The 71,198-nt window shown below is 38.0% G+C and overlaps 6 protein-coding genes across 10 annotated transcripts; 1 reads left to right on the forward strand and 5 right to left on the reverse strand.

The window, feature by feature from the left end:
- Nucleotides 1–4,614: 4,614 nt before the first annotated feature.
- On the reverse strand, nt 4,615–7,483 carry LOC126789890 (probable pectinesterase/pectinesterase inhibitor 16). The gene is made up of 2 exons (XM_050515962.1): nt 6,350–7,483; nt 4,615–5,558 (listed from the first exon to the last, which is right to left on the reverse strand). The coding sequence occupies exons 1-2, from the start codon at nt 7,446–7,448 to the stop codon at nt 4,858–4,860; spliced, it is 1,800 nt and encodes a 599-aa protein (XP_050371919.1). The 5' UTR covers nt 7,449–7,483; the 3' UTR covers nt 4,615–4,857.
- A 9,917-nt stretch (nt 7,484–17,400) lies between these two features.
- LOC126792757 (ATP-dependent DNA helicase 2 subunit KU70) lies at nt 17,401–26,439 on the reverse strand. Its single transcript, XM_050519227.1, is given in 22 exon segments — nt 17,401–17,789; nt 18,118–18,298; nt 18,453–18,588; nt 19,573–19,654; nt 19,731–19,749; nt 19,751–19,812; nt 20,650–20,710; nt 20,850–20,911; nt 21,304–21,320; nt 21,323–21,352; nt 21,355–21,431; nt 21,995–22,071; nt 22,575–22,618; nt 22,717–22,850; nt 23,656–23,714; nt 23,803–23,886; nt 23,968–24,085; nt 24,196–24,301; nt 25,000–25,114; nt 25,813–25,929; nt 26,163–26,240; nt 26,324–26,439. Coding segments are annotated over 22 exon segments (1,890 nt in total). The 5' UTR covers nt 26,393–26,439; the 3' UTR covers nt 17,401–17,627.
- Nucleotides 26,440–40,868: 14,429 nt separating this feature from the next.
- Nucleotides 40,869–42,767, reverse strand: LOC126792175 (receptor-like protein EIX2). Its single transcript, XM_050518652.1, has 5 exons — nt 42,513–42,767; nt 42,056–42,247; nt 41,914–41,973; nt 41,702–41,798; nt 40,869–41,602 (listed from the first exon to the last, which is right to left on the reverse strand). The coding sequence occupies exons 1-5, from the start codon at nt 42,765–42,767 to the stop codon at nt 40,869–40,871; spliced, it is 1,338 nt and encodes a 445-aa protein (XP_050374609.1).
- Nucleotides 42,768–43,975: 1,208 nt separating this feature from the next.
- Nucleotides 43,976–51,047, reverse strand: LOC126792755 (uncharacterized). 3 transcript variants are annotated; one of them, XM_050519224.1, is made up of 8 exons: nt 50,907–51,046; nt 50,645–50,721; nt 50,489–50,545; nt 49,538–49,575; nt 49,211–49,289; nt 45,771–45,971; nt 45,143–45,197; nt 43,977–44,546 (listed from the first exon to the last, which is right to left on the reverse strand). In XM_050519224.1, exons 6-8 carry the CDS (start codon nt 45,930–45,932, stop codon nt 44,248–44,250), a joined length of 516 nt encoding a protein of 171 aa, XP_050375181.1. In that variant the 5' UTR covers nt 45,933–45,971; nt 49,211–49,289; nt 49,538–49,575; nt 50,489–50,545; nt 50,645–50,721; nt 50,907–51,046; the 3' UTR covers nt 43,977–44,247. The 3 variants fall into 3 exon arrangements, with proteins under 3 accessions (XP_050375183.1, XP_050375181.1, XP_050375182.1); XM_050519225.1 differs by lacking the exon at nt 49,538–49,575; XM_050519226.1 differs by lacking the exons at nt 49,211–49,289; nt 49,538–49,575 and having other exon boundaries at nt 43,976–44,546; nt 50,907–51,047.
- Nucleotides 51,048–52,051: 1,004 nt separating this feature from the next.
- On the reverse strand, nt 52,052–58,420 carry LOC126792754 (uncharacterized). Of its 3 annotated transcripts, none has more exons than XM_050519223.1 (12): nt 58,375–58,420; nt 57,705–57,780; nt 56,750–57,148; nt 56,389–56,603; nt 55,496–55,825; nt 55,134–55,344; nt 54,878–54,970; nt 54,685–54,776; nt 53,528–53,645; nt 53,367–53,452; nt 52,768–52,819; nt 52,052–52,647 (listed from the first exon to the last, which is right to left on the reverse strand). In XM_050519223.1, the coding sequence occupies exons 2-12, from the start codon at nt 57,711–57,713 to the stop codon at nt 52,138–52,140; spliced, it is 2,115 nt and encodes a 704-aa protein (XP_050375180.1). In that variant the 5' UTR covers nt 57,714–57,780; nt 58,375–58,420; the 3' UTR covers nt 52,052–52,137. The 3 variants fall into 3 exon arrangements, with proteins under 3 accessions (XP_050375180.1, XP_050375179.1, XP_050375178.1); XM_050519222.1 differs by having other exon boundaries at nt 57,705–57,808; nt 58,375–58,398; XM_050519221.1 differs by lacking the exon at nt 58,375–58,420 and having other exon boundaries at nt 57,705–58,358.
- A 10,284-nt stretch (nt 58,421–68,704) lies between these two features.
- LOC126792176 (protein PALE CRESS, chloroplastic-like) lies at nt 68,705–69,658 on the forward strand. Its single transcript, XM_050518653.1, has 4 exons — nt 68,705–68,776; nt 68,853–69,047; nt 69,163–69,249; nt 69,590–69,658. Exons 1-4 carry the CDS (start codon nt 68,705–68,707, stop codon nt 69,656–69,658), a joined length of 423 nt encoding a protein of 140 aa, XP_050374610.1.
- The last annotated feature ends 1,540 nt before the right edge of the window (nt 69,659–71,198 follow it).

The raw sequence follows: 71,198 nt of genomic DNA on the forward strand, positions 1-71,198 counted from the left end.
TGATGAATACACAACGAAAACCATGAATAAAAATTGGTGAGACGATAAACTACTTAAATACAATACTTGTGCCAACGTATATCACCTAGAAACTCATTGTGAAAAGAGTTCTTATGTATTGCTTCTCATGAGGAACATATCTCATGAGTCGATATAGTGTGAATTATATACTTTCATGTTACTATGATTTGGAATAATGAATTTGTAACTCGTATATGCTATATTTTTTTAGCAAAGATGGTTATACGGATCAATATAATTCATTCAACTTAATGGAGATATAATTTATGCATAAACAAGTGCATATGCCCCATTTATGATCTTTCATTGACTATGCTTTAGAAAATCCAAGTCTATTGTTTAGAAAAGTTTGGAGTACCACTTTCCTACGCTAAAGAGATTGAGATATAAGATGGAAGCCTATATTGGTTTATCATGATTCACTTTAAGGATAAACTATATTGTGGTGATACATATATTATGGTTAAACTCAAGCTATAACACGTAGATGTTCTTGAGCACCTAAAACAATGACAAAAAGTTGAAAAAAATCTATATTTTTCGGTTTTTCAAATTGCGGACTAGTCATTTGTGAGGACCGGTTCACCTGCTTTTAGGTGGGCTATTGGGTGCTACTCATAAACGTTGTGCGCATTTGGAGACCTGGACACATGGTGAACCACTCGACACAAGTTGCCACTATCTCTAGCGAGTATTCCGGTTGGTTCGGTACTTTTCCGACCGGTTCTGGATGTGAGACCAGTGTCATTAGATTTCTAATACCCATTCCTACTTGATCCTAAAATTTCGTAGCATTTGGGGTTCAGAAAGTCAATGAACCATTCAAAGAATTGTAAAGCAGAGGTTCGGTATTGGTTGTTGATGCGCGCATGGTTCAACAGTGATATATTTTAATCGGTCCCAAGGTTTCAACGATAAACTAATATTTTTAAACCATAAGCTATGGCTTGTACCATGTCTTATTTTTAGTACGTATGTTAGTATTTCAAAACTAGTGATATGCATGGTTGTTAACGGATTATGTTAACGGTTTATCGTTCACATTTTATGCGCCAAATTAGGATATCACAAGCGCATAATGATGTGTTATTTGATGTTTAAAGTTGTTTTTGACTAAGACATGACCTTTCACCAATATCCGCTTATATAACGACCTTAATATGCTTATGATCTCGTTTAGTCACTTTTAATAAGCCAGTATTCCCGTTATTAGGTGGAGAGAAAAATAAGTTTGTTCAAGTTAAACGACTTGGTTTTGTCGTGGTTTGTCTCATTGTGTCTCATCATGTTCCTAATAAGTCCTATAAATTGAAGGGACGAGATTGAATATACATGCTGCATTGAGTGGAATATGCTTAAATATCAACTATGCTTGTAAGGATTGATGTCTGACAAATGGACATGTAGTCACCCTTTGTTGGTGACGTGGTGACTCCATAAATGTGGTAGATGGTGTCACTAGGCCGTGGTTCTCACGAAAGTGTAAAGAGACCATTTGATTCGATAATACTTGTTGAATGCGAGTTATGACACATCTTGATCAATGATGAATGATACTCACTCATCTATTTTCTTGGATGATAGTTATCAGTGGGGGATGGCTCAATGTCAATACCAATCTAAAGAGAGATCTAAAAAAATGACGATATTAAATAAGTTTGATGTCGAGCCATACATACTCCATTGAAGTGACGAGATTGGATATACATGCTGCATTGAGTGGAATATGCTCAAATATCAACTATTCCTATAAGGATTGATGTCCGACAAATGGACATGTAATCACCTTTTGTTGGTGATGTGGTGACTCCATAAATGTGGTAGATGGTGTCACTAGGTCGTAGTTCTTACGAAAGTGTAAAGAGACCATTTGATTCGATAATACTTGTTGAATGCGAGTTATGACACATCTTGATCAATGATGAATAATACTCACTCATCTATTTTCTTGGATGATGGTTATCATTGGGGGATGTCTCAGTGTCAATACCAATCTAAAAAGAGATCTAAAAAAATGACGATGTTAAATGAGTTTCATGTCGAGTCATACATACTCTGTTGAAGTAAAATTCCAACATTGTAAATTGGCCTACCTGGAAAGTGTTATTCCAGTATGATTAGACAGAGATGTCAGGCCGGTAAGTGACCGATTCGCCACTGTCACCGCCCGGAAAGTCATAGGATTCAGTTTAAACAAAGAGATAGGTCATTGGTCATGTAATGCCAACGTCACAAGTGTAATCCTATTGGTTATACCTTTGTTAAGCATAGTGAAAAAGAGTTTAGACTCATGTTATGGCACAAGATCTCTCACAAGATGCCCTGGAATCAAATATGAGACGACTTGATCTTGTAATGGATGTCGTTGCACTACACTACATTGTCAATTAGGTGGTTTCCAAAACAACTGAACTTGCATCTTGTGGTCACAAATTATCTTTATTGGGACTAAGATAAGAGATGTAGATAAACATCTTGTATGGATTGGTTTTCACCCAATTCAACTGTCTCCAGACCACAGAGTACATTAACTTGATGAACTAAGAGTCGAATGTTGCATTTCCGAAGCTCCTTGCTCAAATTATTATTTTCCTAAACCTGCTTAGGGTTATGCAATTTCGCATACAGCTACACTTAGGAATGAAAGTACATTGGGATTACTAGGTCTTGAAAGTGATGACCGTGATTGATGATGTTATTTATCGGTTGGCTAAAGGTAAAAAAGACGTTAAACTAATGCTTACAAGTATATCATGAATCAGTCGAAGTCATGAGAAGACATGTTTCATCCGTAAGCGCAACAATAAGCCTTACGAGGTGAAACCCTCCATATTTAGGTGCGATATGCATATGCATGTAATTGTTGTAATATTCTTAACTCGACATCTCATTCGGTTTAAGCTCGAAAAGCCAATATGATGGTTGAGTGCGCCCACATAATGTCAATGCTTGATCACATTATGCTTATGACGTCAAATCCTATATCCGAATACAAAAAACACTTTAATGAAGCAATGTCGGAATCTTCCCAGACTCATAGGTCAACTTCCACAGAATCTACATGGCAGCTTGCTCATTGGAAATGATGAATTTGGTATCGTTAAAAATATCTGTGTCTACCTTACGGAGACACCAACCATTTGACCATATCTAATATATTGAGTGAGTTATATCTATTTTAGAAAAATATGACAGATTTGTCAAGAACCTAGAGCTGAGTCAATTTCTACTGAGCTTTGTGATCAGCTTAGAACGAACTAGGTTGTGAACTATATATCAATGGAAAGCCACGGGTATCTACTTTCTAGAACGTTTTACGGTGTTGTTTATATCTATTGTATAGAAGAAGTTATGACTGTTTAAGTGCATTAAGTGACTCCATGTGAGAATATGTTTTTCATTACTAACTCTTGTTTTGAGTTGTTATGTAATTTTTTTATCCATGTACGGATAAGTGTATATGTCTGATTAAAGAATGATTGGTGAGATTTGATAATCAAATCATTGACCCATTGCTATTTTTGAAGAATGTGAAGCGCGTTCGTATACGCTATCTATCTAAATTCTGAGATTGAGTTACCAATCAGTGGGAGTTGTTTTGCAGACTTTAGAGGGAGTCTATACCACAGTTATCTTCAACTATAGTTGATGCGTTGTGCTCTTTTCTCATTCGACCAATATTTTTATTTTACCCAAGAGGTTTTTGTTTTACTTGGCAAGGTTTTAGCAAGACAACGGTTTATGCATCATGACATATTAGGATTGCGATATAAGAGGGAGTGTTGTAGGAGAATCACTCTCCGTAATTTTCAGGTGTATCTTATTCTAATTAGTATAAGTTAGTCTAGATAAGAATGAATATATAATATTTGATTTTACGGAATACTCAATGTAATGCCTATATACAAGCTATCTTCTCTCTATTATGATGTGTATTACATTCTTCTGTAACACAATGTTAATTAGTAGAATGAATTCTTACTTTTATGGCTATATACTGTATACATTTGCACATCATAATTTATAATTATGCGGGATCATAATTAATTTGAGATTTGCGTTTATGGGTTAACAGAGATTAAGTGGCCGGTCTCCTTAATCTATATAGGAGCTGTACATCAAACCTTCTACTAATTTATATATATTGCCTTAATGAAATCAACGTAGTTTGTCAGCAGAGCTGAAGCCAGAAGACTTAGCTGTGGTTGAATGGCCTTCTCAATTTAGGGCTCGATCTTGATCGATCGTCTGTTATGTTTTAATCTTGTTCTCTAGTCATGTTAATATACATCATGTATATATCCATGTCCTTAAGATGCATGATATTAATTGGGGCTTTGTGTTTTAGTTACAACTAATGATTTCAATATATAGTAGGTGATTGTTCAGACCTTGATTCTCTTATATACCCCATTTTATGATTTCTAATTAACCAACGGGATATCACATCAACATCATAGTTTTGTATGTCATTTTACCAGCTTTACTAATTGACGAGCATGTGTGATCAACTTATACGTATTATAGCGCGCATCAGTGAGTTGAAATTTATCGAGAGAAGTACTAGTGATTTTAACAAAAAGAAAATTTAATCAACATAAATGTATACGTACCACACATTATTAAATCCATATATGAACATGAATAGAGCTGTTGCCCTCTTCTTCTGTTTTTTATTTACAAGGCCAGACTGCCAGAGACGCTGCCCAAACCACTAATTAAGAACCAACATGCCAAGCTAGCTAGCTAGGTTACCCCTTTTTGTATCCCAAGCTAGCTAATTAAATACGAACCTTACGATACAAGCAGAGCATAGCTGCATATAGATACACAAACTTATCCAATAAGTCCAGAACTAAAGGATACCCCAGTGGAAGGCAACCAAAGATTCCCAGATATGAAACCCGCAACTGTGAATGCTTGTGCTTGAGTGGAAGTAAGTGATGAATGATATCCACCCCATTGAACCCTTCCTGAAGTTGATGCTCCTGACCCAGAATTCATGTACTCTCCGTAGTACAATGTGTTCAGTGCAAACCCACCAGACCAAGGAGACCACCCTGATCGATGTATTGAGTCATCCAAGATAGACTGCATGACGATCGTCCTCGAATACTGCTTCCATGGTCTCCCAAGATACGTCTGGTAGCTGGATCTCACCGGAGCGAGGTCCGATGCCGCTGATATCTTACAGTTGTGGATTGAAATGCCCGTGTTCTGATCAGGGCTACTGCGACCTTGAGCAGTCACAAAGTTCTTGAGCCCGCTGGAGGTTGGTTTCCGTGGGTAGATGTTGCAACTTTGGAAGACAACGGCCGAGTTGCCGAAAATGAAATCGACAGTTCCATAAATATCGGTTTCTCGGTAGAACTGTCGCTTGGAGTGAGTGTAGAGGGTGTCCTGGTAGCCCATGATGGAACATCGGTGAACGACTGATTTGTCGGCACCGACTCGAAGTGCAACGGCTTGGTGCTTGGAAGGGCCAGCATTGTTCACAAATGTTATATCACGAGCGATAAACCCGTCACCCATAGCAGCTGCAGAACAAGTCCATCATGTATGTTACATCATTATTATGATGATACCAAATACATCAAATAAGTTGAAAGTATTATCGTCTTATCACTCATATCTAAATCATCAATAAATAAAATCTTTTTGAATGGCATATATATATATATATATATATATATATATATGTGGTTACTTTTCGTGAAGGCAAGCAGCATACAGGAAAGCATGCACTAAAGTATGACATAAATTAGGGCACAGATGATAATTCTTTTTAAATGCATAGCATATTGAAATATGAATGGTTCAAATTAAAAAGTGATGTAATCAGAAGTGTGGCATGGCCGGACAATTAGACTTATCCTAGAGGTACATAACTTATATATCTTTCTTATATCCCGTTTTACTATTACCAATGTAAATCAGGTACGTAATTTTCTTGTTAATTATTTTCAAGCAGTAATAGTTAACTTGTAGAAGCATAAGTAGTCATCATCCTTAATACCTTCAACCGAGTACTGGATCATGAAGATAACAGTTGCATTTATATCATGTGTACATAACTACATATATGATAAATGAACGTGAACCTCGTTAGAGTTGCTATTTAATTTGATTAGATGTTCATCATTTTTTCTCAGCCGTCTACTTGAATAGCTGGAATTCGAATGAGAATTTTCTATTCGATCTTTTCGTTCGTTGTTACTTAAACCTAGTAATGTACTATCTCATAATAAATTATAAAAACTATTCGACTGTTACTCCAAATTATAGATTATATATGTGAAATCTAAGAAGACAGCTTGTTATTTCTTACCCACTGTGGCAGTCTTATAAGTTGTCCAGCCATCATCAGAGTTCCTATTGCCCACAATGATCGTTTTCCCTACTCCATCACCAATCAACATGACGTTCTTTTGCTTGGTAGGTATGTTTATGTACTCATGGTAAGTCCCAGCTGATACGTGAATCACAGATCTACCCCCAGTACCACTGCTTTCCAAGGTTCCAATTAGCTGCAACGCCTTCAGTGCCTCACCAATGCTCTTGTGCGTCCCACTCCCATCCTGAGCCACCACAGCATCTGCTTCTATCTCCCCAACGGAAGCTTCTAGAAGCTTCCTCTCCGTTGCTGGGACCCATGTCGGAAAGCTACTGTCCGATGCCAATAGTTTTCTATTAGGGTTTGCACTTTTAGCCTCATTTGACTTTGACTCTTCGTGTCGTGGTAAATGCTCCGAACCAGTAGCGAATGAGCCACTGTTACTATTGGCACCCGTGGTAAGCACGAAAAGTGCTAGAGAGTTGCTTATGTATTGGCTCAGGTTTTGAGCCGTGGCATCCATAATGTTTTTGTCTGTCTTGAATTTGTCTTTCTCAAGGCTCTCTAGGCAAGTTTCTTGGTTCGTAAGAGCTGCACTGAGCCAGGTGTGAACATCGTCATCGCTGAGTTTCGACAACGATGTCGTCATGACATTGTCCAGCATATCTATAGCATCGTCAAGAAGCTCAAGGCAGTCATGCATGCCGCCAGTGGGGGAGTGAAGAAAATTATCGGCATTCTGGCGGTGGGAAACGGTGAGATTATAGGCGAGAGCTCGAGCGTATTGAGCTTTCGCGACAGTGGAATGGACCGACTGGAAAAAGACACCTACTAGGGCTTCAGGGGGATCGTCAGTGCCTCTCTTAGATGATGAGGAGAGGAGAGAGGATTCACAGATTGCTGGGTGAGGGGTGTGTTTGCAGACAGATGAAGTGGCGTCTTTGTGGGATAGTCCTCCGGATGATCTAGTGAATTTGGAGAAATGGGATTGCGAAGGAGAAGCATCTACTAATAATATACTTGAGAAGACAAAAATTTCTATAGCCAACAGAACTTTGAACATGCTTACGGCAGCTGAGAGACAGACAGACATAGCTAGCGGGAGAGAGAGAGAGAGAGAGAGAGAGAGAGAGATTTATGTGCTGCTTAATTAGCACTTAAAGGACTTGATGACCTTGAATTTCATATATAGATGCATGTCAGCTTATGACTTAACAAGGGAATAAAGGTGTATATATAGACCGATCGAGTATGTGATTAATAATAGTACCATTATTGGGGATTGAGCTAGTTCCTCCACCATTGTTTAACAGTAAGCTGTATATTATATGGGACCCTACGTACTGTAGGGAGAAGATTACAGAATGGATTAACCCTCAATTGATTATTTCCAGCAAGTTTCCTATATTTGTTACAGAGTACCAGGCATGCTTGTGCGTTCTTTTATAAATTTAGAGCGGATCATGCATTTTTAGCGCAAATTATTAAGTGTTTTCTTCATGTACGGCCACATAAAACCATCACAGAGAAAAAATTGCCGGAAGCAAAACACAATAAAAACTCATCTGTTAACGGCTGTTTTGATTTCATGCATTTGGAAACGAAGAATCTTCATATGTTAATTCCAATTGAAGTATAATATATATGCTTGACTTGACTGGTAGTGATCAATATTATGATTAGGAAAGCTAAACCAACTCTTGCCACTTTGCCAGTAGTCAATCTATATTGGGGATTATTGTTTCGAGTGTGTATGCCCTACAAAATAACTCCATGCACACACACAAACAGACATTAAGGAAGCTTAACAAGCAAGAGGAGTACTAATTTATCAAGATAAATAATGATCCCTTCATAATTTGTTTGATAATGGCGGTTTAATATTGGCCGCAAATATTTTCTTCTTTCATTTCTATCCATATCTCCTAGTCAAGAGAAATATTAAAGCGACTAGTTGCATGTAACACTCCGGACTAGGTTAGTCGAATTCGGTTATTGATATATCTGCATCCAATGGCGGACCCAAGATCATGTATGAGTGGGGCAGATTACTTATATGAACCAAAGAAATACCATATATAAGAATGGGAAAAAATAGTAGATTTTGAAGAAAAACTAGCTAAAAAGTGTTTTTACTAGAAAACATGGAAGGTAAGACATTTGAGTGCGGGCATCAACACCCACTAGACTCTATGTAGGTCCGCCAGTGTCTGCATCCCGGCCAGTCGAGCGTGGTGATTGATGTATCTGTTTTCCTTATCCTCAAGGAAGAAGGGTTACAGTCCACTATTGGATGGGGTACCAAACTCCAAAGAGACAAATATAAGGTTCAAATATGCATATATAAATATAAACAACCCTATGCAGAATTGACTTGTGAGGTATGTATACCTCCAACCATTTTGGTAATGAATTGGCAAAGTCAAATGCATATAGATTACGATACATTACCCTAATGTAATGTCCACATATATTGATTTAAGTCATTGATGATGATTTAGGAAGCTCTAACTTAGTTGATGCGCACATACTAACTAAATGATATCCTAGGCTCCACTTAGTTGATTGTCTTTACAACAGTTAAACAACCATGCAACGCTCCAAATCCTTAATAATATAAGAAAGTGTTGGCTTTTTGCTATTAGGATGTGCTTAAGGAAGAATCCTATTTTCTCTTTTCTTATTTTTTTAGTTTTATCTTCTTTAGAATTCGACTGGTTGTCATGTCATGCATGCTAGCTACATTTCTGTCTGTCATGCATGCTTTTCATTCATAGGCCGGGAATCTTCTCTCTTTCGTATGAAAGCTAGAATTCTGTGCAATATCATATTTCTCAATGAATATCACCTAATATAGCTTTATGGAATCAGATGCGAGTACGTAGAAGCGAAACATTTAAAAACGCGGAATTGATTTTTTTAAAAAAAATTTTAGAAGCGGGTACGTTTTAGAATCGTCATAATAAAATAATATATATTCATATCTAAAAATATATTATATAAAATAATAAATTACTTACTAATATTATAGAAAAACAATACGATAGAAAAGAAATTCAATAAACATTTTGTTATGGCCTAGAATAAATAACACAAAAACTTCAATAACTAACATGATACTAGTAGTGTAGCTAACCACAAATGATGCGCATCACCTCTCAATCAATACATCATACATTTGACAATCTCTCCAATTACACTGACCAAGTATGTGGAATGAAAAACATATGTATCTACATTTTACAATGAGCGGCGCGCTCCAAATCTAAATGACTTTACGTTTTCTCTTTGGGCTTCATCCTAGTTTAGCCCCAAAATCTACCATACTAATTTTTCACTCATCTAGTTTCAATCAATATCTTGCTCCAAATCAAACTCATCTATAATCTTATATGTCATTGTTGTCTCACACAAGATTAAAAGCTCAAACAAATCCTCAAATCTCATTCAATCTGCTTGAATGAGGCTTCAACTGTATGTTTTTTGGGTTTTCATTCAATTCTAGATTTTGATTTATCTTCATGAATTATCGAGTCCTTAGAATATAGAGATTCTAAGAGTGATTTATATTAGAGCCGGAAAAGAGAGAAGAATACTGTAAAAACCCAACCCTCGCGCTTCCATGGCGCTTCCAATCTGGAAGCTTGCACTTCCACGACACTTCCAAGCGCTTCCTATTTGGAAGCTTACGTTTCCACGGTGCTTCCGCAGCACTTCCAAAACCTTCTTTTTCTAGAGTGCGGTTCCGTCGCACTTTCGATCGCTTCCACTTCCGATTCAGATTCCGAAGTGGGAATCGGATCTCCGGTGAAGATTTCGTGCATCATAGATTATCACCTGCTTTGTTTAGAAACTCTTTCGCAATTCTTTTGATAATAACTGCACCATTAATCCGACTTAAAATGTCAGAATTTGGTATCGTTCGATTGAATTCAAAGAGGCTTGACACCCAAAATGTGAGGATTATAATTTAAGATTATATATATATGAACTTACTGTATACGTACGTACCGACATTTTATCTATTCGAAAGTAGGGCAAATAATAACACGAAACAATTCTCATTCTGCATCAGGGTGATCGATCGCTCGAAATACATGTTTTCTTTACGGTTCCTTGACTGATCGATCAAAAGAAGTTTAAATTGCATGCATGCGCATTCGGCATTCCTAATTACTTATTAATACGTACACATCTCTATCATTTTGTAATGTAAATAAAGACAATTAATCCAAAACAAATCATGTAATTGAAGAAGAGAAATTGAATCACTACGTACTCTTTTCGTTTCAATATCTTGATCTTCTCTTTTAAACCCTAGATGATGCATTACAACTTTCTTCACCACACTTCAATACCACAATTTCGACCTATTGAAATGGATTATCAAGATTATTTTCTCCTCAAGAAGATGCATATATATATATATATATATATATATATATATATATATCATATCAGTTGGTATCCAGAGTGAAGCTTCACTCTGAAATGACAGAGTGAAGTTCCAATTTTGGCACATTTTTCGGTCAAATTTTTTCACCATAAGCGATTCAATATTTAGATATGTTATTCAAGATCATCTCTACAAAGTTTCATCCAATTTGACAATAGTTAGAGCTTTCAAAATTGAGATTTATACGAACGGTTCACGTTGAACAGTTTTAATTCATTCATTGATTTAATCTAATTTCAATACTTTAACGATGTCCGAATTAGATGAAATTTTGTAGAGATGATCTTGAATAGCATACCTAAATATTGAATCGCTTATGGTGAAAAAATTTGACCGAAAAATGTGCCAAAATTAGAACTTCACTCTGGATAGGGACTATATATCATATATCATATATAAACCATAAATTTGGGCCATTGGCCTGGTTTATGAAGCTTTATTCTCACAAAAAAAAGAACCATAAATTTGGGTTGTGTTATTAGTAAAATATTATAATGCATGAGAAGTTAAATGAGTGGTGAATCGAGTACAGAATTTGTACTGGAATATTTTCCTAATTAAAAGAGATAAGCAACAAAAAAGTCATGAACAAAAATAATTAAAGAAAAAAAAAGGAGAAAGGGCCCGTTGTCAAGAAAAAGGAGAAAGGGAGATATGCTCTTCTAGGGTGGTACAGCCGTACAGGAAAGCACGAATGTTGTCATTAGATGCATCACTTTGGCCCCAAATAATGGAGTCGATCTAGTGACCTAGAATATTTGCATTACAATTAAAGTGGTAGTCTTTTCAATTTTTAAGTCCAAAGCGCAAACAGCAGATAGACGAATAAAGCTCAAAGAAAAACAAATTAGATATACCTAATTTCCCATAAATCGCTTCTCATGAAAGAAAGACCAACTCCATAGTCCATACATATATTACACACCCCATTAACGGACGGCTCCTTCTTATCGAATGCAACTTTGCACCTAACAAGTAACAACATTAACAATACATGACAAATCAAGCTCTAGAAGAAATTGAGTTGCAGTAGCATATTATTATATTCAGACTCTTTCGTTTTCGATGGCAAAAGAAAACGCACGAAAAATAACAACTCAAACAAGCAAGAGTTGCATTATTGTGTTCGACTTGATATGGCGATAATGCTTACCACAAAAAGCTCTTGTTTTGGACCATGCATTCAATCTCACAAGCAAACAACTATACCATTCCAAGAACTTCTTGTACGAATATGGATGGCATAAATACCCAGCGGGCAGGGTACCTACGGGTATTCGACCCTAATGGGGGAGTGTTTCGGGTATAATCAGGTAATGGGTGGGGATCCCTGCTATTAACGTAGTGAATTGCGCTGATACAATACGCTACTCTTTGTTGATGCGATACACCGTGCTCCTCATTCCTTTCTTATCACAAGTAGCACGAGTCGTCAAAGTGGAGACCACGACGACGTGGTCTTCAACTCTCTGATGCTGAAATCAGGTTGGTAATAATTTATGCAGAGTAACAGTGGGTAGTTAATTGTACTTACCTTATGAGGTCAAGGGTTTGACTTTTTATAGTTGAATTAAAGTAGATCTTTCACTCATCTTCCGGTGTGGGACAAAGTCTGATTAAGGTGTTCTATGGAGCCTTCTTTGGGATGCGCGTGAGGGCGCGTCCATAGTCGGTTTGGGCCACGGGACGGCCCATTGCACAATTAGTGCGGTTGGCTCACTGCTGGTATTGCGAGTCCGGGCTATTTATTAGCCTTAGTGTGCTGATAGTTGCACTGATTATGGCGGACATAAGCATATGCCAACAAGTCCCCTCAAGTTCCTAGTTTGGGAGACAATTTCTTGACTGGGGAGTTAAAATTAAGAATTTCGCCATAATCAATGGTGGGTCCCGGGGACCCACCTCGAAGTCCCCCCACTCCCCGGTTAAGGAATGCCAAAGTTGCGGATGGTGCAATGAACTGTCGAGCCTCTTTGGGTGTTGGTTGGTCACGGTGCGTCCGTCGTAGCGTAGTAAATATTTACGCGTGGGACGTCTAGACGCTATCTTTGAGCGGAGTGCGGCCGTCATAACGTAGTAAATCTTTACGCATATGACGTCTTTGAACGCTATCTTTTAGCGGAGTGCGTCCGTCATAGCGTAGTAAATATTTACGTGTAGGACGTCTTTGAACGCTATCTTTGAGCGGAGTGCGTCCTTCATAGCGTAGTAAATATTTACGCGTAGGACGTCTTTGAACGCTATCTTTGAGCGAAGTGCGTCCGTCATAGCGTAGTAAATCCTTACGCATAGGACGTCTTTGAACACTATATTTGAGCGGAGTGCGTCCGTCATAGCGTAGTAAATCTTTACGCGTAGAACATCTTTGAACGCTATCTTTTAGTGTTGTGACGTGAGCCGAGAGAGGCGCGATTCGCGCTATAGGTAGCACGTGTCGTACATGTATTGGGTGAACGTGCCATGGGTCATTCAATTTCGGGAGGAGGTGACGTTAGCCGTGGAAGCAGTTATTGCATGCAGTTATTGCGTGCGTTATCGAAGCGTTGTCTCGGTAACGCATGCCACGCGGTGGGATTTGGGGCGACGCCTTTTGGGTCAACGTCTAAGATGTGAGTAATAGTTTTCTGTATCAACGGTTAGGGAGTGTTTTTGAGAAATCAACGGGCGAGATATGGTATGAAGTTACTATAAAAGGGTGAAAGGGATAGGGGGACTGTCATTATCGACAGTTCCAAGCTTTTTGAATTTCAAAAGCTCTTCGTTCTCTCGTTCTCTCCGTTGTTCTCTATCCTATTCTTCAAGTTTGGACGAGATCCTACCGGGGTTATTTGTACAAATCGGTGTTTAAGGTATGTTTTGATCGGAATCTCATATATGCGTTTGCACTTTTGGTTGTTTTAATGCAATGGTTTTTTGGGTTTTCCGTCGAAATTGATAGGTTTTGGGTCTGTTTGATCTTTGGATAAATGTTTTTCGGCTAAGTGGGGTGTTTGTGTGGGCGGTTGTCGATGAGTTTGGCCTGAAACTGGGTTTGGTGTTCTTCGTGTTCTTCATGTTCTTCATGCGATGTTCTTAGGCTAGATCTGATTAACTCTCTAACTTCTAGGTTTAAGTTGTTCGTCTTTGACTGCGGTGTTGCTTGCTACGGCGTAATTCCTAGGATAAATAGACTAACTGACAGCGATTCCGCGCTTGCAGAGGGAAGTTGGTTCGCGTCAACATCGTCCGAATCGTGGACGAGTGAGTTGGAGGCCAACTACCTGAACCTAGTACGGCGAAGCAATGGTGGCTATTCGCAGTGTGAGGATCGTGCCACAGTCTTTGCGAGAGTATTAGCGAATTGGGAGAGTAGCGAATCGTCAAGTACAATGGAGTCAAAACACGAGGAGGTCGGAGAGAGTGAGATGTGCCCTGTTCCGAGCCAAGACCGGGGTGTGCCGAGCGTATTGCGAGCGCTTCTGGGACTAGTAATTCGAGCCCGGCATTGAGTCCAGCGCATGTGAGGCGTTGGTTAGATGGCGGAGTACAACGGTCGGAGGTGGAGGAACCGCAGGGGGTGGACCCTGCCGTAGTTCTTGGCTACGTGGAGGAGTTCAAGCTGCCGGCTCGCTTGTGGCTCGGGCCATTGAGCTGGATGAGTACGGGTCAATACTGCCCAAGGGATATGTGCTGGTCAGTCTCTCAGTATTGTGGCTCGGCGTCGAATTGCCGTTGGATCCGCGGCTGCAGTGCTTGGTGGCGGAGTTCGGCTTGGCCTTTGGACAAGTCAGTTACAACATGTGGCGGGTTATTCTTGGCCTTTGCTGGCTCTTCCACCTGTCGGGATGTTGGTTTCCCACTGCGGCGGAGGTACTCTATTTCTTCAAGATAGACTACAACCAACGGAATGGAAATGGAGGGACTGCGCGGTCCGTTAGGCGGGACGAACGCAGTGAGTTCCAAGTCTTGGAGAATTGGCCCTCCTCGGAAGCTAACTGGCGAAAGAATAGTTTCATTGTAGAGAGTGGGTGGGAATACGGGCGTATTAACGGGGAAGATTGTCTCCCGGAGAAGCGTGTCCCCTCACATTTTCAAGCAATTAACTGTAGGTGTTAATTTCTTATTAAGTAATTTATGCGGAATGATTTTTTGCTGACGTATTGTTGTTCTTTTGTTTCGCAGCAGGACGGAGATTAGTATTGTCGGAGTGCGAAGTTGACCATGTCATCGTGTGACGTATTTTTAGAGGTGCCAAGGTGAGGATTTGATCCACGACTTGAAGGTGTTGACGAACCCGTATCTGCTATTTGAGCAAGGACTACTCTGCCGCCATCGTGAGTGACGTCGTTACGCTCTCGTTTTCCACCTTTTTTTTGCATACTAATATGTGATTATGTGTGCAGCTACGACGCTCTCAATAAACAGAAACTTTGAGAAATCGGAGCGTGTCTGCTACGCGAGGTTCCTGCAGCAAGACGACCCCAACGTAACTTCGAATACTGAAGGTCTAGCCGTAACCATGCTGCAACGCGTGATGGCGAAGAAAGTGGCGGTGGCCAATAAGGTAGTGCACGCGACCGCGAAGCGAGTTGAGGATTCAGCGTAGGTCGTGGATTTGCCCGTACGGCCCACGCGAGCTTGCCAAATGAACAAGGCTTGCCTCGTCGAAGTGACGCAGAGGGTGTAGGTCGTATAGACACCGATCTGCGGTTGCTACTCCGGCGGAGTCGTTAGAGGTTGGTAAGAAGAAGAACGCTCCAAAAGCGATCGCCTCTCAGCGAAAAGCAAAGTCGTCCGCCGCTCCTGAAGACGTGGAAGATATGACGGTCGAAGCGCCGCAGCCCAAGAGGCAGAAGACTACCCAGAAGGGACCCATAACCTTCACCGTCTCCCGGGTCTATGAGGATCTTTCGGCCCTAGACCGTAGTCTATTAAGCCAGCTGGGCGCCACAGATTTGGAGAAGCTGTTCCTGCTAAGCCAGCGTGCTAGGCTCGGGGGATTACGACGAGCTGAGTGGTCCGGCCTGGAACTGCGTAGCCCACTTGCTCTAGCTGCAACTAGAGCGGCAAAGATGGTGTTCAACCTGCTCGACGCGGAGCGGGACGTCCTGGAGGAGCGGCGTCTACTCGCCGAGGTGACTGAACAGGATAACAATCACGCCACAAGGGTATTGCTTCTGGAAACGACTTGGCTAATGCCGAGGCCAACCTGGAGAATGCGGCAAACCTGAAGGAAGATCTCCACCAAGAGGTCGCCTGTCGGGAGGTGGCCGAGTCGTTGGCGCAACAGATGGCCGCGGAGAGAGATGCAGCGCAGTCAGCCCTTGTTGAGGCAGAGAAACTAGCTAGACGGGCGAAGGAGGAAGCGGAGGTGGAGAAGGCTCGCGTGGCGGAGGAGGCTGCAGCCAACGCAGTGGATGCATTCAAAGCATCATCGGAGATGACATAGTATTTGGAAGGATACTACGTCGCAGCCGTGGGCGATATGATTGCCCAGTTTGAGGAGCTGGGGATGATAGACCCGTGGTCGTGGGTTCGATTCCCACTAGACGGCGCCAATGTTAATGTAGTGAATTGCGCTGATACAATACGCTACTCTTTGTTGATGTGATACACCGTGCTCCTTGTTTCTTTTCTGTCACAAGTAGCACGAGTCGTCAAAGTGGAGACCACGACAACGTGGTCTTCAACTCTCCGATGCTCATGTTAGGTTGGTAATAATTTATGCAGAATAACAGTGGGTAGTTAAGTGTACTTACCTTATGAGGTCAATGGTTTGACCTTTTATAGTTGAATTGAGGTAGATCTTTCACTCATCTTCCGGTGTGGGACAAAGTCTGATTAAGGTGTTTTCTGGAGCCTTCTTTAGGATGCGCGTGAGGGCGTGTCCGTAGTCGGTTTAGGCCGCATGACGGCCCATTGCACGATTAATGCGGTTGGCTCACTGCTGGTATTGTGAGTCCGGGCTATTTATTAGCCTTAGTGTGCTGATAGTTGCACTGATTATAGTGGGCATAAGCCTATGCCAACACCCGCTATTCGGATAGCGGAAACAGGTAAGAGGCGGGGATAGTATTTCAATCCTCATCCCCATACCCACCCAATAATGTATTATATATTTAATATAATTAATTAATATATATTCACTCAAATAAATTAATAGAAAAATTAAATAAATATCAAAATATATTTCATGATTATTTGCACATACAATAATTTTTGATATAAGGAGATAATTTTATCATGATATTAATTTTTATTTTGGTTTTTTTATATTTTATATACTTTATTAGAATTTTTTACATTAAAATAAATTGCTATTAACGGGTATTTGAGCGGATATGAAATCTTGATCCCCTAAGAGTATCTTATTATGGGGATCGGGGGGTATTTGAGCGGATATGAAATCTTAATCCCCTAAGAGTATCTTATTATGGGGATCGGGGTGGGTGGAGATGCAAATAGAGTTGGGTATAAATATAGTTTTTCAATCCCCTGCCCGTGCGAACCAAAAAACAATCTGTGGAGACTGAAATCCACTTCATATTGGAGTGGCTTACTGTTTGCTACGTACCATCAGAAGATGAAAGTGGACATTTTCTTTTAAGAACACGATTGATTGACTCGTTTGTTCTTCCACGCATGCATGCAATCAGAAGGTGAAACTGAACTGTCTGTCATACATAAACGCAATAACGCATACATCAAATCTGCATTATGTTCTGCTGTGTTCTAAACTATTGACTAGTGAGATATTGCCATCACCTCGAAATGTATCCTTCACTTTTAGAAACCAAATTCACCGACGATATGTACATAAATACCTAGGCACGCCACTCATGGCAATGGCTCGTCTTGGTTAAAAAATAAGATAGTCCGCCTTGGTAATTTCCCCATACGAGTCAATATTCTACTGATCAAAGCTTCCTTCTTCCCAGCTACTGGAAGATTACTTGCTGTCAGATAGTACTTCAAGTCCACGACAGCCAAATTCTTCAACTGCAACATCATGCAACATATTACAACTGATTAGCATAATGAAAACCCGTAACGAAAACTTAACAGGATAATCAAATTCCATGCAACTTTCTATGTGCTGTTTATGGTGGGAAGGGAACCATTCAGTCTCAAGGGTTTTTACTGGAATTAGCCGAGAATTAATAAATATTTCTGTGTCCAATTTTATAGACAGATGAAAAATTTAAGCCACCTACCTTTGGTCTACACAACTTTATATGCGAAAAAATTCCCCTTTACAAAGGGCTTAATAAAGCTATATAAGTAAGACCCTTGGGAACTGAGTATAACGAAGCAACTTTGGTTTCACCTTTCCGTTATCTGCAAGTTCAGCCCAGTCGTGCTTAGAAATCTCTTTAACTGCAAGTTCTGCAGCGGCTTTTCGTGTTTTGGTAGTCTCATTTGCTTTGTTTCCAACTTCACTTTTCTCGTCATAATTTTCTCCATAAACGGATTGCTTGAACTCTTCAATTACTCTAACAACTGCTGGTCTATAAGGCCACAAAATATTAAAAGTAAAAAGATAAGAAAATCAATTATTTCATGGTTCCGTTTTTTAAAGTCAATTGAGAATGTCTGATCATACTGTTCTATAAAATTATGGGAAGAAACACAAATACAAGGAGGCGGGACGCAGACTGTAACCTTGAGAAGCTTTCCTCAGGAGGGGAAGTTTCATCTATAATTTCCGGTATTTCATCCTCGTCCAGAGCAAGGGCCTGCAACAGATGGCTCGGTTACATAAAGTCACAAAATTGGTGTATCACTGTAGTACAGCTTACTCTTTAACAGAAATGAAATTTTACATGCATAAAGGCTGCGGGGTGTTAGACATAATTTGGCAGTTTTCAATGGAAAGAACTAAAAGGATTATCGAAGCATGTGGTTTTGCAGAGATGGACGATTTTTGGGAGAGAGTAATATCTGGGCATCGTAATGGGCCTCTATATCTGGGATTCTAAAGATTATACACTTTCCCTCTGTCATTCTAGTTCAGCAAGAGGTTGTGGTCAGGATTCTTAGTCTTTGCCGTTATACATACAGTGGAGCTGTTTAGTCATTAGTCTTCCTTGCTGTTTCCTGTGGACTTCTAGGCTCCTTGGTTTGTGCTATTTGTTTCTTCAATAAAAAAGCTGATTCTTATGAAAAAAGTCCAACGTACAATCTAAAGATGATCAACTGCTACATTTGACCTGGAAGTTGTGGTAGTCTCCCGAGCGTGTGGATACAACATGTTCATCAAGAATCTATCCAGTGTTGGAAATTGTTGGTATAGGGGGTAGAGAATAGGTACTGGAGGTAAATGTTTAGGCATCGGTAGTTGTACGCGTAACATGGTTAAACCTTGGTGATCTTGTTGGTACATGTAATGGTAGCAAAGAGTTCTCTCGTCATTATTCATAGTAAGGTGTTAAGTCCTCAAGGTTGAAGGTTGAGCTGATTGTAAGGTTCGAATGATTATCTCAAACGCAGGCATTTATGGCAATCCTCAATACCAGTCTATAAATGCACCCTTTGCACCTATTTGGACTGCTTCTAGCACATAACAGCACAACAAATAGAACCACTCTTCTATAGTTCAATATCCATTTCACCTAGTCACGAAAACATTAGGATGACGTGTGGATCTTCCCTCACAGACTCTGTTTGACTCGAGTTTTACACTAATACATAATAGTGCCACATTTCAAAAACTATATATCAATTATTAATAATATGCACTCATATTAAAAAATGACATACCAAGGTTAGAAAATTGGAAAACTGTGACGGTTGATTAAAGCAGAAGCCTCTCTAATTTGATCATCACTTGCATGAAGCCCTGCAGCATCTGAACTCATAATAAGCTGCAAATTGTAACAATACTTGTTAGAGGACTATTCATGCAAAATATTTCAAAACAAATACAAGTCTATCTCTTGCCTCTTCAGAGTGTCTAATGTGGAAGATATATCATGTGCATCCCCGGAGGCTCAACCTGACCACCAGCACTAATTATTTCATCCTGCGCATTGTGAAAATTGGTTAGTTTTTGTTCTTAATTCAACAGCAGATTTTTTTTTATACTAATTATAAGAAAGATTAGAAAGCCTATATAAAAGAACGGTGGCCCAGTTAAATGGTTATGTTTGTATTGAGCGAGCTACTATGCCGCTGTGTACACCAAGGGCACTTGACCCCTATGTGAATTACAGAAACCTCAGATGGACCACGGCAGGGTTATTACACTCAATCACTAAACTACTTTGTTAAATCACTCTGACATATTTATTTCTGTATAAATTAGAATGTCGAACAATGTTCAGTTACCCCATCCTGTTCCAAATTACTAATATATATGAGCCTTCAAACACAGTGGCATCGATTTGTTCCTCAGAGTATAGTCATCGAAACATCACATAGTTTTGCATTCTAACGAACTTATAGGTGTTTAAGGACTTTAAGCAATCTTAATTTGTTTAAACAAGATTCATAAATCAGCATCAGCCTTTCACCTTCAAATGGATGCTTTCTAATTTATGTAGTAAGTAATGATGTTAAACTACTAACTGAAACGGGTATAAACTTGTTGGAAAAATAAAGCAAGTAGATCGGATACAAAATATTAATCCAAGAAAAGAAGAGAAGAAAAAAGTATGTTACAGTTGATATATATTAATAAGGAAACCATATTTTAAGATGGGCATTAATCCAAGAAATGTGACCTTGTGTAAATAACTGGATACTTATGCAATCACGTGCATCACCACATCCCCAAGAATGTATAATTGAGAACAAATTGAGAACAAATAAAATCGTACGCATCAAAACAAACTTAATTATTGGTGTAACATAACCTTACTTGAGCAACAAGAGCAACCAGTTGAGGAGGAGATGAACTGCCATGAAATGCAACTGCGAAACTGCAGAAAAGTATAAGAAATAAAAATGATAGAGAGAGTAACAGAGCTATGGAAAACCTAAATGCATTAGTCATTGTAAAAACTGTTTAAATATTTATAACACTGAGCTCGAGTCAAACTGTAGGCACTAACTACTAACCGCTTTAGCCGTAGCATGGATTTATGTAGTGCAATGAAAACACATGTGCTACCCATTAATTCCTGCAATGGAAAAACAAGAAGCATCAGGCATATAAGTTATCCTACAAGGCAATGAGACCAACTTCTACAACACAAAATAAAGTTCAAGATTCATTGCAGCATCATTTACACAAACACCTACGAGTATAGTTTCACATAACTAAGAACATTTCTTGTTTACTTATCATTGAGTGAAAAAATTGAAGGAACTCATCTCAATCATATTTCCGACCCCTATGACAATAATATTTTACTCAAAACTTTCACCAGCAGTTAACATTTTATCCCTCCTTTCCATTTCTTTATGCAATCATCAAGAAAAGTACAATAGACCTTAAATAGGATATACAGATGCAACATCAACTACATCAGTCTGATCGTTCCAGCAGTATAAATGGATCAAGGATTCAAACCTGATCACTAGGGAAAGAAAGGTTGAGGGCCTCAAGTTGTGATACTCTTGAAGCCAAGGAGTCGAAGTTGTCCAGTAGAAATCCTTTTGATCTCTGAAAGTTCCTCTACTGAGAACTTGATATTTTCACTAGAGTAGATGAAACAAGCATGAAGATGTTGAGAATCTAAATCAATAGAGGAATAATTGTATGTAGCAGAGAAACAGTAAGATTGATTGATTAGATGATGGTTCAATGAGACTAGACGACTAGTGCAACCACACATTTTTTATCTACTTTTCTACATCTGACGATTTTTTTCTCGTCACAAAAAGGGGTCCACTATCTCACAGAGCATTCGTACGACTAAATCTAGGGTAGTATTAAGAAGGATAAGTGCCTGTCTCCATGTAAGACTAAAGGGGTCCTCTATCTCACTGCATTTCTGTTTGTTGGATTTTCTAGTTTCCTTAATTCTGGAACCTAAACATAGTTCTGTACTTGTCTAACGTTCCCGTTGTGTTCTTAAATCAGGACCTCTTCTTGTCAGTTTTCATTATCTGAGTTTCTGTTACAAAGCCTACTGCCCAAGGTTTAGTTCTGTGCCCCTTGTTGAGGGTTGACTTGAACCTTTAACATGCCAGAAAGGAAAGATAGCTGACGACAAACTAAAACGAAGAACGAAGGTGATGGGGAAAAGCAGCATACATACTTTTTATAGGGTTGACAACGTTTTGCAGATTCCTGTACCAGTGCACCAGTATCAAAACAAACAAAAGATCTTTCGGCCTGCAGAAAACATACACAGAAACTGATGAATATTCAATGTGAACAGCATAACACCTAATCACAAACATATATTAGACACACATAATGATACACCTAAAACCATTCTAATAAGCAAGATAACATTACATAATAATTGTAATTCTATCAAATAGAGTGGATTTAAGGAGTATATTAAAGTAAAGAACACATTTTCAGCACAATGCATGTCTTTATCTGACTGGGTGCAATTCCACGTGTAAATTAATGAGTATGTCCTACAGGTTCCTTCAGATGTTTTTTTAATACTACCAATGGAACATATGATATTACAATAGAAGTATGACGATCATAACACTTGCAATAACTCCAGTCTTGAAAAAAATTGATTATAATTAAGAGATTAACTGCTGACAAAATTTGCTACATTTGAAGTTTAAGCACTTAAATGAACAAATCAATTATCACACAAATCAAGAGGCACATAAAGGCTATACAATAAAGGGGCTGAGTTAATCTGGTATCACCTTCAAAGGACGGTTAGTGACTGAATCAAGCCAGAAGATTGCTCCTATTATTATCAAGGAAAACAATTATAAGCTCAAACTCATAGAACGCTGCTGGTGGCAATATGAAACTAACTGTAAACATAATAGGTGATACAAGTGCCTGGATTAGTGGGACGAATTAGAGCATATGAACTGAGTTGAATTGAAAGCCCACTGGCAATTGAGAAAGTGATTTTTCTAATAATGCATTTCTTGAACATTCGCCTTCTTAGTTGATCCTTCATGTCTTCCAATCTGAAATGAGAACAGACATTTTCAAAAAAGAACATTTAAACCTGGCAATGTGAGAATTATTTATTTAATTCCACTAACAAGAAGAAAAAAAAGTAATTGTTTTCTCCTATTCCTGGTGTAAATTACGGAAATGGTGGCACCATTCCACCATATACGATCTAAACTGGTCATAGAATTTACTTTTGTGTAAGAGGGTATATTGGTGGCTAATGCCTGAATTTAGGTATACCCCACTTATTCAGCAACAGAAAATGAGAGGTCTAAAGGAGAAACCTAGTCCAAAAGATTGAGAAAAGGTAATCCTTGTCATTGTTTAGATGACAACAATTTCACTGACTGAATGTATAATAACCACTGTTGCCTCTCTCTTTTTTTCTGCTCAATGATGCAAAAAACAGCTGCTTATAGTTTTTTTTTTCAAATATTTTTCGATATGTATGATTCATCTCAAGTTATTTTATAGTTCCATTGAACTCAATGATTTGTTTGCATAACACCATGGACATTTTTACAGAACTTAGATGTCATGCCTTTCTAATGATTATTCCACTTTTACTGGATTATATGCTTCTGAAAATGTGAAAGATTATCTTAGCTTTTAGATAAGCAATTTTAACATGCAAGGAATCAGTTGTTGGCTTGTTGCCCAAACACATTTTCTATGTGATACTTCTCAAGAAGTAACATAAGAAACATAGGAAGAAACCAGGAAAATAATTTGTAGGCCCAATTACATTAGCAACCCTTCTGATGCACACACTTAACACTATAAAATAAAGAAAGAACTAATAAAAATTTTCCTTACTTTTCTCCCACTTTTGGCATGAATTGAGCAAGTTCATCGCCTGTGAGTCCAACTAAATCCTGAAATATAAAAGTAATTGGCAGCATATGAGTTTGATGAGCCAGAAGAAATAAATTAAAATATCTAAAGGAAACGGTATAGCCATACAGAGTAGAAAGTCAAAACATTGAATTCATTATCAGGGTGACACAATGGAAGAAGTTCAAATGAAATGCCAAGATCTTGTGCATCCTGGAAATGAGAAACAGGTTGAACTTCTTATAATGGTGAAATTTTGATAGCATTGAATAACGGAAACAAGAGAATCAATACTTTAGCCCGCTTCGATGTGGTTCTCATCATGTCTGTCTTTGTGATTCCTTTAATGTTGCCAAATGGATCATCCTCATTTGTAAATAAAAGAACACGCTTATCGGCTGTCCTCACAGAGCTGACATTAATGATTATGACAACCACCACAGATATGGCTATCAGAATAAAAAACACATAGCAGGCTAAAAATGATGAAAAGGAGAGGTGAAATTTGATAACACATGTTACCCTTTACGCAACAGTGCTTGGGCTACCCAAAGGGCATTATAAAGAGAATTTTCTCGTGACCCGGAGTTAATACCATACTGACTCCCAACTTTGCTCGTGAATGACTCTGCAGCAAACAAAGAAAAGAGGGAATTTTTTAACTAGAAAGGCAATTAGGCAAAAAAAAAAAAAGACCCTGACTTGAAAATAAAAGCGGCATGGATTACATAAAACCGACAATTTCAGTAGTAAAGAGAAGCAAATTCTGTTGGTGATAAGCATAACTTGGGCTAAAGCTAATAAAGCTGTAATTCTGTACGACCCTCTGAAGTTTAAAAAGTTACAATCCAGGTATGGTCATCAAGGTTACCAGCTATTCTGGAAAAAAGAAGAGTTATACAATGGATAGGTTAACTTACACTTAATGGAGCTTAAAAGGAACTAAAAGAAGAAGTATTTTACTGGACTGCAAATATTAACTAAGTATAGTTTTTGCAAGGTTCAAGGAATTTGTCTCACAGGTCTACCCCCAAAACACATAATTGGAGCCTGGGCAAACCTTTTGTAATCAATCTTTTCTTACGTTTCCACTAATTCTTAATACATTCTTTAGCCTACATTCACCAACATAAAGAATTTAGGAATTATAGCATCTTGAGTATAACACATAATTATCTGATGCAGCAAAACGGTGAATCCTGTATATAGGACATCTGAGTAATATCTAAAATAAATCATTTGGAATTGAGTTATATAATGATTACAATCTCTGTAACAAAAGACTGAAGAGTATTGAACATCAAGATTATTTCACCAAGGAGATACCTTCTACATTACTAAACTCTTTTACCAGCCTTGCTGTTGGCCTGTCCAGATTATCTCGCTCAGCAACATCAAATACATACACACCATTTAAGTCTTGCAGATTTCTCTTTTCCCTCTGCATGCACACACATAAACTGCACATGAGAATGACTTGTATCATGACTGAGCTTATAGTCAAGTCAAGTTCATACCAACCGAAATTCATGTAGTCTTCACTCCAGCTAGTTACAAGAACATAGGTAACAAAGGAGAAATGAAGAAGAATAACAAAAAAGAAACACAACTCGTAGATGAACCTTGTAGCAATGGAAACTATGTCTTTTTTAGAAGAAAAAAAAAAGACATCTCATCTTTAAGTCTAACAGCAAAGAAGAGCTGCAAAGGAAAAAAAAACAGGAAACACAACAGAAATAGTAGCACATCTCAAGGTTCTTTTTTTCTGTCTTCTCTAAAGTCTTGTGTGCTTCTTAAAATAGTAGATATAGCCATATGGGGTCAAGGTGTTTGCATGACTACAAGACTTTACAAAAAAAATACAGAGACGAAAGACACAAAAATCTAGCAGCACAACCAGGTTATATGTAAACAGAAAATCCACTTCTCCTGTATGCTTGCACTTAAAATCTAGAAACTTTAAACATCAACATTCAACATTATTAAAAACTTGTAGCGGTCATAAAAAAAAAGACCTTGTACCGGAGACGGTAAACTAAACATCAACAACAAAGTCAACTACAGAACCAAGTAGTAAGAAAGTTTCATACATCTGAGGACTGAGACAATGTTACAAACATTTCAGCTCAAACAACTTACAGTATTAAAGAAGCATACAGCAACTTCATCATACGACGAACTTATGATCTGTTTCCTCAGCGACTCCGAAATACAACTCACAGCAACATGAAAATCAGTCACCTCCTCCCCGTTCTCCTGTCAACATCAACCAACAAACAAACAAACAAAGCCTCAATCAATTAATCAAACAAAGACTAAATGTTGACTTCAGCTATCAAACTCTGTCGGCTTGGCTTCGAAACACAATGTGTGGAAAACTGAATCATTCAATTCAATTCCATATCAATCGATTAAACACGAACAGCCACAAATTCATAGATGAAATTGCAACTAACACTAGAACGAGTAGAAATTGAAATCAAACTCACGGCGGGAGAAGTGGTGCTGAACATTTTGGGAGAAGCATCGACGAGGTACGCTGCCAAGTCCTTGGTGGCTGCCTTTTCCTGATTTCGAGAGCAGAAAAAATTAGTAGAAATTTAGACCTAGAAAACCGAAAATGAGCAAGAAGAAGAAGACGAAGAAGAACCTGATAGAGCTCGTTGTCGGAGTCGTCTTCGTCATATCGGAAAATGTCATCGGCGTCATCAAAATCCATGGCGGTTCACAGAGTCTTTCTCTCTCAGCTTTTGAATTCTAAACAAAAGGCTCTGAAGAGTGTCGCGCAAACTAGGCGCAGAGAGAGCTTATATAAGGCTCCATTTCCCACGACCCGTAATGGAATTACTGTTTTGTGACGTACTCGATAATGGAATTACAATGAGTGCCACAATTAGTTTCTGTTTTGACTTTCAGTTCGTTTTTCAGGTGTACAGACTAGAGAGACCAGTATGAGACTCTTGAGGTAGATAGTTCTATTGTTTGATCACCTTTATAACATTAAACACTAGTTTCTGTTGATCATGTTTGATTTGAGATGTAAGGCTGTCTAGTAATTTAGGTGGGGAACATTGTAAGTTTGTAACAAGCTCTGTTAATTGCTTGCTAACTTAGCTAGAGGACATAGATTCATCAGTAATATATATATATATATATACACAATGAAAATAATATCACAAAGTTGAAACTCCATCAAGAGGTTCATCCACTAACTTGTAGACAGCCTCTTCAAAAAAAAAAAACATGCAGAGTACTGTGGTGTGTTAAACTGCACATATGCATAGGTTTAATCACTACCAAAACCAGACATTAGACCTATATATACATGGGAACTATTACCAAAAACCATCAAAACATAACTTCATTTGTAACCAGCAACACACTATCACTTGCGCTGCTTCTTGCAAGGCGATGGTGTTGACGGACCTAATTGCTTTGACTTCTGGCTTGTGCGCTTCCGACTACGAGGATATGCATCATCAAGAAACTTGTCATCTTCCGTAAACAACTCCAAGTTTTCAGTCATCAGCAAAAAATCCACTTTATTCTCATCAAAACCATATATGTAACCCATTTGGATAATTCTGCTCAATGAATGTGCGGCAGCGGGGCTTGCCTGTGCTAGTAGTCCTTGTGCGAGTTCATTGGCAAATGAAGTAACGAATTCCAAATCATCTTTTCCTCCATTGAAGCCTGTTTTATCAATGAACAGCCGCTTCGTATCCTTCTCCCAAAGAACCAGCTTCAGCTTTTCCACTTCCACCGTTGAACCTGCGCGTGGCATTAGTTGATAACATACTTCAGTTGGTTTGTCAGTCTTACACACTGTGAGTACACTTAACGACTTTGCACTCTCAAGTCTCTCTTTCACCGACATATTCAGCTCAGGACTAGCAAGAAAAGCCAGAACAATTTTGGTCAAACTCCTGCCAATCAATCCATTCTTTTGTTCGACCTTTTCCCAATGCTCTGGTGATAGTATGCCCTTCACAGTGAACTTAACTGATGCAGAGATCTTTCTAACTCCAAGAGATTCATATATTTGAAGAAGTCTTCTATGGGTAACCAAAGAGGAGCTATTGTGAAACCAAACAAACAGAGGTGCCTTATCATAGCTTGAAAAAATTGTTTTCAGTTGCAAATCATCAGCAATGAATGCCTCCTCTTTTCTAATCAGATATATTTGCCCCGACATGGACATTGTGGCAGGCACTTTTGTTAACTTCTGTTTCAGAGTCTCTTCAATGTGTGGATTCTAGTTGTCTACAATATACCTCCAAAACGAGCTGCATTTTTCAATTGTCACTTTAGAGTTGTTCATTGAAGCCCAATTGTCCCATAGCTGCAAGTAATCGTTGATAGAAGGATTTTCAGGAACTCCAAATGCAGAAGAAAAAATGGGTAGAAGCTCTTTGTTGTATGATTTGTCCAGACTGAACAAAAAAGAGCCGAACATATTTTTCTTATCATGAAGTACACAACATTGAGAATTTAACCATTTCCCTGTTGTATCCTTCTGGTCAGGAACCCACACCTCAGAGTTGCCTCTATTTAGAACTTTAGGACTCCACTGGAACTTGTTGAGGAAGCTATATATCCTTGTCAGTGACAAAATATGCCCAGATAGAAGCGAACAAACATCCTGAGGATCAACCTTCACACCAATATCTTTCAACTGACTCTTGTGAGCAGAAATGTGAGGTCTGCAATATGTTTCATCAAAGCTTGGAGCATCCAACCTGTTCAGAATGCATTCCCAAGATGAATCAAACAGAATGCAGTCTTCCGGCACTTTATAACCGTTTGTAGTCTTCAAACACTGCTGCTTTCTTCAGAAAATCTTCCACTAAAGGATCATTAAGTGATTGGGACATCAGAGACTTTATGCACTCTAGCAATGATACAATACCATCGGCGTCAAGCAGCTCAGCTTCAATAGGACTGTGTAAACCTTTGGCTACTAATAGACCTCCTCGCGCAAAATCGGTGATGGCACCTAACTTCTCCAGCTCATCCCTAAATTTATATATGCCAGTACCATAGTACCCGTCATCAATTATAGGAAGATCAACAAACAACATCAACTGTGCCCATTTAGAGCTGAAAATAATTGATTCCTCCGGAGTCTTGAATCCATGCCGAGTTTTTAACCATTTTTCAGACAGCAGCCACTGCAGTTCAGAGTGTTGCAAAGACATAGTTAGATTCATTTCTTTGATGCAACATAACAGCGCCATAACATTGGCAGGAACCAGGCTAGAAGAAGACAATAGAGATCTAAAGTGAGCAGCTATCATCACGGTTGTTCCAGTGTTATCAACTACAACTCCCAATGCTTTCAGTTCATCAATAAATTGTCTAATTGTATTGTCATAATACAACTCATCTATTGCAGGGACTTGAAGGATACTCAGCAAGGAACCCCACTTAGGATCAGGAAGAACAGTTTCGGAAGGACATTTGAAACCTCGAGTTGTCTTTACCCAAGGAAGACATTTAATCATGTTGATCAAGACAGCAGCTCCAGATCCCAACCATCTAACACAGTTAAGAATCAGCAAACCACAACCACCAGTCATAGAAAACAGATCTGAAGTTAGATTTACATTCTCTGCAATCAATCTTTGGACCATATTGACATCATATGTCACTCCAAGTAGCCCTAACTCAGATAAGAATGAACCTAATCTGCTTCCATAGAATGCTTCATCAACAATTGGGAGATTTATAACTTTTGACCAGCTTTCAACTTCTATCTCAGATTGCAACAAGAGAATAGATCCTTTGGGAGGCTTGAAACCTTGACGCGTCTTCAGCCACTTCTTCTCCTTCATAACAGCCAACCAATTATCATCAACCATGCTCCTCCCTACAGAGAACCTAATGAAAGTAAGCAAAGAAAATGTGGATTCTTTGCTCATTCCAGAAGCAGCAAGACACATAAAGCGAGTGGTGACCAGCTTTCTTATATTGTCAGAATGAAACCGCACACCAAGAAAGTTCAGTTCATCTTGGTAAAGCTTGATATTATTCATATAAAATTCTTCTTCCACAATATAAACGTCAATCAGAACATGCTTCATCAAATCAAAAAGAGCTTTTCCTGTTTCATCTGGAAGAATGACCTCACGTGGAGATTTATAACCAGAGAATGTCTTCATCCACTTTCCATTCTTAATACTTTCAATGAATCTTTTGGGTATGGATGAATTCTTGGTGCGTAATAATCTGATCCAATCAAGGAGTAAAAAGGCTTGCTCACACAAGAGTCCATGAGATGCAATCTGTAACACCACATCTGGAGGACACAACTCCGGTAAGTCCATAGCCTTGCTATACTTGCCAAAAAAATGCAGGACTTCCTTCTCAGGGGCAGATGCCCCAAGAAACAAGCTACTTTTAGCATAAACATCCCCTATGTCAACATACCCCTGTTCAACAAATGGATTTGGAAGTCCAAACAATTTGGCCCATTTGCTTCCTGATGAAGGGATTAGAGTTGCATTTCTTTTCACTCTCACTTTACCAGACCCATCAACAATTGGAATTTTACCACATAGATCAGATATTTGATAACCGGTGAGGAAGCCTTTCTTATGAGCATGATAAAGGAAACTGGATAACCGGACTGCAACATTGAAGTCCTACTTTACATGATTCAAAACTACCAAAGCATAATTATATGCGGAAAGAGATTTTACTCCTGCACTGTTCATCTAGCCAATTGCATATGAATGAGCGCTGCTTTAGGGGATGACTTTTCTGGTAATTCAAAACAGCTTCCAGTGTCTTAAGTGGCAAAAAATACACATGATCAGGATAACCAAATTCCATGTTTCACTTGCTAAGCCATGTGTGAAGCTCCAGGTCCATAGCATATCGAACCTTAAGTTCCTTTTTTGTTGTTTTTAAGATTGTAGACAAGGCCAGACTTCCTTTCTGATCTGTATACTTAAGAAGAGGTATGTTCTCAATGCTATTTGAGTCAAAGTCTGCCTCATTACCTGCCAGGAAACCAAGTAGTTCAATGTAGACTTCATCTGATAATAACAAAAGATTACATGAGTTGATGCAGGCAGTATACCAATCATCATCTGCATATGCCACACCTAGAAATTCCATAATTTCCCTGTACTTCTCAACATCCATAGATGAATCCAAGACCGTCTTTAAAGAAGATGACAATGAACTACTAAAAAAAGCACCTTCCGTTTTAATTTTAACAACCAGGTCCCTGAATTTTTGCTTGATTCGTACAACCAGTTGAGGCATACTTGAGCAAAGATTATCTCAGAAAATTCTTTTACTATGCACTATATTTAGACCTTGCAACCTACTTCTAATGGACTCCCGTACTGTATTGAACTCTGGAGTGGGCGAGTTTTGAGCAGGCAAAAACTCAAATGGCTGACTTCAGTGACTTGATGAAGAAAAGAGGGAGAGTTCTCGCATGCAATGTTGAAAGGCATTCACAAAGGCTGATGGGACACATTGAAGAATTCCAAGGTTCCATGTATTGTCCAAAATTATGGATTCTCGTGAAGAAGCAAGGATGAAGTCAGCTTGAATTACAAAGGGAAAGTTTGTGATCATTGTTGTTGGCCGGAAAGCAAATATACCTACAGGAGACACTCCTCTTCTCAGCCTCTTTCCAAATGGAAAAGCAAGAGCAATCACCCAGTTCTTCACATCCATTCTTATATCAACTCTATTCTCAGGTTCCACTGGAAACTCCTCTCTCCACAAGTAATACTTGCACAATTGCTCAGTTTCACCCGTCTTTTCCTTCACAGAAAGTTGCAATTAGTTGTTTTACTCCTTAGCCCTGTATTTTCAGTCTCACTGAAAATAGACAATGTTGAGACATCATCAGCCTTTTGAGGATCACACCCACGTACGTATAGCCACTTTATTTTGGACAAGAACAAGAGAATCTCAGGGTGCAGCTCCAACAGTTGTCCTCTCACCGCTTCCACCTTGTCCGGCTTTAGAGGAAGTATGAATGTAGTTGTTGGCAAGTCCTTGCCATGCCCATATACAGCCTGAATCGTTGAAACTGACAACTGATCTCCTGCATTTGATAGGGTCAATCCCTCCTTAATGGATGTGAGAAAACTATGTGACGTTCACACGAGTAAATCAAACACACATATTGTTTTAGTGACCAATTAATTGATGAAGTTAATTTTGTTGAAACTTTGAGCAGCCTTTGTTGAATGTAAGAAACAAATCTACAACCTTATGGTGATAGGTGGCTGATTTATTTGATAAAAAAAGAAGAATGCATTGATGAGCATGTTAACATTGAGCATGAATCAAGAAAGAAGATTGACTTTGCTTCCATGCAAATGCATGAATTGCACAAAGATATTTGTCTATATAAAAACATGAGAAATAGTGCAATAAACATATAAGAACAATAAGGGAAAGATTATCTTGTGTGTGATTAAGAGTGAGAGATAGAGAGAAAACTTCAAGTAGAGAGTTTTGTGTGTGTAGCAAAATAAAGTGTGTGAGTCTTGAAGTAGTGTTTCTCTCGGTGTAACATTTTCCGTATAATAGAGGTTCTTTATTGTTGCTACCCGTGGACGTAGGCACTTTGCCGAACCATGTTAAATCCCGGTGTTCTCTATCATTTTTATTTTCCGCTTGTGGTTGTGAGTTATTTCGATTTCCATTCTACAGTTCATTCTTCTGCATTCCCCAACAGCGTTAACCCATTCAGGAACTATATTACCAATACCACAGATCTTGTTTCTTCCCTGAATTTGATATGGTATGCATTGCTAAAGATGTGGGGCTGAGAACTTACAAGAAACACACTTTTAAATCCAATTCGTGCACAACCAATAATTTATAAAGATCATGTTATGATTATGTTGCTTACAAAATTTTATACAGTAAATTCACAAATAAAAAACATACAAGTAAAAGAAACATTGAAACATCTGTACCTATTCTTGTTCAATGAACAAAAAAAGTTCATCTGAAGAAAACATAATACACATTGGCCGTGTTTGGTACATTGGATATGATTGGATTTCAAATCCAATCCCGGTTAGACTTGACTAGATAGGATTAGAGATGTCAACCTCCTTCATCAGTGAGGTGTTTGGTGAGCATCTTCTTTTAGCAGATTTGATATAATATATAAGCCAAAAACATAATCATACAATGATCGGTTCGACACTTCCAAGCCCATAAACGCCGTCCCCAAACCCCTGTCATCATTCCGATCGAAGACGATTGGCGCCCGCACAAAGAAGAAGAAACTCAAACTTCTGATCACAAGCCCGGCATGGCGGCACCCTGAGTTACTCTCCGTCGGGATTGGAGTATCTCCTATAACCTCAATTTCCAGAAAATGTCGGAATCAGAGAGTTCTGACGGCAGAGAAGGCGATGCGAGGTTGAGACTCAATGGAGGCGGTTGAAATTGACCGCATAAGACTAAGAAGAAACTATGCATGATAAGGTAGTCGCAAGGGAAAATGATGTTGAAGTTTCAGAGAGGAAGAGAGTCGTCAAAATGAAGGCGGACTATTTTTAATAACACCTTTTCTACATGATTTGAAATCAATGTCAGATAAGATTTAAAATTTTTTGTTCCATGTAACTTGGGTCTCCAAACATCTCATGCGGTCAGATTGGCATTTTTTTATTATCAAATCTGTGTCCTATATCCGGGTAAACAAACACAACCATTACAACCAAATAATCGATTATTCAGAAAGTCTTGCACAAACGCATTAATTTTGTTTATTTCTTATTACACAGCAGTGTTCTTCATACTAATTCCTGAGTCGGTTCAACACCTTCTTCGTACTCATTGTCTTCAGCATTCTACAAACCCAAAAACAGATATCAGGAAAAGAACAAAAATAAAAATGAAGGGTCGCTATCAATTTGAGATGAACGTAAAAGATAATGTTTCTTTGGGGTACAAAGGAAATCACCTATATGAGTTCCATCAGGAAATGGATGTCTTTCTGATACAACTTAGCAGATAGGCTGGTCACTGCATGGTGAAGATTGTTAGCGTGAGAGTGATTGAAGGAGTGATTGAAGGAGAGATTTACGGAGTGATTAGTGAAGATAGGATAATTGTACACTTTATAGGGTTATTTATATGACTTTTTCGAAGTGATTATTAAAAGCAATACTGATTTCTTCTTGGTATCAGAGCACGAAGAACTTGCTCTGTTTTTTCTGGGATTTTTTTGTTTTTTCCTTTTTCCGGCAGCAAGCCCGGCCGACAAGGTCTTTCTTGTCCAGCGTTTGGTGCAAGCCCGCCCGACACCTACAGCTTCTTCTGGTATGGTTGCCTACACTAAGTGGGACGACGATGATGGTCTTATAATGCCAGTCTTGTGGAAAGCTATGAATGATGAGATAGTTGATTTGGTGGAAGCATGTGACACTGCGCAGAAAATATGGCAGACACTGGACGACTTGTATACTATTGACTCTGATTTCATATAGGTTCATGAGTTAATGTGCACAGCTTTGAAAATGCAATAGGATGGGCAACCGGTGGCGTAATATTTTACCAAACTAAAAAATATTTGGGCTGAGATTGATATGAAACGTCCTTGCATGATCAAGAATCAGGCGGATATTATTTGGTACCAACACGAGAATGAGCTTGAGCGAGTTCACCATTTCCTGAAAGGTCTTGATGCAAAGCATAACAGTGCGAAAGGGGAATTGCTCAGAAAGACCGAACCTCGTAGCCTTATTACAGCTTTCACATATATCTGTAAAGATGAATCTCAACAAGAGAGTCTTCATCAGACACAAGTTGAAGTTTACAGCCTTACTGTTCGTGCTAGATCTCCAGCACCCCTCCAGCAGGCCACTTCCGCTCCCCTTTATCAGCAAAGACCACCACCAGGTTTCGGGAATCAGCCACGCCCTCCTTGCTCTTATTGTCATGATACTAACCATTCTCGTGCGACTTGTTGGAAGCTGTATCCAAACCTTCGGCCTAAGAGGCCTAGTTATCGTCTCAAGGCAAAAGCAGCAATTCAATTCGTCCATGAACTAGATATCTATGGTGTGGTTGGACATGATCATCATACAGCAGGAGGAGCAATACCTACCGCATCCATCGCTGGTCATGGCAAAATTGGTATGGTTTTAAATATTTCTAACTTTGTTAGTTTTGATACATGGATTATTGATTCTGGTGCGTCTGATCATATGACTTATGACCAATCTTGTTTTACCATTGTCTCCTCCACCAGTACCCTTTGTTACTAATGCTAATGCTGAGGCATTTCCCATATTAGGGTAAGGGTCAGTTCGTATTACTCCCACAATAGAGCTTCACAATGTGCTATATGTACCTGCTTTATCTCATCATTTGATCTATGTTCCCCAATTGAACACTGACGCTCAGTGCTCTGTGACATTTTTTCCTATGTATGTGATATTTCAAGATTTTATCACCGGGGAGTTAATTGGTCGGGGGTATCTAAGGGGCCGATTGTTTCATCTGGATCACACATATGCGGGGGAGAAACCCGGGGCACAGTCTCGGACCGCTTTAATCTCCACTTCTGACAAGCTAAGTGAAGTTTGGTTATGGCATCGTCTCTTAGGGCATCCATCTTTTAGTATTATGAAACAATCTATGTCTACTTTGTTTATTAGTGTGGATGAGTCACTTTTACGTTGTGAGACATGTGTTTTGGGCAAGAGTAATCGATCTACTTATTCCCCTAGTACTTCTAATAAACGTCTTCTTCATTTTGAATTAATTCATTCTGATGTTTGGGGACCCTCCAAAGAGTCTACTGTGTCGGGAATGCGGTATTATGTGTCATGTATTGATGATTGCACCCGTCTTTCATGGATTGTTCTTCTCAAAACTAAAGATGAGGTCTTTCCGGCTTTTCAAGCCTTCTATACCACTGTCCAGACACAATATAATGTCACAATTCGAGTTCTTCGTTCTGATAATGGGGGGGGGGAATATGTGAATCATGCCTTTCATGAGTTCTTTAACACACACGGAATTGTTCATTAAACAATGTGTCTTTACACACCTGAGCAGAACGGTGTTTCTGAAAGGAAAAATCGTCATTTACTTGATATGGCTCGGTGTATCCGTTTTAGTGCCCATATGCCTAAGTACATTTGGGGTGATGTTGTCAGCACTTCCGCCCACCTTATTAATCGTCTTTCCTCTCGTGTCCTTCAGGGGAAAGTTTCATATGAGGTGTTTGCATCTCATGTCTCATTACACTCTTTTCATAATCTTCATGCCCGTGTCTTCGGTTGTGTTGCTTTTGCCTGTCTTCCAAAACACCAAAGGTTTAAGTTGAATGCCCGTACAGTTAAATGTTTGTTTGTTGGGTATGGAGGACATCAAAAATGGTACCGGTGCTATTATCCACCTACCAAAAAGTATTATGTCACTATGGATGTTACTTTCTTTGAGGACATGAGCTATTTTTCCTCTTCCGATACTACTCTTCAGGGGGAGAATTCATATTTTGAAGAGCTGTATCATGGAAAGGGGCCGACAAGTAAGCCAGTAGATATGGTGACAGGTTCAATTGAGATTACCAATGTATCAGCTACACAGGCACCACCGGATGATTCCGGTGTCGTCACTCCAGAGATTCAGGTACCAGAAGATGACAACACAACTGCCCCTCATGTCTCCCGTACTTCTACACCTGACCAATGCTATCCTGGTACGGAATATCACTCATCTGAGGTTAGTCATTCTATTGGGGCCAATACTAGTGAGGCTCATAGTAGACAATATATCTTGCCAAATAGGTCTACTCGGGGTCAGCCAACGAAAAAATATGAACCTACCATTCAGGCTAAAACTAAGTATCATGTGGCAAATTTTATGTCTACCAAAAGATTGTCTAAGTCATATGAATCATTTGTGAATCAAATATCTACTGTATCAGTACCTAACAAAGTGCAGGATGCATTGGGAGATCCAAAATAGAGAAAAGCAATCGAGGAAGAGATGGAAGCATTACAAAAGAACAAACACGGGAGCTTGTATCTCCACCACATGGCAAGAAGACTGTGGGATGTCGTTGGCTGTTTATAGTGAAGCATAATCCAGAGGGGTCAGTGAGCCGGGATAAAGCACGCCTAGTAACAAAAGGGTTCACCCAGACATATGACATAGACTATGATGAGACATTTGCACCTGTTGCAAAGATAAACACTATTCGAGTATTGCTCTCTTGTGCTGCTAGCTTAAACTAGCCACTTAGACAGTTTGATGTTAAGAATGCATTCCTTCATGGAGACCTTATAGAGGAAATGTACATGGATCTTCCGTTGGATATGTGGTTGCTTCTCCAAGTAACTTTGTATGCAGATTGAGAAAGTCTTTGTATGGTCTTAAACAGTCACCTCGTGCTTGGTTTGGAAGATTCTCACAATTCATGAGGAAAATTGGCTACATACAGAGTAATGCATACCACACATTATTTCTCAGACATCAACAAGGGAATGTAACATCCCTAATTATATATGTTGATGATATGGTAGTTACTGGGAATGATATTGTTGAGGTGGATAGATTACAGAAACAGCTAGTCACAAAGTTTGAGATGAAGGACCTAGGTACACTCAAGTACTTCTTGGGCATTGAGGTAGCCCGGGAAAATGATGGTATTTATCTGTGTCAGAAGAAGTACATCTTTGATCTACTAACAGAGACATGTATGTTGGATTACACTCCTATTGATACTCCTATTGAGCATAATCATCGGTTAGCAGAGTATCCAGATCAAGTGCCTACCGAAAAACCTCGTTATCAGAGGTTAGTTGGACGCCTGATTTATTTATCACATACCAGACCAGATGTTGCGTATGCAGTGAGTGTAGTGAGTCAGTTCATGCATAATCCCAGTGTGGACCACATGAATGTTGTTGTAAGGATTTTGAGATACTTGAAGTCAGGCTCCAGGGAGAGGAGTAATGTTTTCTAATCACAATAATATTTCTGAGGTTTGTGGCTTCACAGATGCAGACTGAGTTGGAAATATTACAGATCGGAGATCCACATCAGGGTACTTTACCTTTGTTGGAGATAATCTTGTTTCCTGGAAGAGTAAGAAACAAAAAGTGGTAGCTCGATCTAGTACTGAAGCAGAGTACAAATGTATGGCTCATGGAGTGTGCGAATTGTTATGGTTTAGAAATTTGCTACAAGACTTGATTATTAAGTCTAAGTGTGCTATGCAGCTGTACTGTGACAACAAGGAAGCTATTGATATTTCACAGAATCATGTGCAACATGATCGTACAAAACATGTGGAGGTTGATCGTTACTTTATAAAGGAGAAGCTAGACGCAAAGATCATTAATTTTCCTTTTGTTCATACAGAAGAGCAACTTACCGATATGCTCATAAAAGAAGTGTCTAAAATGACACTTTATGACTCACTTAGCAAGTTGAACATGGTTGATGTGCATGCGACAATTTGAGGGGTAGTGTTAGCTTGAGAGTGAATGAATGAGTGATTGAATGAGAGATTTACGGAGTGATTAGTGGAAATATGATAATTGTACATTTTATAAGGTTATTTATAGGACTTTTTCAGAGTGATTATTAACAAGCAATACTGATTTCTTCTAAGATCAAGAGTTAATGGGTTTGGTCTTTTCTTCCCTATTGAGAACTTTTTTGTCCTTATCTCCTCTGTATGTTTCATAGCTTCACAAATAGCTCCGGGGCTGGGATTTCGCATGGCTTCTCAGTTCTCCCTCAACATGCAGAAACCCTAAAACATACAAAAACCCAGATGAGAAAAATTAGAGATCCATGTATATGGGTACTCACAAAGTCTCACACTTGAGAAAAGAGAAGAAGCGTTTCCTGAACTTGTAGTTTTCTTTTTGGATTACAGAGGTTTGTCTCAGTGAGATATGTGAAGGTGAAGGCCCTCAGAGAAAGTAATGGGATTACAAAACAAAAGAAGAAAGATGTAATGATGAATGTGTGTTTATGCAAGTAAGATAGTCTGACATTGGACAAGACCAGACTACTGATCAAGAAGCCATCTGTTGACAAAGTGCTCAACTGGCTTCTTTGATATCTGAACCCCTTTGCTACATAGCAAATTTTGTTCACTGGGAAATACAGATTCATATTATATACTACTAGTAAAAATATTCATACAGAATCATAGCTTAAACTATAGCTTAATCGGATCAAAAGGTTAATATAGAGTTATTACCGTTACATTAAATTTTATGAGCATTTTTTCTGCTGAATATGAATAGGGCAGCCATGGCACCACCTCATTTCTTTACCCAGGTCATTATTTCACATCATTCCACTGTGTATATGTGCATTGATTCCCCCCCCCCCCCCCCCCCCAATTTGGTCGATATATAAGTACAAGATTTCACTATTCGATCAATTCGATGGCCGTGCATCTGTTTGTTTTCAATATGGTTCCCCAGTTTGTTCAACTAGATGAATTTCATTATACTAACTCAGTATACCAAATTCAAAGTCAGATAACCAAACTATGATTACAAACCTGACCTGCTAAGTTTAGACAGTAAGAAATGAATTGGAAGTTTATAGATATGGATGTTTGTGTGTGAAGAAACAGTCCTCGTAAAGCGGTAAAGCCACTAATGTGCTGGGTTCTTATTTTGCATGATCTGTATGTTTTATTATACTGACTGTTGCTTCTACTTGCAGTTCATTGATATTGGAAACATGGTCTCTCCCACAATCGTTGCCCGTCGTAGTTTGTCTTATCTCATGGATGAGAGGCCTCAGGATGCTCTAAATGATGCAATGAAAGCTCAAGTTATTTCCCCTGTATGGCACATTGCATCTTATCTACAGGCTGCTTCCCTTTTTGCACTCGGAATGGAGGCTGAGGCACAAGCAGCACTGAAGGAGGGTACTGTGCTTGCAGCCAAAAAAAGGAACAGTGCAGCTGGACACAAGTAAAAATCAAGGCTCAGCTCAGTCAGCTGCTCAGGTACCAAATCAGACACTACTCAGCCTTGCTGTCAGCATATATATGTGTTAACAGAAAGTCCCAAACAAGGGAAGTCCAATCTTCATTCATTACCATAATGTTTCATAAATGTGCTAAATTATTCCATTATTTAAAAGATATATGTAGCACTTCAGAAGCATGTTATACATGTACCGAGAAAATTCCCGTCTAATTCTTTTTTGTGAAAATATAGTTTGATTCAGAAAGGAGCTTGACCCTTGACTGTTGCAGATCTGCGGTCCATAATTAAGAGTATTTTTTTCCTGTTGTTATCGATATTAACATTTTAACTAAGGAAGAGATGCCTGTCTGATATGTGTGCATCCCTCCCTCTCCACTCACGTAGTCGACGTTAACATTGTGGTGGCTGAGGGAGGAGTTAAGACTTTGATTTGCATTCAAGCACAACATGTCTCCATCAGAACAATGTTTCAACATTCACTTGCACTTCAATATAGATGAAACTATGGTTAGCCATTTATTTTTACCACCCAGGAAGCTCTAAACGATGCAATGTAAGCTCAGGCATATTAGAGAAGTTGGCACATCTTATTTTCAGGCTGGTGCTCTTTTTGTGATTGTATTGGAAACATAAAGTACAGTAATCCATTAAGCACCGATGAATATTATGCTTAAAGCCTTCAAGAACACTGCCGTTGGACACAAGTGAGAACAAAGGTGCAGTACTAATTGTAACATTTTTCATATTCCAACCGACATAACGGTGACCTTCCACATATATGTGTGATTTGACCTCTATACAAATTTACAAATAACTTTGGAAATACATGGAAAAGACAGTAGATTGGTTTAGAACACACTTGGAAGAAAGTTTTGGTGAAGCAAATCAAGGTGCTGGCATTAGGTGAAGAAGATTTGGATAATTTTTCTTAATTGTGCGAAAATAAGTGTAGAAGTTTTCATGGAACGTTGAAGCAGATAAAGGAATTGAACCTTAAAGTTGCAGTCTGTATGTAATCACTAATCATTCTGTAGCTATTGAACACATACATCATTATTTTCTACACTTTTTTACAATGACAGTACCAGGCGCGGATGTAGCCTAAGGGTTGGTAGGGCTCAAGCCCAACCAAGATGTTGGAAATATATTTGTTAGCAACTTAGCATATGTGATCAATATATAATTAAAGATTGGGTCAGCTTGGTTAAGTGTGATTACTAACTTCTAGCCCACGTGGATAATGATAACCAACTTTGAAACTCCAACTCCTAACCATTCAGGTATAGGTCCGGATAATTCATTGTTTTCAATATCGAAAACCTTTAAATTCGTGCAATTCTTGAAGGATGAAGGCAATTCCCCCTCAAACATGTTGTTATCTACTTTCACAAACATGTTGTTATCTACTTTCAGTGTTTGAGTAGAAGATAATGAGCTCAATGTAGATGGAATGTTTCCAGAAAAAGTATTGTTACTCAAATCAAGAAAGACTAGATCTCCAAATTGCTTCCAACAATTGGGAATTTCTCCAGACATATGATTGCTTGAGAGATCAAGATAGTTCAAGTAACTAACTCTGGTTGCACACAAGAAAGAATCCAACTTTGAAAACTTATTATTGGAGAGATCCAACTTTGAAGCTTTTGAAAGGAATGAAGGGACTCGACCTTCCAATTTGTTCCAACTCAAATTAACTGCGGGGTGATACGCAAACTCGAATTTTAAATCTGCCAATGTTCCCTTAATCTCATTGCAAGAAAGGTCCAACTGTGGTATATAACGAAACAATTCACAAAACCAACATGGAATTATTTCAGAGATTCCAGAACCAGAAATAGCAAGAAAGTCAAGATTTTTCTGAGTTTGAAGCCACTCAGGAAATAACGACATCTTGCAAGAGTTCAACAATAGTGACTCCAATTGAAAAGGAGGAACCCATTTCGAATCAGAATGGAAGTCTAAAGTTAAGAAGTTTGAGGATAAATCCAAAAACTTTAACTTCGAGAGTTTTGAGAAATGAGTTTCCGAATCACCCCTTCCAAATTATTGGAACTAACATCCAGAATCTCTAGCATGGTCAAATTCCCAATGCTCTCGGGGATTGTTCCGCTTAACTAATTTGAATAGACATATAATTCCTCCAATGCCTGAAATCTCGCGATATTAGGGAATGGGCCAGTAAGGTTATTATAGCCCAAATTCAAGAACTTTAACGAATTTTGGGCAAAGGATGATTCACAAAAATTAGAAATGTTTCCCTTGAGATTACCGGACGAAATATCCAAGTATTGCAAAGCACATAACTTGGCAAAAGAATCTGGCATCCTTCCTTCAAGTTGGTTAAAGGAAAGAGAGAGTCATGAAAGAGAGCTCATGTTTCCAAAAACATCGGGAAGTGAACCACTTAATACGTTGGAGGAGAGGTCAAGAAAAACAAGGCTGGTATTGTAGTTACACCATTTGAACACTGATGAAGTGATGTTGTTCTTACCAAGATCAACAAAAGCAAGAGACCGAGAAGTATTAAATTCAGTAAGAGTACTAGAAATAGTTGGAGGAGGAAGTTGACATCCAGATAAAGTCAAGTTTCGCAGACTAGGGAGCTTGTTTAGTGTTTGCGGCAATCAAAAACATTACTGAGATCGACACTACCACTGACGTCCAAGTACTCTAGAGAAGAAAGATGAGGGAGCCAAGCGAAGAATTCTATGGCATTGGTGAAGGTATTGTATGAGAGATCGAGATATTTCAGGTGAGTAAGATTTCCAAGCCCATAATATGGTATTTCACCACCAAGGGCAGAGGAAGAAGAGAGATCAAGATATTCCAACTGGGATAGATTTGCAATTAGATTTGGAATTTCATCACCAAAAGGAGAATCAGATTTCCAATTTGATTTGGAAGTTGACCACCAAAATCTGCACCGGAGAGATCAAGGTATCTTAAATTGGTCAGGTTACCGATGAGCTCCTGAAGTTTTCTCCCGCGGAGGTCATTGTCACTAAGATCAAGGTGTTCTAAATTGGACAGAGAACACATGGTCGCTGGATTTGCACCACTACAACCAGCTCCAGAGAGATCAAGGTATCTTAGACTGGTCAGGTTACCAAAGAGCTCTGACATTTCGCCGTTAAAGTAATTCCAATGGAGATCTAGGTGTCTTAAGTTGGACAAGAAATATATGAGTGATGGAATTTGGCTGGCATTGATGTAGTTCTAACTGAGGTCTAAATTTTCCAAATGCTGCAACTCAATGATTTTAGGACTAATTGTTAGCGTGATTTACCGTATAAATCAAGAGATATACGTATGATAAAAAAAATTACTCTGTTTACCCTTTTTTTTTACTATGTTTATGTCATTAAACTATCAATAAGTCTTCGAATATCCGAATTGGACCTCAATGAGTTGAGGAAATCAAGAAATTACGATTTTTATTATTTTATAGACAGTAAGGCTTGAAAATATTATTGATAATCTGCAATGACCCCAAAACTCAAGTAAATCCTCTTATGTAGTCTCACCACTTGGATATGGCAGCTTGACTAACAATGTATACCAACTCGCTCCTTTCACAACCTTTTGGAAATAGCAATGCATCTGCTGATATTGCTATACAACGCCCACATGAAACTGTATTGACTTGACTTGGTATAATATGCAATCTTCCATATTAGATTAGCCTATTAGGATATCAGTGGCTGATCCAAGGTTTAAAACTTAGTTAAGCGGAAAAAAATTTAGGTAAGTGGGTCACTGCCTCACTGGGTCTGCTCTTTCTAGTTACCGGGCTATTTTTTTTCCAATGTAGGTTTTTGAAACCTACCGGGCTGGAGCTGGGCTTGCTCCTATATAAGTCCGCCACTGCAGGATATAGTGTTTGTCTTCAGCAATTGCTCACATAGAACTTCTGTTAACCTTGGAGAATTCGAGTGATCTATTTCGTTCGAAAGGTTGTAAACTCTACTCTGTGGCCTTAAGCTTGGCTCCCTAGAGACAGTTGAAGGATTGCTATAATGGCAACTCAACCAAAGGTGTTAGTGTATTACAACCGCAGATGCAACAGCGTTAGTCGCTGATTTATCCATGACTCGTCCAAAGAGCCTATTTGATGTGTATATCAACAGGTGATCTGAATAAAACCCTTCAAAGTCAATTATCTATGCAAAATATTTGTGCTCAAGTTGGCAGAGCTACAGTGGTACTTCACTATGAGTCGCAAATGATTTGAAAAGTAACAAGAAGCCCAAAAAAATATGATCATTCGGCTAGGAGGCTGCGAGGATCTGCCTGCCTCTGATCACAATCACATATCATGAGAAATGGTGTTAAAGAAGTAAGGTATACTGTAGAGGGCCTCCCATAAATAGCAGCAATACAAATCAGAGTTTTACAACATTCTCATTGGGTTATCCCCTTTTGACATATAGGGGGAGTGCCAAGTTCAAACAACTTTTCTTAATGAAAAGCTCACCCGATGCAATTGATCAAATCATCAACTGAAGTCCCCTTATACTAATATGGTGGGGTACGCTTCAGGAATTTCTTCTAGCATAAATAGCCAATGATTTAAGTCCATTCAACAGCCCATAGTCCGGTAGGATTATATAGTTGTCAGCTTTGCTGCTTGAGCTCGAAACAACTCCTTTGTCATACCATAATAGAGTGGTCCCATGCTGGAAAAGGTGATGAAGTTCCAGCCAAAAGCTGATCCTCCAACAACACAAGTTCCTCTATTTTGACCATCTTCAGCCTGTTGCTTCTCACCAGCTACACCTGAAGGAAGCTCATCTTCTAATAATGCACCAGATGAAAGCTGCCCTTCTGGCACATTGTTACATTTTGGTGCAGTAAGCGCTTCTGGTGTCATCTGTTTGTATAGTTCCATCAGAACTTTCACCTCTGCATATATACCACATACAGTATAAGTAAATTTCATGAGCCTATATACATTTAAGCCTTGACCATCATATAAAAGGTTACAAACAATATCTCATGCAAGTAACTGCATCATAAAACGTTGATTTCTAGTGTCCAAAAGGATCCAAAACTGGAGCACAAGAATCTAACCGTGTAAAATTTTGAGAAGATGCAACAGATATCATTAGCTATAGTAAGCCAAACGTATGGATTTTTAACTGTGCAGTTGGCTACTTTTTCTTGTACACTCTTCAAGTATCCTCCTTTGAGTGATAAAATAAATGTTTGCATCAGACTTCTTTTTGTCCCTAGCAGAAATCTTAATATGGCTTCCACATAACATCTAAATGCTATGCTAATAGTATCTAAATTGGTGAGCAGGGGTAAGATGAATGAATTCAAGGAAAAACTCTATTAATCATTTAAGAATAATTGATAAATCAAGTTAGCAGATGGATGACTTGTCTTGTTACTACAGTACACCACTATCACCAGTATGCCAATTCAGGACAGTCTATTCTAGCATAATGTCACTGCATGAAAAATCCAGAAAGAAAAAAGAATCATGATGAGCTTACGTTCTTGAATTTCGTTGGCCGCCTTGCACTTTTGGAAGTCAGGGGTCCGGAGAACCTTCAAGATAACCAAATGAAAAAACACATTCAGAGACATTCGTACAAGGGACACAACATAGCAAAAACAATTAGCATTTCAAAACATTGGGATGAGAATATCAATGGAATGTGAATGCATCCAAAAGTTAGTTACATAACATATTATAACAACTGAATTAACACTGAATGGTCTATCCACTGCAGTCTCTCGGCGACCTAATGCACATTAAAGCAACTACAAATCTCCTACTGTTACTGATGGCTTAATATATCACTTTTTACAATCCATTATATATCAAACTTCATCTTCAGCTTCAACGAATCAAACTTAATCGCAAATGACACCAAATCATCATTAATATTCAAGACTTCCATGCATATTTCATCAACCTTAACTCAGTTCATCATGTTAGTCTCATGTTGCATCCACACTTGGCATTTGCATTTTAAACAAACCCAAAATTTCGAGCAAACATCTCTAAGAACAATGAAATCAAGATAAGATTAATAACCCAGAACACGAGACATCCGAAACAACTAGAAACTGGGAGAAAGATGCAAGCTTGGAGAAATGGGATGTGAGTAATCATACCTCAAGAACATTGGGACGAATGTCTCTGAGGAGAGCACGAATCTTGGAGGTGGAGTTTCGGGCATCACTGTCGAGTGTTCTCTTTTTGGTATTTGATTGAAGATGATGGGGAGTTTTAACTGAGTTTGGAGTATGATTTGAGATTTGGGTTGGTTCTTCCATTTGATGATGCTCTCTTGCTACCCAACACTCAAATAGGCACTATAGTAGTACAATAGAATCTCGTTAAATTAATAACTGATTAATTAATAATTTTGGTAAAATAGTACTTTTTACTAGTACTGACTCGAAACTAACATGTTAAATTAATATTTTGTTAAATTTATAAGATAATATAAATTTAAAAATTCATATAGATCACATCGAATATATAAATTAATAATTACATAATTTATATTATAAATTTTATATTTATGAGGATTTCATTGAAAAATTTTATATTTATGAGGATTTCATTGAAAAATTTTGTTGATTTGATTATCTTCAAATAAAATAATACAATACATCGAACAACATAATATTTTAAACAACAGTACCTGTGATAAATCCAACAATGTGGTGCATGAATAAAAAGTAAAACTTTTTTTCTTTGAAAAAATGAAAGAAAATATTTATTATACCTTGATAAATTAATAAGTTATTAATTAATCGATAAATTAATAGATAATTAAGTTATCGATATATTAATATCTCACTAAAATAATAAATTTTCTCAGTCTCAAACCAATTAATTTATAGAAGTTTTACTGTACTTGGTAAGATGCAAGATTTAAGATTTGGCCCCTAAACTCTGGCCTTATGGCAGTTTTGAACCAGAGTAACTTTGGTGCACAGCGTGCAATTTCATATACAATTTAAACAGTGTAGATTAGATAAAATTATATAAATGTACGGTGGGCCTTCGATATAAATTAATATCAATGGCTAAGATTGCGTCGTGCATCATGCATACAAAAATTTTCGGTTTTACCTTTTTTCATTGTTTCCCTTTATTCTTGCATAAAGAACTAATTAAGGTGAAGTAATAATCTTAATAAAAAATTCTTATATGTACGTGTAATACTGTGATATAATGTTAAACGTCTATATTTTAACTGTTGTGCACCTATATAACAGTCATACCGGTATTGATGAACATTGTAGTGCGGTATGAAAATGTAAACAAATCTTGCCCATGCAAAAGGTTTGGTTAAGATATGCCAGATTCCACCAACTATTCAACTAACTCAACACATTAATTTTTTTTTCACCGTAAAACCTTATAAATATGTAGTAAACATTCTAACTCAGTCAAAAGGTCAAAATTAGATGTTTGATGGGTAAATTTTGATAAAATGGGCAAACTCCAGAGAAGGCCGAAGAAGAAGAAGAATCAGGATGAACCGACAAGTGGATAAGCTGGTGAGGAGGAAAACCATAGTGGTTACTATCACTACTTCTTACTTTCTCCTGTTGACTATGGCTCTGAGCCTAATGCTCTTGACCCTGTATGTTTTCTTCCACCCCCCTCAATTTTGTTCTTCTGAAATTTGCTATTGAATCTTGTTGAGAAATGACACAAAAGAAAAATGAGAAATAGTAATCTTGGGTTACAGTTACAATGAGTTTGTTCTGTAAAGGTTAATGGTTATCTTTCTCTTGGATAATTACCCAAATATGTGGTTAGGCAAGTTTGCTTTTTTAGCTCACAAGTTTGGGTCTTTCGTTGTTGGGTATGAAATTGGAGGAATTGGGTATTGGTTTGTGTCTGGGGTCAATGGGGTTTGTTTGATGAATGTTAAATGGAGCAGTGATGTGCTGCTTGTATAGTTATTATGTTGAACAAAAAGTGTTTTGAACTAGGTGCAAGCCTGCGCTTCGCCGCGGTTTTTGTGCATGTTCATATTTGTTGATGGAGATCACAAATGGAAATATATCGCAAAGGGAAATATATAACATACATGTACATATACATGCATGTTAAATTGAAGCTAGAGCCATATTGTTCAAGATAAGAAATGCTCCGCCGCGGAATGATAAGTATCCAACAATGGAAATTAACAGGTATTTTTAAGTATGAGTAGTAGACAATATGAGCTTCTAAGAATGATAAGTGAGGTAAACAGAAGCAAAATGAGCTCTGAGAAATCCATGGAAGATTAGTCTTTAGCAAAGTGAGCTCACAGCATAGTAGATGACGTTTGAAAACATGTTTCCATACACAAATCTGAATAGTGAATAAGTTAGTTGCGAAAGCCACATCAAATAACTAAACTACACCTACACGATAAATTGTAAAAACAAAAAACAAACCCAAAAGATGGCCATATATTAGCCGCACATGATTATGATCCTTTCATATATCTTAATAAACAAAAAGGTTAATCACAGGAACCATCCAAATTGAGAAAGATTGAATTCAAGAATGGCGAAGGTAGCAAAGACCTTGCTAATTCTGAGCTCCAAGTGAGTATGTTATTGCTTGTAAGTTACAAAACTTGAGAATGCAGCAGGCATGTGTATACTACATGCAAATATATAGATAATGTGAATTCCCAAACCCAATAAAACTTCCAATCAAACAGACGGCATTTCACATTAGATCCATCAACATAAAATTGATCAATCTGTGTCCTTCACTCAACCATGTTTAGCAGAAACTTTCTAATAACACAGCTTCTACCCAATGTAGAATAAGTTTCACCAACTGCTTGATTTCAATCAAAGAAATGTCAAAGAACCCAATTTGGGAGATTCATATGACCAGTCTTATTATATAGAAACCAAATTGATTTACTCATCTCCGTTTTAACACCAAAATAACAATAAAAAAAGCATCAAATTCATCAAGCAACACACCCAAAGCTACTCAAATTGAAACACTTACACTCAATCAAAATCTAATCGCTTTGTTATCTGTTAACCTATACAATTCCTAATTTGAAGTAGATGAAGAATTGAGGTCAAGTTTCACCGTAAAATGCATCCAATAGGATTATAAAATTTCAATTAAGATTTTGGATACTGCTTGGACATTGGCTATGGCAGTTGAGAAGGTTGGGGCAACAAACTTCAACTTCCAAAAGGCAAATATTTCTGCCTCATCCAGTATTATAGAAAGATTAGGGACAACTTATACACAACACTTGAATTAATAACAGTCCTTTGTTTTTTTTTTTTGTATCAAAAGGACATACACAACATATGTAATACTACAAACATTGAAATTTTTTAAAATCATTTGTATTAACATCAAGTGGCATATAAGATGATTAGTCTCGCACTTCAGATTTACTGACTTGTTAGTTGTACCGGGAAGGAACATTCCCCAGTTTCAAATAATTGACATATTGATTTAGTTAAATGTTAGTAAATTGATTATCACTTGTGAGTACTGTAAATTATCTCTGAATGCATGTATCCTAATAAAGCACTCTTAAGTCAAGGAAGAGGAATCATACATGCTATATGTGAACAGATCTTCTGTGTTTTGTGCCCCCTCCTAGCACAAATGCAACAGGCCTTCTAGACTTCTCAAAACTAAAATGAAAAACAAAACAAAAAATATTATGCAACACGAAGTCGATCCACTGTTGATTCAATCAAAAACGCTGCAGCTAGTTAATCAATTTTACACAACCCAGAACAAAATCTCCATCCAAAAAAATGAAAAATTTAACAAAAGGCATCATTTTATATGCAAGTTAAATCTAATAGATTAAGAAGTCTGTATTATCCCTATTTCTGTAATGGAATCCTATCTCAGCCGGTAAAATCCAAAGGCTTACCTTTGGTTTTGGCAAAAATACTTACTTCAAGTCCTCACCTGAAAACTAAAATATTATCTGATCTTGATGATTAAGCGCTAACTACTGGAATAGAACATTGAAAGGAAATCAAAGAGAAACACAGAACTCTGATAATACTAATCCTTTCAAACGTAAGCTTCAATATGGGAACGCAAAAACCTAACAACTCATCCCGTCAGATCCCCATTACAGCTTAAATGGGTAACAGAACATTAAAATCAGAAAGATAGAAACACCTGCGTGTAAAGCCGAAATCATAAGTGCAAACCCAATTCATTGTAGAATTACCAAAATATAACCTCTAACTAAAAGAAAATGTAACCCCTAACCAAGTGACAGTCCCTTTTCTTTTCACAAAAACCCCATTTCATATTACTCTTTTATCCGTATAGTGTGTATCCCTTTGCTTTCTATTTCTCCCAACCCCTAAGCATACAAAATCAAACCTGCAAAACTGAAAAAATAGTAGATACCAAATTTGTAGAAGATTAACAACCTCACAAATCGTCATAGTATCAAAGACAACCTTCAATTTGTTATAAATAAATGGATCCGAGTTACTAATCTAATCAATTAGTGTAAATTTTGAGAGCATGGAAATTAAGCTTTTTACCAAGAGCATATCTATATATCCTACAGTATTAGATCGAAATTGGATATAGAATGAACCACAGTTGGATAATATATAAATTTATAAATTGAGAAAGAGTACATCTCTAGGTCACCCCTCTAGCTATAAATTTTATCCTCTCTCTTGTTCCTTGTTATCTCATATATAGTATTCTTTCATTGCATATATGAATACTTCGTTTTGATTTGAATTGTAAGCATGAGTTTTCCTTATACATGAACTGTCATGATTTTAATTTGGTACCATGATTTCGTAAAAAACATATCTATATCATCATATAAATAAACCCAATTGCTTACCTTCGTTTGCCAGAAACTTTATGCCAAAATCGACTGAAAACTTAGTTCGTTCTTCTCCTGGAACAAAGAACACAGTCAATTATAGAAAAGAATTTGGTACCATGATTTTGTAAAAAACAAATCTATATCATCATATAAATAACACCAATTGCTTACCTGAAAACTTTATGCCAAAATCGACCGACAACTTCTCAAAATGGTCCTCAACTTTCTCAAGCACAATATTCAGTGGCCTGAACAAATTCATTCCCACAATCCATATCCCATCACAGAAACCAAATAACAAAACAAAATCACTTAGCAAAACCAAATAAAAAATATAGGAAGAAACCAAAAGAACAAATCCAAACAATCTGTGAGGAACCAAGAACAAATCAAAACAAATAGATTGAGAACCTAAATAGAAAGAAATCTGCACCTTCTTCAGATCTCTATCGTTTCCCACACGTATCTCTCCTTCTACGAATCCTATTGTAGAAAGCTACGAATCCTATGATTGAACAATATGAACAGTGTATCAGCTGCAAACCCGATTAGGTTCTTCCTCTCCTCTCTCTGTCGGTGTACTCTATTTTCAAAAGAAAAAAATTGGAAGTGACTCAGAGAAAGGAAAAGCACACGCGTCATTCACACATTGAAGCAGGCCGGAGCCCAAACAGAAAGCCCAGCCCTAGGCCCGGTAACTGTTGTGATACTGTTCCAAACCTACAGCACGCATAATATATAGGTAAATGTATACAAGATCTTGATACATCATTTGCATTTTCAATTGTTCAGTAGTGGTAGTAGAGATGCAGATGGGATAGTGAACATGTTAGGCTGCACATGAATTTTTCGCCTAGCATGAAATATGGTTCATGAATGACAACGACAAATCTGGGGTCCTATGCTCTCACTCGGTAATTCTTTACTGTACTGGCGCAGTTCAGAATACTTCGCATCCCATCTGTTGGCACTAAGCAATTCAAATATGCACTTAAAAAAACATTGGTTGAAGTATGGCTGTTGAGATATGAATCCCACCAACTTAGCCAGACCACGACTATTGAAAGTTGGAAGGGAGTTCCAAGCTAGTCATTGATGCAGTTCATGGAGGTTTATGTTCAGCCATGGAGACTCGTTAAATTAGTAAAAGACTCTAGTAGATTGATTGATCGCGTCTCAAATTTCGTCTACATTTAGGGAGATGAATTCTATAGCTGAAGCAACAGCACATTGAGGACATTCCTTGTTTAATGGTACTATTTGAGTTATCAGCCCTGGTTTTCGAAATTACCAATTTACCAAATTGGTTTTGTCATTGTCAATTACCAAACTCAAAATATCCAATTGATTTGGTTTTTTACCAACATCAAACCAAATGGCAACAAGAAGAAATTGCGCATGTCCAACAGCTCTCCTTCGACATTTTTGACTTTGAATATTAACAATACACCCATTAATCCATAAGATAATAATCATCTCTACGGTGCTTTGACACTTCGGTTCGGTATATGAATTGAACTTTAGCAATGGCATTATCGTTTTCTTTGGCAATTTTGAGTCCCTATTTCGATCAATGCCCCTGAGAATCTTCGATATATTCCTTCTAGACGTATACTGTCCAGTCTAATCTAGAATTGTATGAAACAAAGAGAAATTTCCTTCATCTAAATACCATCTAGAATACTTCCTATAGCTTCAAAAATAATGGAAGCTAAGCTTTTGCTAGTAGCAGTAATCACTGTGCTAGTTTCTTTCACCTCTATTAGTGCTTGACTAGGATCACTTACAACTACGACATAAATAGCAGGCCCTGATTCACAACCACTACTTGCATTTCGGAGAGTACTCTTGATGCCCCTGCTTGCCAACACTGTCAAAAGCTTGTCTAAATCAGGTGAACCCCAGTGCACCAATGGTCCAATCTCCGAGGACTCGTGCACATTTCCAGAGATCAACCGGTGTTTGCCATGCTCTCTGAAAAGCTCTCCCTTCAACCTTGCCATACTAATATTTCCCTGGGTCAAATTTCTCCAATCAAAGCTGAGAGCTAAGTCTGTTGCAATCTCCAGTTCTGACTTGTCCTTAAAGCTTGGTATACACAATGTTTCATCAGGGCAGTACTGGAAGATCAAGGATGCTTTTAAAGAGTTAATCAGCTTCAAGTCCTTGGGAAACTATTTGAGAAGAAAATAAAGGACTAATTTAGTGGTCAATATCTTATACATTATTTGCCAAACAAAAAAACATCATTAAAAATCAAGAAAAGCACATCAAGAGAAGGATACAGGAACTACCAGGAGAACTTTTGGTTGCAATATGTTCATCAACGGTTGAACTTTCTGCAGCCTATAAAAATAAAAATAAAGGTTACGATAGAGTTCTGAAGTCGAAAACACAAGTTTCAACTCTTAGTAGTTGCTCAGTAACATTGTATGCTATGTCAGAAGATGTTACAAACCAGATAACTTCTACGCAAAAGCACATATGAAAACAAACAAAAAAACATGATAACTGATATGCCTACTAGCAGGAAAATAACAGACAACTACCACCAAATCCAAGGATCCCATTTTCAAACATGTAAACAGCTCGCGCATATACCAAAAGGTATGTGCTGATATTAAAACTCAATATTGAATATGTTTCAGCTCTATAAATGGACAATTCAAACAACAGGCAAATCCTCAAGGAAACCAAGTTATGTCCAATTCTTTATTATTGAGGGTAAAGATAGCGAGGTTAGCCCTATGTTTGCATTTATAGTTTCAGTCGCTCTACAAGGTTACAATAATATAGCAACGTACTTCAAGTACTGTTTCCAAAACTTGTCACATTATATTATTATGTATCTAGCAACATGTTTTCCACTGTCAGAAAAAATGGTAAATCCAACCTTATCCCAGAAAGAAATGAGCATTGAAGAACCTTCATCGACAGTGGCTTGAAAGGCAAGAGAGCTAGCTCATCATCCAATTCATGCTGCAAACATAGACACAATGTGAAATGCTTTTGAAGAGTTCTCTTAACTATTTAATGTGAAAGTATATATAGTACCTCGAGAATGAGTAGAGAATTCTGATCTCCACACCAGCGCCGCAGGAAATGAACAGTAGGACCAAGCCGCAGACTCCAGTGAGGAGAGAAAACTATGCATGGCTCCTGCCAATTCATTCTGTCACAGCTATCAATTTCTGGGGAGGACTTATACGAGATAACCCCAGTACAAGTTGCTAAGAAACCCGAACGATACCACTAATTGCCGTCTAACTGTGCATCGTTCTCAAAATCCACAAATATGCCTCATTCTCTTTTTCAATACAAACTGACCTTCCACATAATATTCATGACAAATTAAAACATATTGCTTGGCCCCTCCCCCCCCCCCCCCCCCCAAAAAAAAAAACACACACTCTTCCTAACTTTCCAGCTTTTGGTTACTGATGAAAATGTAAAAGAAAACACAACAAAGGGAAAATAACTTGCTTTTTTCTCTGAAATTTTTGGCGTGGATATATTTTTCAAAGGACCAAAAAATGAAAACACCAACAACTAAAGTCAGCCCCTTACTGTTACAACTTTCCTATATCTAGGAATTTCGCACACAAGTCATCTAGCAGAAGGCTAGTGATCTGTGGAGGAAGTCGCTCAAAGTAGATAACACCAATCTCAGCTGATAAATTGCATCTTGATAGTGCATATGCAATCGTATTAATTTTACAGAAACATGGGTGCTAATACAGTCATATAAACCAGCCAAAAAGTGTAGGAAGTGATTCATGCCAATTTTTAGACATCATTCACCCCATTAAGCATCAAACTACCCAGAACCTCATAATCGCATTCCACAGCAACTTTGTCAATACCAATAGTCCAATATCAGCTGCCATGAAATCTTTCTTTATAACACAGCTGACGGTTATTAATAGAAGCTGGCTCAGAAGAAGAAAACATGCAATTTAGGTAATATCATCGTTTTTCCCTTTCTTTCTCTTTTCCTTTCTTTGAATGAGACACAAATCAAAACAATTTAGAAATACAAACATCTCAGACCAAATATTATTCAAAAACTTTTCACTGTCGATGACACAATGCCCTCAAGGACCAAACACAATCTCATTAAAACTATGATAGTAAAAGTAACAAGTTACAAACAATATGCTAATCATCAAGAAGAAATAGAATAAAATATGAATTTAAAATGCAGAACTCACAATAATTCAGGTGAATGGATGGCTGGAAAGACATGAAGCTTCCCTTCATTTATCAGCTCGACATGTCCAAATGATGGCTGTCCAGAAAACAGCTGTAGGACAAATTCAAATAGTTATTGTGACACCTCAAGTTGGCAATCAAAAAATAGAACTCCAAACAGAGTTCAAAGAACAATAAGGCCTATATGTGTACCTTTTCTTGCCGCTGTTTGCTTAGCCATTCTGGTATGATGTTGGTGAAAGCCAATAATTCTTCACCTACAGAAGAAATGATATAAATAGGAACCTGTAACAGTAAAGAGACTTTCAGAATTCCCCATCATTAAAATTCCTCATTTCCTGAGGTCCAGAAGGGGTGTGGAAACACTAAGGAATAAAATAAATTAAATCCATATCACACAATCAGGCTCAATAAAATAGAAACATTCATAAAAAAAGATAATAACTACCTTCAAATCCGAAACATCCAGTGAAGCTGATATTTGTTCTAGCAGCTGCAGAACAATTCCAAGTCGACTAAGGGGAATAAGGACCGAACCCCCGGCTTTTACAGAATCAATGACATGGGAGGACAAAAAAGCTAGTTTCTGCATTTCCTCCATACTATCGTCAACATGAAGCGGCGACTCAACCCACTCTCGTCCCTCATTTTCTTCATTTCTACACATGAATTCCAAAAGAGGAAGGCTAAGACTTTCAGCATTTGATTAACACAATTAAAAGTAGGCCTTATATTCAATTAATAACAAAAGAGTATGTATCATAGAATTAGTAAAAGAAAATATGGTCCACACTAAGTAAACCATCATACCTGAGAGATGAAGAATCAGGTTTAGGTGGAATACAGTTAGTGATATCGCTCTCAGTATCTTCTATATCATGCAAGGAAGAAAAATCTGAATATATTATAGTATCATTCCCTTGAAGAGCAATATAATCAAGATTCATTGCATGAGCAGAGACAAAGATGGAGCTAGATATGAATGCAATTCCTCCTTTTGGACCATTTATTGTCCAATTACAAGTGCCTATCTCCAAACCAGAACTGAATGCCTTTATAATCAATGTACTGTTGTAGCACATTTCCTCAGCATATTTAAGTGTCTGAACCTTCTGCATGCAATTCTTCATGTCTGCTGCACTGAGAAGTACTCATTTTTAGATGGGGAAACCTGATATCTAGGATTTTAAGAAATTAAATGGGAACCAAAACTATTGGAATGAAAAGCTTAAGCAGAAATTCCAAGTGTTTATCCCATACATCTAACTATGTTATATTGGTTTTATAGAAAACTTTAGCAAAGCCAGAATTATAGTTTAACGAAATTCTCAGAGTTGGATGGGTGAAATCGTTAAATATAATCACAACTTTGAGATGCATGAAATGATGAAAGAGTGAAAAACTTGTGTTCATGCGCCCAAATAAAGAATTATGGCCGATAGTTTAGGTCACATTGCTCTTGTCTTCCTTAATTATGTTATACATCATGCCCCAGAATTAGAAAGGGAACAAAGAGTTATTAACATTACAAGTCCTATACCAAATCCATAAAGTTCCACAGCTGGTAATTGTGTACCACCAATGGAACATGAACATTAGCGAGAATATGTAATCATAATGAAGACATAAACATGTGCAATAGCTTGCGCAATCAAGTAGTGATGAAACAAACATTATTAAGTATTTGATGCAACATTAAGTACCTGTACAGGGGCATCCAACTACCCAGCTCTTCTCCGTCTTTTCCTAAAGCTACATCCCTCAACAAAGACGGTAAAAGCTTCAGCTCTTCCCATTTCATCCACTGAGGAAAAGAGGACTCTTCAGGTCCCAAAAGCTGCCTGATTTCCATGTGCATTGAAACAAGATCCTCCATCATAAGCTGTCCAAGTCTCGATGTCGCTTCAGTCACGTATATCTGAGCAATTCAAAATCAGAAAAACTAAGAATATCAGATTTTGATCCTTGGAAAGCGCTATATATGAAGTAAAAGACTAATTCACTATCACACCAAATAAAGAGTATGCCTATATTTCTTATAATGTTTATATTGTTACATTATACCTTAGCAGAGAAGCCCTTTATTCGAGTAAGATACGGTAGCCCTAGCATACCCATCGGACTTGATATCAATACCACATCAATAAAAGAGGTATTCCATAGGTGCAAGTTCCTGACAGTTTTGTACCAGGGCTCAGCATATATTAAATCATCAGCATCAAGGGGCCTTTCGACTTTTTGTCTCTTTCGAACTGACTGTCCTTCCAAATCTAAAGGACCACTAAGGTTTGAGCATCTGGGATTCTCTTTATCCATGGAACTAGCTTTTGAAGCAAATGGGATAGGTGCGAAGATTGAAAGAGCAGAAAGGTCTAATGGGCAATCCATTAGAATCCTAAAACCACATATCTCCAGTATGTGACAAGGTGGGAAATGGTAACCACCACCTGTGCTCAAACATGTCTGCAAAATTGATAAGTAACAAAATGTCAAAAAAATAATAATAATAATAAAGCTAATCCAATGGAACACATTACACCTGTTAGAATATATAGATATATATATATACAGTCCCTATCCAGAGTGAAGTTCCAATTTTGGCACACTTTTCGGTCAAATTTTTTCACCATAAGCGATTCAATATTTAGGTATGCTATTCAAGATCATCTCTACAAAATTCCATCCAATTTGACAATGGTTTGAGCTTTCAAAATTGGGATTTACACGAACGGTTCACGTTGAATAGTTTTAATTCATTCATTGATTTAATCTAATTTCAATACCTTAACGATATCCAAATTAGATGAAATTTTGTATAGATGATCTTGAATAACATACCTAAATATTGAATCGCTTATGGTGAAAAAATTTGACCGAAAAGTGTGCCAAAATTGAAACTTCACTCTGTAATTTCAGAGTGAAGTTTCACTCTAGATAGGGACTATATATATATATATATATATATATATATATATATAAATTAGTGCTTGTTTATATGAATATTGAGAAAGAAACTTACAAACTTCATAGTCACCAAGCAAACACAGGGTCCAAGCTTGGTACGTCAGAAAGTATTCTACATAGTACTGCAGAGTCTGCACTTTAACAAATTCTCTTCTATTACTATTAGATAAGATGTCGATTAAGTGCCATTGTTCGACACCACAACAGATAAGATGTTAGCAAACTGTTAAATTATTGATATACAAAGTAAACAACTATTAATACACAATTAGGCCTATCTTCTTACATATTAAGATGTCGAATCAAGACCACAACTTTACGTGAAACCAATCCCAGAAATCCCTAATTCAAACCAAAAACCTTAACATTCTCCTCTTTCATAACCTAACCTCCTGAAGCCCTTCATAAAAAATATATAAAAAAAATACTTCCTGGTCTAACCCCAAATCAGCCTTGCCCCTCTACTCAGCCAAATTTAATGTAATACTTGATTTCAGTTATAATCTTGCGTCTCTTTGATCTTGGGAACTAAATTCATTGATAGAAGATACAAATGCAGAGGGCAACGGACAAGGAACCCGGCACCACCTTTATGAGTATTTCAGGCATCAAAACAGTGATTCCACTTGAGCTTGATAAACCCAGATAAGCCCCTAAAAATAAACCCCAATTTAAAACCCAATATGAAACCCAAAATTGAACAAAGAGTTTAAACAGGTACTTACAATTTAGAGCCGAAGCTGATGAAGAAGTGATTAAAGAAGAGAGCTTTGGGGAAGGCGCGGAAGAGCATTATAAAGCTAATTATTTTCAAAGTACCAACATTGCCCTTTCAATTGTTTGATATTTACATCTAATAAAGTTCCGTTTCTATCCAATTCGTTCCTCTTCTAAGTTTAAACTGAGAAGCAGCAGCAAATAGCAACAGCGGTCTCAAAAACTTGGAAGGTAAATCTATCGATCATTTACTTTTAAAGTATCGGTTTTGATTTTATGGTAAAGGTCGAAGCTTTAAGGTTGCTATTGGTCTGGAAATTGTGATTTAATTTGAAAGAGTGCTGAAACCAATAGCCCAACTCAGTTGGAAGTTTTGTTTCGATGTCAAAAATGTTTTGGGTTTCTGTCTTGATGCTTATGTTGGGAATTATGCCTGCTTTGTTGGTTGTTTCTTTACTTTAGTATGTGTTCTGAATTTATAAGCCTGAAAATTTAAGCTGCTTGTTTATAGTACTGAGTTGTAAAGCTTTAGATTCAAGTGTGATCATATCAGTGAGAGATTCAAGAATTAGCTTTGTGTTTGTAATGATTTAGGGACTGTTTTCCTGATGGAAAAGAGTGTCTTTTCCTTCATCTCTCTATTTGTTTATCTCAGTTCATCTACATTTTTTTTCTTCTGATTTCTCCCAACGATATCCTATGATGCACCAATACGGGTACGGAACACGGATACGGGTACGGCATGATACGGGGATACATTTTTTTTAATATGTAGCGTTTTGGATACGTTTTGTAAAATAATATTTAATATATATATAGATATAATAAATTCTATAATTTGATCAAAAAAAGCAATTAGAAATTTAGAGCACCTAAATCTCATCAACATCCCATTAATCAAGTTGTGTGCGTGCGCGTGGGAGAGGCATAGAGACAATTGTAACAACGAGTGCATCAATCCAGTTAAGTGCCTTTTAAAAGAAGCATCACTTAATACAATGCAATGCAGGGTTCCAATATATTTTAAAATGCAGATTTCAAAGAATTATTTGCCCTCTTAAAGCAAGCCCTATAGCAAATACAAGACATCAGCAAGTTTCTGGAGAAATGTTACTCCCCTACTTTTAATTGAGAAGCATATCAAAGAGTGGGTTTGCTCTAACCAAAATTCAAAATTCATTCTTCAATTAATAAGATTTTATTTCTTTTTCTGCAAAAAAAAAAAGATGGAAGATAGTTTATACACAACCATCAACTGGTTTTCAAACACCGCATGAAGATAAGAGGACCAATATCACATAACATTCAAACATCCAAGCTGAAAAGAGAATTTGCCTCTTATTGACCAAATTTTACTTTCCCTGCTGCAATTGGTAAAATGGGGATCATACAACTCAATCTCGATAACCCAATCTAAAACCAAGCAGTACAACAACCTACTAAGCAATTTATACCTTCATGGATTCCTTCTTACTTTTGCCTGTGGAAGATTGTGACTTGCTTCTAGGTGTACAATGGCTCGACACCCTTGGTTTTATTGGATGGCATTTTGCGGACAAAGTTATGGCTTTCACTGATCAGAATCAGCTTTATGTGTTGAAAGGTATCACCAACAAACCTCGCAGCTTTAACTAGTCAGCTTTGTATACTATGTTATCTGCAAATCAATTGGATAGCTTGCAACCCAAGTGCCACCCCACTTTGGCCCAAGTACGGGTTCATGCCCCAAGTGTGCAGTCTCTTTTGTTCTCTCCACCAATAACACTACTGCCGCATGATAGAGCGTTTTGTTAGAACGTCTATAAAATACTCTGAAAAACATCATCGTTAGTATAGAATAAGCAGGGATCGTTCAGTCCGGAGAATCAAAAGGGCCTCAACACTTATCATGTTATTGGGGGATTTGGGTTTGGATTCTATAACTATTACTTAAAATAAATCCTAAATTACTTATATACAATTGATCAACCATTCATCACATAACCAAAACACGAATTCTACTCAAGAAACATGTATAACACGTATAGAACAACATATAGGCAGCAAATATTTTCGATTCTTCTTAGTCCATTTCAATTCCAATTCTAATTAGAGTCCGAAGCGGTTCATCTAATCGTTAAGACTTCTTAATTATTTAGAATCAACGAAGCGTTCAATCCTAAACATATGCTAAAAAGAGTTCAACATAACGAAGCGTTCTAGTTAAACAACAAAGTAGCACATAAGCACATTAAGCCGAATTGGAGACATGTAAGCAAGCATGACGACACTCATCTTGATTAAGCATGCAAATTCCTAGAACTATCACAACCCTAAACAAGTATCAATAATTGAAACATGAAGCGCATATTCAATCAATGAACACTTTGGTGAATGAAATCACAACCTTAGGAGAACCATGGCCTTGGCTTCCTCAAGCATTGATTTAGATGTATAAATTCAAGGAATTAATTGAAATAAAACCTAAATAAAAATCGGAAATCCTACTGCCCATATATGCTACACACGGATTCATACATCTTTCATGAGTTTATACAATAAAAACATAAAACCAAATAAGTCTGAATTTATGCTCTTCATATATAAAACCGAAAATAACATCCAATGATTCATAAATTCAAAATTTGAAGAAAACCAAAAGAAAATTTACAAGCCATGGATGAATCACATATTAGAAACCTTGAAGGATGGAGGAAGATGAATTCGGTGGTGGAAGAGGCAAGAGGATGGCACGGCAAAGATGGAAATGGATGAAGATTTTGGCTCGAATTTTCTGGGTATTTTTTGACAACAATTCGGCTGTGTTTATGAGAGAATGGTGATGCAAAATGAAGGGAGGCCGTGCCTTTTATAGAGGAAGGAGGAGAGGAGGGGCTGCTAGGGTTTAGGATGGGCTGATCCATGTATGCACGGCTAGGATTTCCTCTTTTTAATTGGATCGAATGGCTGCCCTTGTTTTCCTTGTAGAAGAAGCTCTTATCTCCTATTTCTTCTAGGGTTACACGGCATGAGCTGGGCTCTCCTTATTGGCTGAATAGATGCACACGGCATTGGACTCTTTTTTTCTTCTTGGATATGGGTTGAAGACGTGAGTAGCTTCACCTTCAAGCTCCTTGCCGTCCTCTATTCTTTTCCCATGAATTATCTCTTTAATCTGAAAATAAAAACCAAAATTAATGAGAAGAAGATAATTCATTCGAAAATAATGTCTTAATCTAGAAAATAGTTGTCTTAAAAAGACACATGTAATAGATGAGCTCAACTAGATTAGGAAAGTTTCTAATTTGCAAAAAGGAAACTTACTAGAATAAGTAAGTTACTAGAACAAGAAAGTTCATTTAGGAAAGTTTCGTAATAAGAGTTTGAGTTCAAGTAGGACTTTCCAAAATGGGACGTTTCCTAGTCTAACAAGGATTCCTAATGCAAAAAGGACTCTCAAGATATCGCCAATGCGACTAAAATGTAGAAAGACGAAGACTCCTAATTCAACTAGGTTTCCTAGTCCTATAAGGATTCCTACTCAAACTAGGACTCTAGACCAATTCTTCGTTTTTTACTCGTTTAAGCACAAATACACATCCATAACCGTCCTAGACTCCTATTGTGACTCAATGACTCGATATTACAACAATAAGGGCTAAGCAAAGTACAAATGGAGGTAAAAACATATTAAGAATGTAGCACAAAGTGCTCCTATCACCGCAGAGAGACATTGATCATTGCATACCTCTTCAACCAAACACACCTCCGATCAATGTTCGACCTTACCGGTACGCCCATTCACAAAAGTCGGAGTTAGAATCTCAGGTGCGTGACATGCTTGCACAAGGTTTTATTCGCCATAGCCAGAGTCATTTCTCTTCCCTAGTTCTTCTTGTCCGCAAGAAGGAGGGAACATGGCATTTTTGTTTGGATTATCGTGCTCTAAATGCTGTAACAATTAAAGATCGGTTTCCCATTCCGGTAGTGGATGAACTTCTCGATGAGTTATATGGTGCAACATTCTTTACCAAATCTGATCTACGCTCCGGCTACCACCAAATCCGCATGCATGAAGCTGACATTCACAAGATAACCTTTCGTACACATGAAGGCCATTACGAGTTTGTTGTAATGCCATTCGGACTTTCCAATGCTCCTTCCACCTTTCAAACTTTTATGAATACCATACTTAAACCATTATTGCGCAAATGTGTACTGGTGTTTTTCGATGACATTTTAATTTATAGCCAAGACTTGGAATCTCATGTTCAACACTTTGAGATGGTCTTCAATATATTGCAAGACAACCAGTTGAAACTCAAAGAATCAAAATGTGTCATTGCTCAACCGAGTGTGCAATACTTGGGCCATGTAATCTAAGGGGATGGGGTAACTGCGGACCCAGAGAAAATCAGTTGTTTGTTGGAGTGGCCCAAGCCTAAAACGGTGAAGGCACTAAGAGGGTTTCTCGGCCTGGCCGGGTATTATCGCAGATTGGTGCGCAATTTTGGGATAATTACGAAACCATTGACAGAGATGTTGAAACGAGATCAGTTTAAAACTTCAAATGGTCGTCAGAGGCCGAGATGGCCTTTGATCTCCTCAAATCGGCACTGACCACTGCACCAGTACTTGCGTTGCCGGATTTTACCAAACTGTTTGTGGTAGAAATGGATGCATCGGGCACGGGTTTGGGCACCGTTCTATCTCAAGATCAGAAACCAGTCGCCTACCTCAGTAAGTCTTTCTCTCTTAGCCATCAGAATCTCTCTACTTATGATAAGGAGATGATGGTTATCATCTTCACGGTGGGCAAATGGCGACATTACTTGTTGGGTCACCGATTCACTATCATCACTGATCATCAGACCTTGCGCCATCTACTTGACCAGGGCATCTCCAAGCTCTTGGGGTGTGATTATGTGATTGAGTACCGCACGGGAGGCATAACACAGTCCTCGATGCCCTATCTCGCCAATTTGAGGTTTGTGCTATCACCACCATCTCGGCACCTGTTCTGGATTTTGTTCAAAAATTGGATCAAGTTTGTTCACGGGATGAAGTAACTCAAGCAATTATACAAGCCTTAAAGGATGGTACTCCGACTAGAGCTAGGTTTCAATTCATCAACCATCGTCTTCATTATAAAGGCAGACTCTTTGTGCCTAACTCTTCAGAATTTCGTTCCAAATTGCTTTTGGAATTCCATGCTTCGCCACAAGCTGGTCATTCTGGTTATTTGAGGACATATGTGTGACTGCGACGTAGCTTTGCTTGGACAGGTATGCAGAGACATGTCAAAGAATTCATAGCAACATGTGATCAATGTCAGAGACAATCAAATGAGACTATCAGACCTCCTAGATTGTTACAGCCCCTACCGGTGCCGGATGAGGTATTCACTGATATTTCAATGGATTTTATTGATGGTTTACCATGGTCACAGAAATGCAATGCTATACTTGTTGTTGTTGATCAGCTCTCCAAATATGCTCACTTTGTTCCGGTGGCTCATCCTTATACGGCCTCGGGTATCGTTGTCGTGTTCACTAAGGAAATATTCCGCTTACATGGGATGCCAAAACAAATTGTTAGTGATCGTGACCCTATTTTTATCAGCCAATTCTGGAAGTATTTTCACCAATTGCAAGGTACTAAGTTGTGCCACAGCTCAGCATATCATCCGCAATCTGATGGACAAACGGAGGTTGTCAATCGATCCTTTGAGCATTATTTGCGTTGCTATGTCGCCGATAAACCCTCCAAATGGGCAGAATTTCTTCATTGGGCAGAATGGTGGTACAATACCACCTTCCAGTCATCCATCCGGATGTCTCCATTTGAAGCTCTATATGGTAAACCACCACCATCAGTAGCACGCTACCTCCCTGGCTCTACTACAATGGCAGCAGTGGATACAATTTTGCAAACCCGAGATCAGTTACTTGCTCAGCTAAAATCTCATTTGGAGAATGTCTGCAATCGGATGAAGCAACAAGCAGATAAAAAACGCACTGAGCGCAACTTCGAGGCAGGCGAGTGGGTTTTTCTCAAACTTCACCTGTACCGCCAACAATCGGTAATCAAGAGGCCTTCTCACAAGTTAGCACCAAGGTTTTATGGACCGTTTAAGATCTTGGCTAAAGTCGGCACAGTTTCTTATAGGTTGGCACTCCCACCTTGCTCCAAGATTCATCCTACTTTCCATGTCTCACTGCTTAAGCGGCGTGTTGGCAATGGGGTTCCTACTTTCACTACACTGCCTCCCTTTAATGGTAATGGAGAATTACTTTGGACACCCGAAAGAGTGCTTGACATAGATGTGCACGTGAACAAGCGTAATGTGACTATGTGGTTTGTGAAATGGTCTCGTTTACCGAAAGATGATGCTACCTGGGAAAAGGCCAGAGTTGTGATGGCCAACCATCCAAATTTTGGTGCTTGAGGGCAAGCACCTGCTTAAGGGGGTGGGACTTGTTAGGACCATTCCTCTTATCTGTCATCAACCTCCTTAAGCACTGTTATTGACTTAATCCTCTTCAGCTGCAATGTCACTATCAGGACCACTCAATCAGTGACCTTTTGTTATATATTTCTAGTTTATAGAACCTCTTTGTACTTGCCTGTGGTTACAGACCAGTTCTTCTCTTTATAATCATATTTGACTTCATGGGAAGGAATCAATGAAATTATGAATTAGCCAATCCTTTCTTTATTTCCTATTGTTGCCTAGTTCTTCATTTGTGGCTCTACCAAGTTCGTTAACGAATGATGAGAAGGGTTTTTTTTATGCGAATGGATATATAAATTGCAAAACGGCATCGTTTCTATTACTTCAGTTCGGTTCGGCCAATTAGATTCAGTTCGAACCCCAAACTGAAAACCGAACTGAATCTGTTCGGTTCGTTCGGATTTTTTTCGGTTCGGTTTTCTTGCCGGTTCAATTTTTTTCGGCTTCGGCTCAATTTTTTCGGCTTGGTTCTCGGTTTTTCGGTTCGGAAGTGACACCCCTACTTAAGACCCACATATGCACCTGACAGAGATACATGTAACTTTTGTAACATACCTAAATTCAGAAAAATAAAATTTCGAATTTTTGGATGATAACACTCTGATATAACTTCAATAAATAAAATTATGTTACGACAGCTGAATATCTTTTCCAAGTTTAATAAAACACTTAGATTACAAACTGTAACAACATGTAATTACACGTGTAAGATGTACAATAGTCAACTCTCACAAGTCCTCACCAAAATAAGAAAATGAACAGAAGCAAAAACATCATCATGTTGTTACGCTGCTCACTCCTTCTGCCTCTACTACTGTGATGTATCTCCAGTGTTACCCCCTGCACCAATAATGATACACCAGGATTGTAAACACAACCTGGTCAGCTACAAAGCTAGTATGAGTAAACTAAATGAAATACTCAAGGATAATGTAACATATTTCTAAACTCAGAAATATATATAAAACAACATTATCATCATAACACTAATAACGTCAAACACGCAACCAATCCCACAACAAATGCCACATATCGCAACACAAGTATAATTACAATTCACAATTGCATCGCAACACATGCAGAACATTCTAGGTTCATGCGACCCTCAAGTCGCATCTAGAAGATTAGCAGTAATACTATAGCTCTAGATGATCATCCCCACAACCGGCCAATGAGTGGTTCTGACATATGCCTACGCCACTAAGGCCGCCACAAAGGCAGAACATTGAAATACATTTTGCCACTTGGGCCGCCGCTAAGGTTAAATCATATGTATTCATTTTCTTTTGCCAAAATGGCTGCCACTAAAGCAGAACAACTGACACAAAGTTTTTTTCCTCAAAAGAACCTCCACAAAGACAACACCACAACCCAAAAAACCACGCATGCAACAATCATACTGGAAGATACAATTTCTTCCCTTCCGGTAACAACAAAATAATCACAACACAATAGCGCCGGAATGTACATTTTCTTCCCTCCCGGCCAAACAACATATAAGCACTTCAACTATACAAATATTCCATCCAAAAACCTCTAATTTACTGAGAGATACATTTTATTCCCCCTCGGTGTCATCCTCTATAATTTAATATAAACCAACTAAAATGCACAATATATTTTACAAACATAATAGCTTTATACACTTAATGATAAATATATGCATATCCTATTACCATTTAGATATACGTATATAAATCACCAAATATATACACATTTATATTTCAATCTCACAACAAGTAAAAATATACAAAATGTAAGTTCACATGTCTAGTTACCGCCAAGGGTAACTAGACCAAACGTGAGGTTTACTCGCCTCAAAGCTTACTCCAACTTCTAGTTCACCGAGTATGAAAACTCGTCTCACCTCAAACACCTAACTGACAACAAAAATCACTTAGTAAGGAAAATAACCCAAGACAACCCTACAACCCTCTTATGAACCATAGAGCTAGGTTCTTCCTCTGCTACCTCAACATTTCCAAAAATAACCAAAAAGACAAGCTCCTAATTTACTAAGGCCACCCTCTCGGCCTAACTCACCAATCGTAACAAACTGAAAACCTCACTACCCCTAGTACACCAAACCGAAATTCCCAAACACTCGCCTTCAACAGAGTGGGACTGTGCACATCCCTTCATCATTCAAACAACTTCCCACTACTACCTCTCACTACCCTTCTGACCACATGACTCTAACTCCCACTATCTAAACACAAAACCAGCAGTCCCACAGCAAACACAGCCACCAAAACATCACCAAAAATAACAACTAACACAACTTTCCTCTACCACAACACAGCAGCCCTGCTGTCAGCCTCAAAAATACACACCCAAATAGAAACTTGAACTCCACCATTCCCTTAGAAAGCCACGGCTATACTTTGTGAGATCACTTGATTGATAAAGTGTAACCATGATTCTCTCTATGTCTATTTCGGTTTTTGGTTTTTCTTGTTCTTGGTTGTGTATGCGATTTGTGTAGAGTAATCTTGTTTCGATTTTGTCTATGAAATAGCTACTTCATTCACTTCATATAAAGTTGCGATTTCATGTTTTGGTTTTATGAATTTTGGTTTATGTCGTGACATGTTTTTGTGTGATTTCGAAAGTATCTTTATGTTATGTATGCGATTGTAGCATGATATTTAGGTTGTTGGATTAAAGACTTATGCTGTGAACATGTTTATTCTTTTCTATATGATTTTCGAAATTGCATGATTGGGGGTTAAGTAGGTGACATACTTGATGAATTCGATATGCATGGCTTTGGGATTGTATGGTAAGATGAACATGTTAGATTTCGATGAAGCCGAGTGGCAAGACTTGAATGTGTTAAGTGTCTATGCATATAGGTTACTGATTTGGAACTTAAATTGCATGATCCAACCTTAGTTGTTCATGGACTAGTCTCGGCATGATTCTCAAGATAGATATAGAACTTGTTTCGATTTCTTTATGTGAGTTGTTTTGGTGATTGTTTATGTGTTGGTTGGTTGATCACATGTACATATTAGTTTAGGTTTTATTTACTGTTTTTATATCTCAATCCGAACCTATATCAAACCTTTTATATTTTTATGAGTTAGTGTTAAATGTTTGTGATTCTAAGCCCTGGTTGGATCCCCGGTTTGTGAACAATACCCTCTTGCTTTATACTACTAACGATGCTTACATGGTTAAATATTGATATCGAGTAATCGAGCAATCATCAGTTTCCAGAGCTACAACATCTCCCTGGCTTCCCTGCCCATATTTCCCACCGTGACCTGGTGTGCCACCACCACAAAGACAAGGCTGCTAGCTGGGTACTGCTGGGACTGACAGCCGTGGTCTGTGGCAGAGAGTGAGAGACCAAGGAAGAAGAAGAAGAAATGTCAGTTTGGTGGGAAGCTTTGGTGGGAAAAGAAGAGATAATAAGGTTAATTAGATATTTCCATAGTTTCTAATTTCTTCTTCCCTTAATACCCCTTTCACCAACAAACTTTCGTAATTGATTTCTCGCTCCTTCGACTTTTGAAAATTACGTGCTGAATGTCTATGAACTTATTTTGACGAGCTCTACAACTTTCATGAATGAAGTTTTCTGAAATGAGCGACAGAATAAAAGTCGACTCTTGAGTCGAATGAATTAAATCGTAAAACAACTTATTGGTTGTTGAACTGATTTCTACTTCGAATGAAGGCTATTAAAGACGTAGAATATTGATATAACCAAAATATCATTTCATTAATCTCCATGAAATTACAAGAAATGAATATTGAAATTCGGGTTATTACACCTTTCAACCTTTTGGTTTTGAACTTCTTGTGTTTTGCCTAAAATATGATTTTTGGGTCCTGTAATGGCAGCTTTAAGGAGCATGGAAAAGGAAGAGCTACTATTAGAAAGTCTTCCCAAAGAGTACTACGATGATGTAAGTAAATTGTCATCCATAGAAAGTTATACTAGTTTTGGAAGATGGAAGTGAAGTTTTTTTTTTCCAATATCAGGAATGGCAAGCGCAACAAAGGGAGAAAACTAAGGAGTTGCATCGTAAACGTCAAGAGGAAGATGAAGAGGAGGAGAGAAAGGTTGAAGAGTACCGTGAGATCGGCATGCGATTGAAAGATTATCCGGAAGAAGATGTTCGGAAAGCTCGGAAATTGATTTCGAGCTTCATTAGAGCGGCTGAAGAAGTGGAAGAGGTAATATCAGATATCCATCATGCAGTAATTGGCTAGTGGCTTATTCTTAATGAGGACATACCAACTCTAGTTCGTTGTGAGTCTCAGTTCATGAATGTTTATATAATGCATGCAGAAAATTGAGGAAGCTGGTGAGAAAGGGGAACTGACTGAACTTGTGTTGATGGTCATATGGAATCGCCTTGACCTCGCTCGACGGGATGTAAGTTGGTGGTGAGATGGCTTTAGATCTCCCAACTATTGTACCTAATGTAACTTTTAAGACACTAGTCATAACAACCTTTATCTTAAGTGGGATATTGATATTACAATATGCAGTAGTTATATGTAATGTAAGAAATTTGGTAATGAAATTCAATATTTTCCTTTTATAAAGCTACTCGAAAGGGATTTGAAAAGAATTGCTTCTTTTAGAACCTACCTATTGGTCAATAATCCTTTCTTATAGTTTGAGATGTGTAGAAATCTGATACTAAAAGTCAATTAGCTATTGTTCTTTCTCTGCAGAATAATGATTTTGGCTATTGGTGACATTCTTGCAGGAGGAAAAGGACGTAATGACGCAAAAGTTCTACCACGTATGCTACAATGACATAGTTGCTGAGATATGATACCAAGTTAAAGTGAGTGATGACCATACCATGCGAGTAAACCTTAATAGCGTGCTTGAAAGTTTCTGTGGATTCTGTACGTATTATGGCATACCCTGCCTTTGTAAAAGAAAACTGCATAGAATTTTTGTACTGCAGAGAAATCTGCTCCAACAGCCTCTCAACTAATGAATAACATATGAGACTGTTGCTGCATCCAGAATCGATCTCTAGCAAAGCGGCTGTTTTTTTAACGGAATGGTTTAAATCTTATAGTGAAAATCATTTCAATATAAAGCTCATGGAATGACATACATAGTCGAAGTAAAGTTCTGATTCTCTATATTTTTTGCAGCTAAGTTTGGGTTTACGGAAGTTCATGCAGTCATGCTAATAGTGTGGGAAATTTGTTGCATGTGCTTGTGCGGTTGGTTTCATGTCTTCATATTATTGTTTGTCTTTTCCTTTGTAGCATGATGAGTAATTGGTATACGGTATACCTTACTTACCTGCAGCTTTTTGATTACCCTGATTAAATTTGGGCGTTAATGAGTTTTTGTGCAATATTGCATTTACTTCTCAAAATAAATTTGACCAATGGTTTTATCTCAAGTCTTTGCTTATATATAAACGCCATAATCTAATTGTGTATATGTACTGTAGGATCACTACCAGGGGGATGAAGAATAAGCTAATGGTGACTCCCAAGATATGAAGAATAGGCTAAAGGTCAGACTTGCGATCGGAGTTTTTCTGTAATAATCAATGATCTCTTTGTATATATGAGAAAATTGTAATGATGCTTCAGTTTAGAGGCTGATCTTATATATCATTGTGACATACATGCTTAAATCAAGTATTGTTGAATGCAGGACACAACTCTGAGAAGATCGCAGAATATGGAAGGATTACTATGCTAATAATCTCCGATAAGTTTACAACGAATTGCAAACACCATGTGTTTAGGAGGCTTCTGAATAACAGGATTGTCCATAGGGGGATCTCAAAATTACTGTTTGCAATGACACTCTTTTAAGTTTTCTGGCTTTACAGCAAGCTTACAATCTTTAAGTTTTGTATTGTATTGGTGTGTAGGATAATGAAGGACTTGCTCCTTTCAGTAAAACAGCAGAATGAAATATTACAGTCTTAAGCTTATTAGAGTATACAATAAGCTTAAGACTGTAAACGATTCTAACCCTCCTTTGGTATGGACTATGGAGTGAAAAATTCAAGGACTGTATGAAAATTTTCCTTTCTAGTTTCCTAATCAACTCAATCATAAAATCTATGGAAGCTGCACTGCAGCACTTGGACTGCAGGAGTGTTATTGATGCATCTCATAACCACGATGATGCATAAAAAATACCAGCAGTACATATATCTTCATGCAAGGAGGATCCACAATCATGTAAACTGTAGCCGTAAGCTTTTGGTCACTGTTGTTGGAAAACATCAGGGGACATACCTAACTCAAAAGGAGAAACAGACTCTCACGGTTGCAGCAGATACAAAATGTTATTCGAAATATATATTCTGCGAGCCTCTTTAAGTTTTCATA

The sequence above is a fragment of the Argentina anserina genome, chromosome 4 (assembly GCF_933775445.1).
Source record: "Argentina anserina chromosome 4, drPotAnse1.1, whole genome shotgun sequence".
In the NCBI taxonomy this organism is placed as follows: domain Eukaryota; kingdom Viridiplantae; phylum Streptophyta; class Magnoliopsida; order Rosales; family Rosaceae; genus Argentina; species Argentina anserina.

Excerpts from the sequence above, each read along its gene's own strand:
- LOC126792175 (XM_050518652.1), bottom strand. The coding sequence starts at position 42,767 with ATGTCAGAGCTCTTTGGTAACCTGACCAGTCTAAGATACCTTGATCTC. Across the intron at positions 42,248-42,512 it reads GAAATCTGATTCTCCTTTTG|CTCCCTAGTCTGCGAAACTT; the intron begins GTGATGAAATTC and ends ACACTAAACAAG. Across the intron at positions 41,974-42,055 it reads TTCTTGACCTCTCCTCCAAC|GAAGGATGCCAGATTCTTTT; the intron begins GTATTAAGTGGT and ends ACCAACTTGAAG.
- LOC126792754 (XM_050519223.1), bottom strand. Across the intron at positions 55,826-56,388 it reads AGTTGGATGCCCCTGTACAG|TGCAGCAGACATGAAGAATT; the intron begins GTACTTAATGTT and ends AGTACTTCTCAG. Across the intron at positions 54,971-55,133 it reads TGGATGTTTCGGATTTGAAG|GTTCCTATTTATATCATTTC; the intron begins GTAGTTATTATC and ends TTACTGTTACAG.
- LOC126792755 (XM_050519226.1), bottom strand. The coding sequence starts at position 45,932 with ATGGAAGAACCAACCCAAATCTCAAATCATACTCCAAACTCAGTTAAA. Across the intron at positions 45,198-45,770 it reads TTCGTCCCAATGTTCTTGAG|GTTCTCCGGACCCCTGACTT; the intron begins GTATGATTACTC and ends GTTATCTTGAAG. Across the intron at positions 44,547-45,142 it reads GGCCAACGAAATTCAAGAAC|AGGTGAAAGTTCTGATGGAA; the intron begins GTAAGCTCATCA and ends GTATATATGCAG.
- LOC126792176 (XM_050518653.1), top strand. The coding sequence starts at position 68,705 with ATGGCAGCTTTAAGGAGCATGGAAAAGGAAGAGCTACTATTAGAAAGT. Across the intron at positions 68,777-68,852 it reads CCAAAGAGTACTACGATGAT|GAATGGCAAGCGCAACAAAG; the intron begins GTAAGTAAATTG and ends TTCCAATATCAG. Across the intron at positions 69,250-69,589 it reads TTGACCTCGCTCGACGGGAT|GAGGAAAAGGACGTAATGAC; the intron begins GTAAGTTGGTGG and ends ACATTCTTGCAG.
- LOC126789890 (XM_050515962.1), bottom strand. The coding sequence starts at position 7,448 with ATGTCTGTCTGTCTCTCAGCTGCCGTAAGCATGTTCAAAGTTCTGTTG. Across the intron at positions 5,559-6,349 it reads TTATAAGACTGCCACAGTGG|CTGCTATGGGTGACGGGTTT; the intron begins GTAAGAAATAAC and ends CTTGTTCTGCAG.